This window comes from Triticum aestivum, chromosome 7A, assembly GCF_018294505.1.
Source record: "Triticum aestivum cultivar Chinese Spring chromosome 7A, IWGSC CS RefSeq v2.1, whole genome shotgun sequence".
Taxonomy (NCBI): Eukaryota; Viridiplantae; Streptophyta; class Magnoliopsida; order Poales; family Poaceae; genus Triticum; species Triticum aestivum.
Genome location: NC_057812.1, coordinates 717,982,140 through 718,054,228, shown reverse-complemented (window position 1 = coordinate 718,054,228; position 72,089 = coordinate 717,982,140). Strand labels below are relative to the sequence as shown.

Genomic DNA, 72,089 nt, shown 5'->3' with positions numbered 1-72,089 from the left:
GCTTCGTTTACTATTCTGGATCTAAGGCAATTTTTACAGTGGCAAAAACTTGTTTGAGTTGGATAAACGGAAAGAGGGTTTCGAGATGAAACTCCAGGCGCTTGAATCGCCTGATTCCGATAAACGAGCGAAAAGATAAATTAGAACGAACATCGGATCAGAGATCGCGATCAGAAAAACCACAGATTTAATCCGAGAAAAAGGAAAACGACGAACAGTTAACGAACGAATGTTCGTTAACAGAAACTAGACGAAAAACACGTTCATTAAAACGAAAAACGCGTTCATTAAAACTAACAGAAACATGCACTCGCTAAATAAATAAACCGGAAAAAACCGATCTATTTATTTAAAAAAATGGAAACTAGGGTTTTAAAAAAAACCGAATCGGTTTTTCCTCAAAAACCGGTCGGCGGCTACCTCGGCGGCGGCGGCGGCGGTGGCGCGAGGCTGCTGGGCGGCGGCTCCGGGCGGCGCGGGGCGCGGCGGCGGCTCCGGGCGGTAGGGGCATGGCAAGCGGCGCGGCGGCGGTAGGCGGTGGCAGCGGCGCAAGCGGCGGGGCGGTGGTGTGGGGTTGCAGGGGGGTGGCGGCGGTTATAAAGGGGGTGGGGGAGGTCGACTTGGGGGAGGGGTAGGCCTCGGGAGGCGTGTCCTCCCCGGACACTGCGGCGGCGGCGATCGGGACTCCGTTCCCGATCCGGCTGGAGGCGGAGACGGCTGGCTGGGCCCTTGGCCCAGTCGGGCGTAGGTTTTTTTAACAATTTCGCTGCACCTAAAAAAAATCTAGAAAAAAATAAAAATCTAAAAATGCCAAAACAAATTTTCTCCGTCTAAAAAAAATATTTAGAACAGTATGAACATTTTTTGGCTCTAAATGCAATTTTTGAAAACGTGCAATTTTTCCTAAATTAAAATAAAATAGCAAATAAAACCAAAATAAAATCTTATTTGATTTTTTTATTAAATCCTCAATATTTCTTTATTTTGGGAAAATAATTTTATTCCCTCTCTCATAGTTTGACAATAGAAATAATTGAAGATAAAATAAACAAAATCAAATGATCCTATTTTCAAAATTTGAGAAAACTCAAATATGAAAATAACGAAATCCCCAACTCTCTCCCAGGGTCCTTGAGTTGCGTAGAATTTCAAGGATCAACCAGAAAAGCAATAAAATATGATATGCAATGATGATCTAATGTATAACATTCCAAATTGAAAATTTGGGATGTTACATGATGATATTAGAGTCATGCTAGTTGAGTAGTTGTGAATTTCAAAAATACTTGTGCCGAAGTTTGTGATTCCCGTAGCATGCACGTATAGTGAACCGTTATGTGATGAAGTTGGAGCATGATTTATTTATTGATTGTCTTCCTTATGAGTGACGGTCGGGGACGAGCGATGGTCTTTTCCTACCAATATATCGCCCTAGAAGTATGCGTGTAATACTTTACTTTGATAACTTGTAGATTTTTGCAATAAATATGTGAGTTCTTTATGACTAATGTTGAGTCCATGGATTATATGCACTCTCACCCTTCCACCATTTCTAGCCTTTCTAATATCTCGCAACTTTCGCCGGTACCATAAACCCACCATATACCTTCCTCAAAACAGCCACCATACCTACCTATTATGGCATTTTCATAGCCATTCCGAGATATATTGCCATGCAACTTTCCAACGTTCCGTTATTATGACATGCTTCATCATTGTCATATTGCTTGCATGATCATGTAGTTGACATCGTATTTGTGGCAAAGCCGCCGTTCATAATTTTCATACATGTCACTCATGCATCATTGCACATCCCCGTACACCGCAGGAGGCATTCACATAGAGTCATATTTTGTTCTAAGTATCGAGTTGTAATTTTTGAGTTGTAAGTAAATAAAGTGTGATGATCACTATTAGAGCATTGTCCCAGTGAGGTAAGGATGATGGATACTATGATTCCCCCACAAGTCGGGATGAGATTCTAGACGAAAAAAAGAAGCCAAAAAAAGGCCCAAAGAAAAAAATGAGAGAAAAAGAGAGAAGGGCAGTGTTACTATCCTTTTTCCACACTTGTGCTTCAAAGTAGAACCATGATCTTCATGATAGAGAGTCTCCTATGATATAACTTTCATATACTAGTGGGAATTTTTCATTATAGAACTTGGCTTGTATATTTCAATGATGGGCTTCCTCAAATTGCCCTAGGTCTTCATGAGCAAGCAAGTTGGATGCACACCCACTTAGTTTCTTTTGTTGAGCTTCCATACACTTATAGCTCTAGTGCATCCATTGCATGGCAATCCCTACTCACTCACATCGATATCTATTGATGGGCATCTCCATAGCCCGTTAATACGCCTATTTGATGTGAGACTATCTTCTCCTTTTTTGTGTTCTCCACAATCACTATTCTATTCCACCATATAGTGCTATATCCATGGCTCACGCTCATATATTGTGTTAATATTGAAATTTTTTGAGAACATCAAAAGTATGAAACAATTGCTTGGCTTGTCATCGGGGTTGTGCATGATTTAAATATTTTGTGTGGTGAAGATAGAGCATAGCCAGAATATATATGATTTTGTAGGGATAACTTTCTTTGGCCATGTTATTTTGAGAAGACGTGATTGCTTAGTTCGTATGCTTGAACTATTATTATTTTTATGTCAATATTAAAATTTTATCTTGAATCTTATGGATCTGAACATTCATGCCACATTAAAGAAAAATTACATTGAGAAATATGTTAGGAAGCATTCCACATCAAAAATTCTTCTTTTATCATTTACCTACTCGAGGACGAGCAGGAATTAAGCTTGGGGATGCTGATACGTCTCCAACATATCTATAATTTTTTATTGCTCCATACTATTATATTATCTTATTTGTATATTAATGGGCTTTATTTTACACTTTTATAATCATTTTTGGGACTAACCTACCAATCGGAGGCCCAACCCAAATTGCTGTTTTTTTTGCCTATTTTAGTGTTTCAAAAAAAAGAAATATCAAATGGAGTCCAAACGGAATGAAACCTTCGGGAACGTGATTTTCTCAACAAACATGATCCAGGAGACTTGAAGTGTGCGTTAAGGAACAACGGAGGAAGGCACGAGGCAGGGAGGCGCGCCCTCCACCCTCGTGGGCCCTCCGTTGCTCCATGACGTACTTCTTCTCCTATATATATCCACGTACCCCCCAAACATCCAGGAGCACCACGAAAACCTAATTCCACCACCGCAACCTTCTGTACCAGAGAGATCCCATCTTGGGGCCTTTTTCGGAGCTCCACCAGAGGAGACATCGATCACGGAGGGCCTCTACATCAACTCCATGGCCTCTCTGGTGATGTGTGAGTAGTTTACTTCAGACCTACTGGTCCATAGTTATTAGCTAGATGACTTCTTCTCCCTCTTTGGATCTCAATACAAAGTTCTCCTCGATCTTCTTGGAGATCTATTTGATGTAATCTTCTTTTGCGGTGTGTTTGTCGAGATCCGATGAATTGTGGGTTTGTGATCCAGATTATCTATGAACAATATTTTATTCTCCTCTGAATTCTTTTATGTACGATTTGTTTATCTTTGCAAGTCTCTTCGAATTATCAGTTTGGTTTGGCCTACTAGATTGATCTTTCTTGCAATGGGAGAAGTGCTTAGCTTTGGGTTCAATCTTGCGGTGCTCGATCCCAGTGACAGAAAGGGAACCGACACGTATTGTATTGTTGCCATCGAGGAAAAAAAGATGGGGTTTATATCATATTGCATGAGTTTATCCCTCTACATCATGTCATCTTCCTTAAAGTATTACTCTATTCTTATGAACTTAATACTCTAGATGCATGCTGGATAGCGGTCGATGTGTAGAGTAATAGTAATAGATGCAGAATCGTTTCGGTTTACCTGTCGTGATGCCTATATAAATGATCATACCTAGATATTCTCATAACTATGCTCAATTCTATCAATTGCTCGACAGTAATTCATTTACCCACCGTAATACTTATGCTCTTGAGAGAAGGCACTAGTGAAACCTATGGCCCCGGGTCTATCTTCTATCATATTAATCTTCCAATACTTAGTTATTTCCATTGCCATTTATTTTACTTTGCATTTTTATTTATCTTTATCATAAAAATACCAAAAATATTATCTTATCATATCTATCAGATCTCACTCTCGTAAGTGACCTGAAGGGATTGACAACCCCTTTATCGCGTTGGTTGCAAGGTTCTTATTTGTTTGTGTAGGTGCGTGGGACTTGAGCGTGATCTCCTACTGGATTGATACCTTGGTTCTTAAAAACTAAGGGAAATACTTACGCTACTTTACTGCATCACCCTTTCCTCTTCAAGGGAAAACCAACGCGGTGCTCAAGAGGTAGCAACTGCTGAGGACACGTGTACATGCATAAAATGCTTGATGGCTTGAAATATATATTTGCAAACCGAAACAATTCAGAGGTCTAGGCATCAAAAATCTAGAAATCCAAAACAATTGCTCCTAATGAAATTTGCTTTCAAATGCCTCATCTCACCCTTCCTTGGCTAATGTGGTACGTCAAACATCACCAAATCTCCATGCTACATCACCACTCCACCCACACGACTTTCCTAGATAAGATTATTCAAACCCACATGCCCACGCTACTTACGATTTCATTTGTCCTCACCAATAATGGAAACCACACCTTTTTTTTGGAAAGATACTTGGTTAGCTTCACGTCCTCTTGCTGCCATGTACACAGGCCTATAGTCCCACTCTACATGTTCTATACTCCCACTCTACACACCAAGATAATCTTGTCTCCAAAGCATTGCATAACGGACTACAATCAAACCTGCGAAATCGGCTATCCTTTTAGAACTTATTTTTAACACATTATGACCTTAACAAGTAAATTATATAATAACAAGTTGGCTTGGTTAACCACATAAAATGCGTCTAAATAGTAACTATATAATCCTATGTCATATAATTTTACTGTAGAAAAGATTAGGATATGCTAAAGTTCAATTAGATGTTCTATGTTGTAACAAAATTTATGTTTAAAATATTTTTTGAATATCATGGTCGAGATCTCTAAGTTGTCTAACAAATATATTATACTCATTTATTTGTGTGTATATGTTGATATCTTTACATATTGTTGTAGAGATCTCTAAGATCTCTAAAAATAATTATCTGAATAATGGCTAGTAGTGCATTATTAGGTAAGCATATTTGTGGAAGCTTCTAGTGTATAAATTGAACAACTGACAAATTTCAGTAATAAGCTGACAACTTGTATGCCTGATTTGTTGGACAGCCATGGATATATCTATAATTCAGAATTTGGGGGTCATCCCCCACTCAGGGTCTGGGTGAATCTCTGTATGCCCGACCTATGTGCCAACCATGTTGAAGAGACATGGGTGTCTCCTAGAGGGGGTGAGTAGGCGTTTTAAAACAATTACAACTTTCACTCGAATAAATGCGGAATAAAACTAGGGTTCAATATACAAGCTCAAAACTTAAATATACCATACTCAAGTATTTGCATAAACAACTTATGTCGCAAGATAAACGACTATGTGATAGCAAGATATATAACTTGAAACATGAAGTCTATCAAAAAATTACGTGCATAAGCAAAGGGCTTGGGTAAGAGATAACCGAGGCACGCGGAGACAACGATGTACCCCAAGTTCACACCATTGCAGATGCTAATCTCTATTAGAGCCGCATAGATGCACAATGCTACCCAAGTGCCACGATGGCTCACCGTAAACTCCTCACACCCTTGCATAATGCAAGGTGCCGTGACTCCACTAAAGGGCGCTTGAGGGAGGTCACCGAACCTATACAATTGGAGACCCTTGAGGGCAGTCACCGGACCCGTATGAATTGCTTCGGGCAACCTCCACAACTTAATTGGAGTCTCCTAAAGTTTTATCCTGCAATGATTGAGCTTCGCGATAACACCAACTGTCTAGGACACCCAAGCACCCAAGAGGAACATGCACTAGGGTACCAAGCACCTGAGAGTAATAAGTTTTCCAACTTTCACTTCCAGGTATCACCATGGAGAACTCTAACTGATGCAACTAATGCAATGGAAAAAGCACACACAGTGCTCAAGTCCTTCTCTGCTGAATCCCACCACAACAATTAATGCTATGGAGGAATATGAGAGGAAGGACAAAGGAGGAGAAGACCAACTCCAAGATCTAGATCCAAATGGTTCCCCTCACTTAGAGGAGAGATGGACTAGTGGATATATAGATCTAGATCTCCTCTCTCTTTTACCACAAATAGAAGCAAGAATCATGGGGGAGAATAGAGAGAAAGCAAGCTCCAAGGGTCAACAATGATGGGGAAAACTTGTTGAATTGTTATATCCATTGGGGAAGAAGACCCCCATAAATCAGACCCCATGAATCAAACCGTTATGATGCAAAAAAAAAACGCCGGTGCAGTACAACCACTTAGGTTGGAAACCCTAGCTGCAATGCAAGAAGTAGTACAACTGCCCGACATAGCGGTAGTACCGCTATTATATAAAACCTGGAACTACCGTGCAACAACCGCACGGTACCGCACCGCCAATCCGAGAGGAATCACTCTCGATGCGGTTGTTGGGGCAAACATAATGAACAACTTTGTATTCGGCAAATTATTTTGCCGACATGAACTAATTGCTTCATCTATCTCGGCCACGTGTTCCTATTTTAGTGGTAGAGTTGTTGGAAAATCAGGATTCATCTTATTTCATGGCAGTAGCTATCAAACGATAAGTGTGGAGAGTGTGGCACATCCTAAGAAGGAAGCATCTAGATTAGTATGGTTTGTTGTCTTGCTCCAGTTTGTCCTTCGTTTCCCCATCCAGATTTTGTTCAAATATCACATGGCACTGCTAGCTACAACCAATTAGTTTCTTCTACAATTTGCAAATACGTTAACAATTTTTTGTGTTTTGTTTACAAGTTGGTCCTTGGGAAGCATAAATGAAACATCATTGGCAAGTGCAATTTTGCTTCTGGTAGGTGTCTAAAAATTAGTAGATGAATATCTGTTACCAGGAGAAACTACAACATCTTTCAACCTGATGATGTTTCTTTTTTTGCGGGTGCTCAACCTGATGATGTTCTCATGTTCCATCTTTTTAATAGTTCAATTCAATCTACTCATTTGTAAAATGCTAGTGTGTATTGTTGTATATTCTCGCCCAAGATTTGTCGTGGAAACTACAGAGGTACTGAACAGTTCAGAGGTGTATAAATGTGCATTAGTTCTTCTCGGTTCAAATGCTACTGTGTGTTGTTGTATATTCTCTGAAGATGAACTAAGTGTATCATATATATACCCTTTATTTACATGGACACATTCCCATTCTGATAATCTCAAACTATTGTTGTTTTCCCCCCTCCATGCCTATATCTGACCGGATGCACAACAGTGATACTAATGCTCAATCTTTCTACCAATGCAGTCCGCACAGCCAGTATCAAAATCGGTGTTGCCATATCTTTACTACTATTGGTGTTGCCATATCCATTGGTAAGTTTATTTATAGACACAATCTATGATTTTTGTACATATCAGTGGATGAGCGTTGACAATATTGATACATCAAAACGCAGGTGTTAGTTGGATAAAGCAAAATTCTCCAATTTAGCTACTATATTTTACTCGTCAATATTTATATCTTTCTGATGCTGTATAGAAGAATTGTTTCTGTGTAGCCACTTCTTGATAAGAATCATGTTTACAAGTTTAAAAAATCTGAAACAAAAATCCAGACTTATGCACGAAACAATGGTTTATTACTGCAGAAGCGTATAAAAAATTCTATCTAGTGCTGCTAGGAAAACGAATTGTCTATTTTTTGTAGTAGGGACCACATGAAAAGCAACAGGCACAACAGTAAAGATCAAATCTAGAAGCCGGGTAGGTGCGACGGAAGAGGTGTTCCTCCGGATGGTTCCGAGGGACCACGCGATCGCCGCCGCAGTGCCGCCTCTCCTCCTCGAAGCGATCCAGCTCCCGATCATAGGAGCGCCTCCCGTAGACTAGGGTTCCGTTGACCCCCTCGCCGGGAGCGGGAGGGCAGCCCCATGCCAGCCATAGCCTGGCGCAGCCGTACGCGTAGCCGCCCGCCTCCGCGCGTCTGGCGGCGACGGTGGCCGCCTCGCCGACGACGGGCTCGTTGGCCCAGTACTCGTCGGACCACGGAGGATCATACGAAACCTCCGCCGTTAGGGGTGGATAGTTGAGGAAAGGACCATGGACATATTGCGCCGTTTCCGGCGGAAAGCAGAGGAGGATGGCGAGGATGACGCCGAGGGCGAGCAGGTAGGGGCGGCGCACGGAGACGGAGGTGGACATGCTAGCTAGTAGATTCAATCTGGGCATCCACTCGAAAAGAAATAAGTTTCTATCTGGGCACGTACGGGGACCTTCTCTTTTTCTACGACGACTATTTCTCTGCGAGAGATGGAAACGGCAAAATCCCCACAAACTTGCCGGTTGATTCTCTATCTTACCCGGTCGGGTCGCCACACTCCCCGCCAAAGGAGTTGGGCCGGGCCCGCAACACAAGATTTTTTAACCCTCGCCGTCCTCCTCTTCTCTCCTCTTGCGTTGCGTCCCGTGAGCATCTACATCCGGACATCCAAACCTGCTCAAACATTTAGATGATAGGCCGGATCAGTAATTTTTAAAAAAAACACGACGTAGACGGACGCCTTAAACGTCCAGGCTGATCGGCATCCATCATATCCAACCCAAATATGTGACGGATATGGAAAGGCTCGGAAGCGACCGGTCGCATCCGCCACGCCGGACTGACAGCGGGTCCCAAACAAAAACACTTTGAAACCCGGTTTTCTGAAGCTCGTCTCCTCCATCACCGCGTATCGCCGCTCCGGTGGGTCACGTAGTGCCCTAGCCGACTGCCTGCACAGAAACCGTACCCATCCACATCCCACCCCTCCCATCCGCTGTCGTACACCGCCGTCACTTTCCACTCGCAGTCCGCCACCGGTAGTAGCCATGTCCCCACGCGGCCGGGTAATGAGCTACCCATATCTACCTTCGGAGCATCGGCTGCAGCGCCTTGAGCTGATACAGGTTAGGTGCAAAGCCGGATAACCGCCGGGCTATCTCCGGACGCGGTGGATCCTGAGGAGGACTCGGAGGAGGAAGAGGTGGAGGAAGACGAGGAGGACGCGGAGCAGGAGCCGGACAAGGAGGACAGGGGGACGCGGATGTGCAGGCGATTCTCGATTCCCTCTAGCGAAATTAGCGGTGGAGACCAAGCGCCGTCGTCTGCAGGAGGCGGCATATGCCCCGGACGTCGACGAGATGCTCTCGTATGTGGATGAGGAGGAGGAGCCGGAGCCCTCCTATGCGCCCATCTACCCGGCGCCCGGCACCGGCGGCGTTGACCTCTCCGACGATGAAGCTTAGTTAGGCTAGTGTGATGTGCATATATTACGTAGGATTTCTTTTGCATGGTTTTATATGGATGTAGGACAGGTTTGGTTGTGCGCATATAGGCCAACCAGGCCCACCCAGGAAGAATCCGGCCTGTTTGGTTGCCTGCGTTTCCTGTTGGGCTTGCACCGGATGATGTTTAAAGCACTTCTGAGTCTGGCTCGCCGGGAACACTCAAATCTGCAATTTCTCGCGAGCCAGACCGAACGGAGCCACAACGAGCGTAAGTGGGTGGGCCCCTTGCACGAGAGGAGGTTGGAGGGATGCGACCTCTGTACGTGCTTCTTCTCCTCCTCTCTAATCTCTTTTTTTCGAGACTGGCGGGGAGATAAACCCCACCACTTGTTATATTCCAACTTGAAAGGTGACTCTGCAGTCGGTACAAATACATGAGTGTGCACACAAGGTGCAAAAGAAAAGTACAGAGGAGAGAACCCAAGACGAAAGCCAAACACAAGACGAAAGACAAGGACGAAAGGGGAGGACGGCTGGAGAAGCCACACCGAACCCTCGGCAACTGACACCTGAAGCCGAAGGCCAAACAAAATCTCCTTTCTTCCTTTTCCCATGTAATCTACATAGATTCGAGATAAGCTTTACAGAAACAATATACATATCGATGTTATGGTTCCATTCAGACGATCGGTTCGTAGTTTCGTCGATCGTAAATGCTCAATTTTTTGTTCGTATTAGGAGCTATTCTGGACGAATCTTGTCAGATTCATCATGCACAATGGACCGTTTGAGATTTTCTTTGACCAGTAACCTAATCGCGCAGTTCCTCACGACACTCGTGTTGCAAATTTTCTGTTTTGTCAATCCTACTGCACCGACGCCACATTTACATGCACACTATATTTCTTTTCCTTTGTCCTTTGCCTCAGAGCTCTCATGTTCATCCCTTTCGATGCCGGCGTCATTCCCTCTTGACCTCCTTGCCTAGATCCTACTACACTAGAGTCGTTTCCAGCATTGTTAATCTCGGCCTCCTCTCTCTCGTCCTACTACACTGATGCTGCATTGGCGGGGATATATAGGCGGGGATGATGGTGGTTGGCCTAGTGGTGGCGGTGTAGTGATTGATTCGGCTAAGGCCGACCGGGGATGATGGTGGTTGGTCCTTTGTCATAGCGACTCTCTCTTAGGTCTGAATCTCACAGCCACTACTCCTTACGCCTCTCTGTAACTTCAGAGTTTGTGGGGACTGTCGCTCATACAGAGCAACTCGATGGCAGCGGGAGGCTTGCTCGTCGTCCCGAAGAGGCCGGCGTTCCGCACGGGCGAGCCCGCGGCGGTGGAAGGTGACCTGGCGCCGACTCTAACGACAGTGCGACGAACTATATGTGTCCTCGCCATCGTTCATCCCAGCCGTCATGGAACTTTGTGTTATAGGTAGCTAGTAATCTTAACCACATCCCATGCAGGCAACCAAACAAAGTGCTACTTGCATGTGTGGAGTCGATGTAGACAACCAAACAACATGTCTAAGACGATTCCCTAATGCTAGCAACCTCGATGCGGGCAACCAAACGAGATGCATATGTTGGTTTTCCCCTTGTTTTCCCTCAACCATGCTCTAGTCAACAACACATGCAATGTAGGCACTATTCACTGGAGGCAACCAAACACGTCCCTTGGCGATGAAACATGCATGAGGTGCTTGGATGCATAGTACCAAGTATGAGACGTGTCAGCCAGAGCCCGCGGACGTGCCCGGTCACATCCACAGACGTTTAAGGGGCCGAATTTGCCAAGTCCAACCATAGATGCTCTCAACCTGTTTAGCAGCTTAGTCACTTCATTCTCCAAAAAAAAAACTCTTCTGACACGGTCAATCCTCGAAGCCCACTAGACAGAAATCTAGACAAGGAAGGGGTAGCTGCTGCAGCTTAGGGAGCCGAGAGAGCTCCAGAGGTTGCAACTTCGAACCCAGCTAGCGGCGTCTAGCTCACACCTACTCCCTCCGTTTCTAAATATAAACATTTTTAGAGATTTTAATACGGACTATATTTGCATGAATATAGATGTATTTTTTAGTGTAAATTTATTCATTTTGCTCCATATATAGTCTGTATCGATGCTCTAAAAAATTACTTACGAAAGCATTTTAGAGCTCTGATTTTGTTTTTTTGGCACTACTTTCATCAATGTGATTTCGTGATGAAATTTTACATGCACAACAAACATTTGCGAAAGTATGCTACAAAACAAATTCAGATTTTTTTTTCATTTTTTACCATGCTCCTGGATATAGAGTGGTACTTTCACCGTTATTGGCTATATACTAGTGCCACATCACCTATAGAGTCTTCTTAAAAAACATAGTAGGCTGACAATACATTCAAGTGCATGAGTCCTGCTTCATTATACCCCTTACAAAACGTATAAAGGGTAGTATGTATATTTTGCAAATTATACCCACTTTCGTATCACTAGTGCAGAACCGGGCAATAGCACCGGTTCGTAAGGCTCTTTAGTGCCGGTTTCATAACCGGCACTAAAGTGTGGTCACTAAAGCCCCCCCCCCCCCCCTTAGTACCGGTTCACACGTACCGGTGCTAAAGGGAAACCACATGGCACGAGCCAGCTCCGGGGGCCGGGAGCCCTTTAGTACCTGTTGGTAACACCAACCGGTACTAAATGTTTGTGGGGTTTTGTTTTATTTTGTATTTTTCAATTAAATTTGTGTTATCAATTTAATTTAGGATTGTTTTATGTTATAATGAGTTGTAGTCGTCATCATCATCATCATCATCATCGCATGTTAATAAATAAATAAACTTTAGCTAGCTAAAAATCATCGTAGTCGTTTAATTACCACTATTTAATCATCATAGTCATTACCGCTAGCTATCTAATCATCGCCAACACTGGCTAGCTTAAAGAGGAAACATTCACTTTGTAACAGAAGCAAAGATATCACCGAGTTCAACATAATCATCACCAATATCGAAGTTCAGGACACGGACATGAGACACTATAATTAAGAGCATGAACTAGTGCTGCTCCCTCTCAGGTAGAATAGCATAGAACATGTATAGCTCTCCTGATTCATCATACTGGAGCATGCAGATGAATCTGTCTCTTAATCTTGGGTTGCGCTTCTCCTTGCTGCCCCCTAGTACTTCTCTGCGATCGTTAACAATTTTGCTCCAATCTTTCACTATTAAGCATTCTTCGTTTTCAGAAATCCTGAATGCACTCATGTGCAATGTAGGATATCTTGGCCATAAGCTAACCATTGACATGTCACCTTTAGTCTCGATCCACTGAGGCACAACTGTCATCGGAAGTCCCTGTTGAAAAACATCGTATAGTAATTAATATACTAAGCAATGAAAGTTTAGCTTCAAAAATAATGTATGCAAAAGATGCACTAATTAAGGACAAATAGTTAAAATCTTACCATCTTTCGATTATAGATGTGACCATAGTTCAATACGATCACCATTGGTCGCACGTTTTGAGTACTAACATTTCTAAGTTTAGGAAAAAATTTGTCTTGACAGTATTAAGATCCTCAAGCCATGAAACATAATGACTTATCTCCTCGCAGTGTAGTTGAGCCCCGGGGCAGTAGTAGGTCCTGTCTACCAAGCGCCGGACATGTTTGCTTGAACCGAAATAAGCTGACAATACAAATTAGTTGTCAACTATTTTTGAATAAAATGTATCAAAGACATAAACATATGCATGCATGGTTGAGAAAAACTCACATAATGGTAGAACTGGCGGCGTTTGTACATCGACCCAGATGTCTATATTACCTTCAATATCATCTTCCGGACGAATATCAAAGGTGACAACCATACCAGGCTCAAATGCATAAGCCTTGCATAGTGCTTGCCAAGTTTTGCATTCAAAATGGGTGTATGTATCTCCATTATATAATTTGACGTTGAAAGTATACCCATGCTCCGTCTTCAAGTAAACTGTCTTTACCTCCATATCATCTATTGCACTAAAACCTATCTTATCCAAGACAAAAATTCTTGCATGGCAGGGGATGCGCTAGTAGAATAGTGAAAATTTAAAATTATAAGTTGAAGCAAATGAAGCATAAGTTTTGCAATCAAATAATAATTGACAAAGTGACTTACTGTATCAACTTCGAATGTCTCATCCAGCTTGATGCTGAAGCGCCTACCATCAACAAGGAAATTTCCGTCGCACAGGCCACGCTGGTCTTCACAGTGTTCGCACATAATGAAATATTTTTCGTCGTCAGATGACATTTCCTATGTTCATATAGGTGAAACATTAAACACCTATTACTATCTAACATTAATTAATATCTAGCCAAATATATATTCATCTAACATTTGACATTAATATATCTAACTATATTCATCTCTAACAATTGACATTACTATATATTTAACTTTTCTATCTAATTTATCTAACATTCGACATTAATCTAACATTTATATAAACTCAAAATATAAAAAAAATTAAATAAACAGAAAAACTCATTAACAAATAATATTTTAATTAGATCATCAAATCTCAGATACCTAAATTTTCTTACTAAAAATAAACTAGTTATATTAATTATTGAACTAGTTCAAATCTCATATACCTAAATAAACTAGTTATATTAATTATTGAACTAGTTCAAATCTCATATACCTAAATAAACTAGTTCGACAATTTTCTTACTAAAAATAAACTAGTTATATTAATTATTGAACTAGTTCAAATCTCATATACCTAAATAAACTAGTTTGATAATTTTCTTACTAAAAATAAACTTGTTATATTAATTATTCAACTAGTTCAAATCTCTAGTTCGACAATTTTTTCTATCTAGCTAATTCATCTAACATTCGATCATCTAATTAACTTTTCTAAAAAACAAAAAATAAGCTTAAAAAATGTGTGTGTGTGTGTGTGTGTATGTGTGTGTGTATGTGTGTGTATGTGTGTGTGTGTAGTGGGTACGTATATATGCATGTGTGTGTATGTGTGTATGTGTGCGTCCCCGTACGCCGCCGCCCTGTACGTATGAGCGGGGGCGCCGGCGTATGGGGCGGGGGCGGCGGCGTACGTACGGGCGGGGGCGCCGCCATACGGGCCGGGTGCGACGACGACAGACGGCGGCGCGGCGGGTATACGCGAGAGCGAGAGACGTACGGGACCGCGGCGGGACGACGACGGACGGCGGCGCGCGGCGTTCGGGGCGGCGGCGCGAGACGACGGGCGGCGGCGGGGACAGCGACGACGACGACGGACGACGGGCGACGGGCGGCCAGGACGGGTTCGAGCGGCCCACGAGAGGTTGGAGACGAAAGAAGTGGGAGATCTAACTGAATTTTCGTAAGTGTTGTATATATAGGAGAGGCCTTTAGTACCGGTTGGAGCCACCAATCGGTACTAAAGGCCAACTTTGCCCAGGCCAAGAGGCGGGAAGAGCAGGCCTTTAGTACCGGTTGGTGGTTCCAACCGGTACTAAAGGGTGGTCTTTAGTACCGTTGGAGCCACCAACCGGTACTAAAGGCCTCGCGCTGCCACCCCAAAGTTTAGTCCCACCTCGCCGGGCGAAAGGCAGCCGCACTGGTTTATAAACCCAGCCGCGGCTACCTCTTCGAACTCCTCTATATAGCAGGCTTCTGGGTCTAATTAATTAGGGCGCGCTGCCCTGTGAGCCTGCTGGCCCTTCTGGGCCTGCATTTGCACACCCTAGGTCTGGCAGGCCCACTAGGCAGCGCACTAACAATTTTTTTATATAGTTTTTTCTTTTCTGCATTATTTATTTTCTTCTATTTATTTTTGAGTAGTTTTTTATATAGTTTTTTCTTTTCTGCATTATTTATTTTCTTCTATTTATTTTTGAGTAATTTTCTTGAATAGTTTTTTTATTTTCTGCATTATTTCTTTTCTTTTATTTATTTTCTTCTGGAAATTGAATGCTGCATACTGAACAATTAGGTAAATGACCGAAAAACAACAAATGATGTCAGAACATGTTGGAAATTGATGACGTCGCTTTGAATGCTGCATACTGAACACAAAAGAAGTCTGGAGTTGAAATAAGTTTAAAAAACATTGAAGTGGCCGTGTAACAGATGAGTTCTCGTCCGAAACCCCGATACTCTGAAAGAGTATGTCCAGTTTGTACACGAAATGCGTCCAGTTTTTGCCGTGACCCTCTCTACTCTTTCGCACATGCTATGCGGGTGAAATGATGATACCATGCCAAGTTTCAACATTTTCAGAGTTCATTTTGTAGTGATTTTCAATTTCATGGTCATTTAGCTCTCTAAACAATTAGGTAAATGACCGAAAAACAACAAATGATGTCAGAACATGTTGGAAGTTGATGACGTCGCTTTGAATGCTGCATATTGAACACAAAAGAAGTCCGGAGTTCAAATAAGTTATTAAAAATAAAAAAGAGGTGCAATGCTGGTTAATTTGCTTCAAGCCATTCGGAATAGTGTAGACTGCACTGCACATAGCTCAGTGCAATCTATGCTATTCCGCAAGGCTTGAAGCTAATCAACATGTAGGTGAGCATTGCAACTCTTCGCCATTGTCTGTGCACTCACGGCTTATAAACCGCTCATACTGCCTCTCTCTTGGCGAGGTAGGACTAAAAATCAGCTTACAAAGAAACTCTAGTACCGGTTCATGGCATGAACCGGTACTAAAGGTCTTCGTGGGGGCCCCAGACTGACCATAGCCTGACACAGCCTCATTAGTACCGGTTCGTGGCATGAACCGGTACTAAAGGTTACCCACGAACCGGTACTAATGATGCCCGCCCGCCTAGCCGTTGGAACCGGCACTAATGGTCACATTAGTGTCGGCTCAAATTCAAACCGGCACTAATGTGCTTCACATTTGACCCTTTTTCTACTAGTGTATATAGAAAGTATAAGCCATAGGTGCGTACAATTCCCGGTGCGCACACCCCTCCCCATGGGCTCAACGCGTCTGACCATTTATCGGCCAGTTTTCACCGAGAAAACTCCAAAAAAATGCAAGAATTATCGAAAAATCACACAACTTGGAATTGTGTCTTGATTTGATCTTAGAAACCGATGAAAAAATTGAGGTTATTTTAAGGGTGTCGAGAAACAACGTACCCTCGGGCGCCTTTTGGCCAACCCTAACACCCTCCATTAAACATAGTCTACTTTTGGACATTTTTGAAATGACCCCAACTTTTTCAAGCAAGTGGCACGATCATGGTAGTTATCCATACCAAGTTTGAATGATTTTTGACACTGTATGCAAGTTGCGACACACATGCCCATTTATTAGACTTTTTGATAAAGAAAACTTTAAATAATGCAAAATTCGTTGAAAACCGAAACAACTTGGCATGTTGCCGTGAATTAGTCATACCAGGGCATGAGAAAAATTAGGGTCATTTAAGGATGTCGGAAAACAACATACTCTCACACGGAGCCTTCTCACTTACCTGAACACCCTCCGTTCATTATGGTCTATGTTTGGACATCTTTCAAATAACCCCAACTTTTGCAGGTAGGTATGTGGGAATATCCATGTCAGGCATTCATGTCCGGATTGAATGATTTTTGACACATGCAAAAAGATCCGAAAACCAAAATAGGTTGGCATTTTGCCTTGAATTGGTCGTACAAGGCCATGGAAAAAATTAGTGCCATTTCAAGGATGTCAAAAAACAACGTGCTCTTAAATCAGACTTCTGGGTTTCTGGCCCATCTGAAAACTCTTTGCTGAACATGATCTATTTTTGGAAATCCTTCAAATGACTCCAGTTTTTGAAAAATAGGTGGGCATGCCCATGGTAGGCATCCATGATAGGTTTGAACGATTTTTGACATCATATGCAGGTTGCGACATGTTTGGCCATTTGTCGGTCTTTTTTTACTGAGAAATCTTCAGAAAATGCAAAATTTGTCGAAACCCAAAACAACTTGCCAGTGTTCCTTTAAATTGGTCATACAAGGTCATGGAAAAAAATGACGCCATTTCAAGGATGTCAGAAAACAACATGGTCTCACACGGAGCCTTCTGGCCGAACACCCTCCGTTGAACATGGTGTCTTTTTGGACATTCATGAAATGGCCCCAACTTATGCCAGGTGGGCATACCCATGGTAGGCATCCATGTGTTTGAAGGGAAAAAAAATTAAAACCATAACTTAAAAGCTGTTTTTTTACCTGTTTCCGCGCGCGACAGTGAACCGGCCCAGTTGGGCGGCCTCCTGCGAATAAAGTATTTAATATGTGATTTTTCAAATTCGTTAACTTGTTTTCAAATTGATGAACAGTTTCCAGTTTTGCGAATGTTTCTCCTCCTTGGAGCCGGGGGTGTTCGCGTGTTCCAGGGCCGGTCCATTAAAATCAAGGTCCCTGTGTCAAAATCTAAGATAGCCCTAGCTTGTTAGAGAAAAGCGTCCGACTGGATCAAGTTGTAGTCTATGGCAGGCGGCGTGCATAAAAAATATTTTGAGGCATTCTTTTTGATTGCCTTAATATAGATGCTTTTTGGCATTTTGATGATACGCCTAGAAAAAGCAAAGGTGTTTCCTCACACGCCTCAAGTGAATGGAGACGTTCTGGCATTTTAGAAAATATCTCCACAAATGGGCAGGAAGCCTACAATTGATAATTTACATATTTATAGAAAGTTGAAGTCATAAAGGCTATTTCCCTTCCTCTTACCATAAAACTTCTGGTGTCTAGCTGGTCGCCCCAAGTTTCTTACAAGCTTAACTATTTTTAGGCACCGGTCTAGTTTGTTCTTATACATTTTGTGCTATTTTATTACTAAATTGGCAGCGTAGTGCAGTGGCAAGCCATGTGGTCTGGAGGGCCAGGTTCTGTGTATTGGATTCCTTGTTCCAACTCTCTCCTTTTTTTCAGGATTTTTGCGCCTCGCTTTGAATAGCACTAGTAAACTTGCACGTGCAAAGCACGTCTTGCTTTATACTCTAGTATTAATTTTGTTTCAGATATTTAAAAACATTAAAGAAGAAAACTTGTGTCTTTTTATCCAAATAATTACAAATGATGGTGACCGTTTTGCTTGGATTTATTCTATGCCAACAGTTCAGAACAATTTACAACTTACCATGGATTTTTTTTAGAAAAGGAGGATTATCCCCGGCCTCTGCATCTGAGCGATGCATACAGCCATTTTATTAATTATTCATAAAGACCTTACAAAGTAGTACATCAGATAGTCTGAAGCCACCATCCTAACAACATCTGTCGCTATTTCTATCCACTTAATGAAGGTGTGCCGATAGTTCAAGCCTAATACCAAACAGACATCGCACAAATGACTAACATCTAAAGCCGGAGGCCCCAACCAAGGCACAACTTACCATGGATGCCCAGGAACGGTCTTAAATATACAAACTTACTCACAAATAATTATACTATAAAGTCCAATCATACAGGGTAATAATAGGGATGCGATGAAGAGATTATCCATCAGTAAGGATACTGGTATCAGTAGTATACATGTTCTTTGATGTGTTCATCTTTTGAGCGAGTAAGTCTAGCAATGCAAGTGAAGACACAAAGAAAACTTGGAAACTGTCAGGAACTGGTGCCCATGGCAACAAGGCAGGACATGTGTGTACAATTGGATCATATTCTGGTAGTACATCAAATGTGCCGGTTAACTGTACAATTATTTCTTCCACATTGAAAAACAACCTGACATTTTTTTCCTGAAACATACTTATAATACAACTATTAATGGTACCAAAGGTTAGTGAAATCATGCCTTGCCGGAATTTTCCTTGTTTCCTATGATAGTGTGACAAGTAAGCCTCCATGACTCCGGTTTCTGACCAAGCAAATGAGCTGCAAAGAGTAGAGTTAATTGACAATTTTACAATAAAATCATCAAGCACAATCTTCATGGGTGAATACTGTTACAGTGCATAATAGTGTTATAACACGAGGTTGCAAACTTGCGATACAAAATAGTGGTAAATCAATAATAATTATGTATAAGCATGCATGAGGCAAATATTCGGCCTCCAGTACATATTAGTGGCAAATAAATAAAAAAAATCCGTATAAGAATGAGAGAAAATTAGAAGAGCATCTCAACATACGTGTGTAGGTCACACACCAAGAATAGGCATAATTAGCATGCACAAGCGTCGGGAGAATCCACCAGTTCTTCAATCAACAAAAAGAAAGCCACCTCCATCCAATATTAATGGAATCAATTGAGAAATCAGCATATAGAGGTTGGAGGTGCTGCCGGCATCGGGGTTCCCGGTGGGAGAGGAGCGGCGCGTCACTGTTTCAAATGAGTCAATGAGACAATAAAGCTCCAGATTTTTAAGAAATTAAACAATCAAACTGGTCTAAGATGCAAGGTTCATGACTTCCACAAAAAGAGCTCTTTTGGGATTGTAAGATGCATCAGCTCAAATTAGGAACTATCATCCTCACCGTTTCCAATAAAAAGGAAATGATAGGAGAACCAGTAATTCACATTTGCTTCACCATGAAACCTTGAGCATGCTGCAATTATTTCAACGACTGCAGTAATTTTGGCAATTGAATAGGAAAATGGTTTCAAAGATGACACAAGCTATGTTGGTAAAGGGCAGAAAAGTCACACTGGCATCTTCAATTGCAAATGGAAATAATTTCACTGAAATAAAGAAGCAAGATCAACCAATATTGACTTGACTGAAACCTAAAATAAAGAAGCAAAAGTCTCCTATCTAATGAAACATGTACATCAAACCTCAGTATTCTTGAAATCTGTCACATGCATAGAATAGTGGAGCATTGACCTGCAAGTGACCTGGGCTCAGGTGTTCAGCCATCTCAGTCTTCCCCATCCTCATGGCTAGCATAATTGGACTTTAACACAGTGCCAAATGGAAGTCATTTAATTTTTGGAAAATGGAGTCATTCTCTCCGTCCAGTTAGTTTCACAGTTGAATCCATCTACAGGAATCAACCATTTGCATGTGGCAGTCTATTAAAGGCAGAAACACATCGTCAAGCAAGATCTTTCACGTATCTACATACATTTATATGTTCGCTTTATCAAATCAAAGAAAGATTAAATTGGTCCATCCAGAGCTTATACACGACCATCAAAGAACGTGTCTACCTTTTACATGGAGGATTCAGATGAAGGAATTCTCTCCAAAGCCCTCCTCACGTACGCATGGTGCTAGAGATCTCGCTGTTGAGGGAGCACAGCAGGGAGAAGAGGCGCCGGGGCACGGCGCGGCAGGCCCGAGAAGCGTGACATGGCGGGAGGGGGCCTCAGCGGGAGCGCGGGGCGAGTCAGGGGCGGCGGCGGCGCAGTGCGCGGCATGCTGCGGGCGGCACAACACGAGGTCGGGGGTGCGGCGGCGGGCGGGGAGCGAGGGTGGGGATGGTGCTTATCTGAGGGTGCGTGATTACAGGGATGCATTGCGTGACTATATGAGGGTGGGTAATTTTCACGATTCCTATTTTCGTGCTATTACGGGTGATGCGTTTGCGGAAGCCAGGTGTGAAGTTCCCTCTACGGAGCGGTGGAGTATGGTCAGTCAATCTAAATTATTATATACACACGGAAGGATAGATTAAATTAACGCTACCTGTTAAATTAAATTTAGTGGACCTAATCACACGATGGTAATGTATCCGTGTATGTTTTATATAAGATGCACTTAAGAAAGTTCTTGTTCGTTTGTTTAATAGTAGTGGAGGAGGATGGAGAAGTGGCCTAGCGCCTGGTGGGCCGTCTCGCTTTAACTTGTCTGTCATTATCAGTTTGGTACCTAAATTTGTAAAATACACAAACATGATGCAGTAACTTGTTTTCCAGTGCATATATGGTGCCTCCGCCTGTATGCGACCGCATGGACTGCGGCGTGGCATGCCATCTGGCGGCCGGCCCACATGTCAGGGGATGCGTGCTTTTTTGGCAGAGAACACCTCGTGTTTTATTGAATAAGGTAGAAAGAAATCACTAACAAATTGCAAGGAGGAACGTGAGACCTACTACTTGGTGCAGGCACGAGAAAGCTACCGGGCCGAACTAAATTATGTGCTCTGGTATTTATTAGCTAGTACTCCCTCCGTAAACTAATATAAAAACGTTTAGAACAATCTAAACGCTCCCATATTAGTTTACAAAGAGAGTAATATATATATATATATATATATATTCTTCACGTGATGTAACCTTATGATTATTTTATAATTAAATTATGTTTGGAATTTAAATAGTTGATTCACTACGTAAAATTTGACATAAGAAAAAAATAAAAATATAGGTCATAAGAATTTTTTTTACAGTTTATGTGTATTTTACACTATGTTTTTTCGTTTTTAATTTTACATAACATAAAATATTTTTTACGGCGATTATATATTTTCTGACGGTCTCTTTTTTACATCGGAAATAAGACAAAACTTACGAAACGTAAAATTACGATGCATTAGTTGTAAAATAAAGGGGGTGAAGAATAACTATTCCTCATATATATATATATATATATATATATATATATATATATATATATATATATATATATATATATATATATATATATATATATATATATATATATATATACACACATATATATATGGTGGGACTATTCTGCAACCCCCGTAGAGTTCCTAAATAAGCTTATTCAGAAACCACCTCCCCCGACTACCTTGTTCTTTTCTCGAAGGGGGCGAGCGAGCACCGGTCTGCCGCCGGCTGCAGCGCCACCACCTCTTACATGTTCCTTCCTCAGGCGCACATCGAGCGACAACGAGCAGAGCAAGTGGAAAAAGGCACCACCAGCGACCACCTCTTCACTTTCCTCTGTCGACCCGATCTGGATCGGGATCGTGCCCCGCCGCCTGAGCCCGTTCCCCTCCTACTCCGGCTGCCTGCCTCGCCCGCCTCGAGCTTATCGCATCCCTGCACCTCACCGTGCCCCACCTCTCTCCCTCCCAGCGTCGGTTCGTGCCCCACCTCTCTGCCTCTGTGCGCCACGCCTCATCCCGACCGGCCACCTTCCCCGGTTCATAGCCCCCGGTGCGCTCGCCCCCTCGCCGCCGGGCCATGCAAGCCGGGCTTGCCCTCGCTGTCTGCATCGGCTCCGCCTTGACTTCGTGGAGCCATGCGGTAGCACGGGCGCCATGATGACTGTATGGCAGCTACCCCTGCTGCTCGGCGGTGACCATCACGAACCTGACCATGCTCCCTAGTAAGTGCACCTGCCTGCCACAGCCGTGCACCTACAGCCACCGGTCGGCGCCCCTCTTCACCAGCATCCTCTCTCCGGCCTGGCTCCCATCCACGAGATCCGACCGATGGACTCGTCGTCGCCAAGCGGTGGCCTCCGCCATGCTCCTCCCACGGAGGCCTCATTCTCCCCATCACCACCCAGCCAACCCCCTCCACCCTTGCCTCCAGTGCCACCACTCCCTCGACCTCATATTCGGTTGGCCATGGCCATGGCGACCAAGGACGCCGACCCTCTTCCCTTGCTCCCCAAATTGTCGGCTGCTGCTTCCCTCTACCTCCTGGCCCGGCACACGACTCCGACGTGGCTCCTCCCCTGCCTCTAGATCCATGGCTTCCATATCTCTGCTTCGACGGCCTTGTGTAGTTAGCTTAACTGAAAAATAGAAGTTAACCCAGTCGGCCTATGTAGGTAGCTTTACCTGAAAAATGGTGAATTTAATTTCCCTAAACCAGCCGGCTTCACTTCAGGCGTCGAGCAGCATCAACTTCCCCCCAATGCAGTTAGCATTTTTTAACTGTACATGGTTGTTCTCTTTGAAAAATACTAGTAGGCATTGGCAGCGGTTGTGTATAGTTCAGCAGTTACACAGTTTATAGTTTCTGAAGTTCTCAAATCGGTTCTTTCTGTTTGTGTTTTGACCGTTACGTATAGTTTCAACAATTAGCCATTGCGATTAAGGAATATACTTTGAGAAGAACAAACACCAGTTATAAAAAATTGTTTCATTGCGCCGTCAATGACGTGTGAGATGGCAGCACCCATGGAGTTCATTCGGTTCAGTTTCTATAGTGCAGTTAAGAGTATTAGTGCTTACAGTTATTGAGTTAAAAAAAGGAAAAGACAAGCAATGTGAAAGAATAAGATTACGTGTGGTAGAGAGAAGTTCCTTCATTTTTTTTCTAAGTGCACTGCAATACTTGTTCCTTTTTGCACCATAAGTAAAACTAGATAATTTTATGAAAATGTATCATGTCACTATCTGTAACTCCCTCTTTTTTAAGTCCACATTTTGTTGCTGGCTCGATTAACTCCTGGGGTTTCAGCAGTTATGTATAAAAAACATAGAAAAACCCGAGGAAATTAACTTTGGAATTTCTGCAGTTAACTATAAAAACCATAAAGAGTATAGTTCATTATTGAACAAAATAAAATGGCGGTTTACTTAGAAATTTGGAGCAGTTTTTCTATGGTTTGTTTAGCACAAAAAGTCTGATTATATAAGCAAAAACAACTGTTAGCTTTTAGATGTTGTGGTGGTTCACTTGGGGGATGTGTAGCAGTTAGCAAAAACAACAGTTAGTTTTTTAAAACACTTTTTTACTCAGAGAAACCATCAGTTAGCTAGAGTCCAGCAGTTAGCTTGTGCCTTCAGGTTCAATTCAGCTCTCGTAAAAAAATCATGTCTAGAAACATCTTACAGAACTTTGGTTTGAAAGTGCACATGTATCAAAAAGAGCATTGTATGTATAAAAAAAGGTACAATTACTTGCGCCAGCCAAGTAGTTCGATGGCCGGAAACACTTGCAATCCACTTGCTAAACAAAAATTGGTACTTGGCTTGCAAGGTTTCGGTTCAGTTAACTACTAGTACTTCGTGAAGATATGCTATAAAAAAGGAGCGGTTAACTTCCATTCAATTAACATTGGTCTACTTTCAGTCCATTAACTTCACATAGCAGTAGTACATATGACAAGATGCACGAAATTAACTAAGCAAATATGACAGTTAACTTTGGGACTTGCAGAAGTTCCTAAAGAAATTAAAACAGTTCAAAGAAGAAGTTTCACTACTAAAAAAGCTGGTTCTATTCGACCGGGCGGAAAATTCATCTTTAAAAAAGGAAAATTTAACTCCAACGATGCAAAGGATGCTCATGCCTCATGGTCGTCACTGACGGAGACCTCGTGCTCCCAATCGCCAGCCACCTCCACCCTTGCCTCCAGTGCCATCCTCCACCGACCTGCTTCTCCACTAGCACCACCACTCCAGGGCCACCCCTCTCCAAGCTAACTCCTTTGCAAAAAGCTACAGGGGAGTGCACTAGTGGTGTTCGTCAAAGAACAGTTTGGTACCGGATGCGGCTACAGTTAGCTCGTGATAGGAAAAAGAAGCAACTCCCGTTTTTGGATTGCTGTGGCGTTTACTGTTATGTGTAGTTATCTGTACTAAGACAAAGGAGTTAACTTTTTGAGATGAAGCAGTTCTTTCTGCGAGTTAGCCACAATTAGCTATGAAACAATTTCCCCAAGAAGATAACAAATATGGGGAAAACGTCCATAGTGGCAGTTAATATTGGCCGACATGGTAGTTAACCTCGACATTCATGGCAGTTAGCGTGACCCCGACAAAAAGAACAAAAGAAAATAAATTAGTATCTGCAGTCCTGATAGTTAACACCAAGTTAACTGCCACAATCCGACAGTTAGCTATTTCAGTCCCGGCAGTTAACTTGACCCCGAAAAAAAAGAACAAAGGAAAAAATTAGTTTCTTCAGTCCGGCAGTTACCTTGCTCTGGATAGGGCAGTTGGCTATTACGGTCGAGCAGTTAGGGTGTTCGTCAGTTAGCTCGACCCGGGACAAAATGTAAAAAAAAACAATTAGTATCTTCAGTCCGGCAGTTAACCACAATCCCCGACAGTTAGCTATTTCAATACCGGCAGTTAGCTTGATCCGGGAAAAACCAGGAAAAAAAGTTTCTTCGGTACCGGCAGTTAGCATGATCATCATATGTCAGTTAGCTATTCCAGTCGGACAGTTAGCGTGTACTGTAGTAGTTCGGGCAAAAATGACAAAAATGATGTTTGTTTTTTGAAAATTGCTCTTAAATCGTAGCGAATCTGAAATGAGTTCTATATACCGAAGTCCGGGCTAATCCATAGCTTTCCAACGGTATATCATATGCAACATTCCCACAAATGGTTTGGAAATTTGTTTCACAAAAGCATTGAGAACTTGTTTGATGGATTTCTAGTTTTTTGAATTTTGTTTAAAAACCGAATTGATTTAGGGAAAAATGATCAACATGAGTTTTTTGCTCCTTTTCAATAGCTATCCAACAGTATATCGTTTGCATCATTCCGATGAACGGTTCAATAATTACGACCAAAAAACAATGCGGAAAAATAGTGTCAGAAAAAGTCCGCCCGACAGTTAACTAGTATAGGTCGCACAGTTAGTTGTCTGTTCTCGCGCAGTTAGGAAGGGTTCCTGAATAGCTTATTCAGGAATGTGGGTTGCAGAATAGCTGGGATGTATATCAATCCGACGTATCGCTCTGCAATTCCTTCACAAATTTTCTGCATGTTTGTTTTGATTTCCTGTTTTGTTTTCATGATATGTAAATTTTACCATATAAAAATTACAATAATTATCACTAAGTAATTATTGTGTACTTTAATTCTTTGTTCTATTTCCATTATTGTATACTTTACGTTTTTCCTACAAATTATGTGGATTTAGATAGTGCAACATATGTTAAAAAATCTAGTTTCAATTTATGTATCTTCTTGCAGGACCACCATCACGGACAACTATTGCCTATCTTCATTGAAATTTCACAATACACAATTACGAAAAAAATGGCAATGTAACTGTTCAACATGTATTAAAAATTATTGCATAAGAATAGTAATTTTATAAATGTATTAAAACATCTTAAAGGTGTTTGTAGGAATGTAAGAATATTTTTTGCGGGCAATTTTCTTAGACATTTTTTTGCAGGTGAATGTATGAATAATTTTACAAAATAATTTTTTCAATGCATGTTGAATATCTTTTAAAATCCATGGTGTCAATTTTGTGAATGTATGACAAATCTAAGGTAACCACCAAGCTGGACACCACGTGTGATGCCTAAAAGAGAGAAATAATATTGTTTACATCTTTTAGTAGCCGAGACAAATAAATCGACAAGGAAATTCCAAGTTTCCAATTTGACTCTCTCCTTTATTTGCGAAAGGGATAAATATAGTTTATACTTTAATGAGATTTTTAAGTGCGGTAACAAGTGAAAAATTAAGAGGATGCTTGGATACGTTTTAGTCTCATGACTAAAAGTAGTGGGACTAAAACTTGCTAGCCTCGCTCATGCTTGGATCCAAATACTAAAGAGACTAAAATCAAATTAATGAGCATTTATTATCCTCCAAACCCTCCAATACAGAACTCGCATGTGTTAAAGGAGAGGAGTTAAATGAGGAGAGAGAGGACTAATCCACATTTTAGTAGGGGTACCCCTGACTAAAAATTTTAGTCTCAAGACTAGTTTTAGCCCCTCTTTAGTCAGGGGTGCTTGGAACTTTAGCCTCTTAAAGAGGCTATTTTTAGTTAGACTAAAATAAGTCCCTTGGATCCAAACACCCTCTTAGATGCACCAAAAAAAATTGGCATTGACCTGTGCATGGATCCATACAGCACACACGAGATCTAGTATTAAGAAAAAGAATAGAATACTACAAATGATTGATACAACAGGTTTAAAAAATGATTGATACAAGACCAAAAATAAATATGGTAATTTATATTTTATACAAGACAGGGTTTCTCTAAATTGAACATAAAACATGATTGATCTACCATCTAGCTTACAAGCCTGGCTTGTCTGAGCTCCTGGGTTTGAAATTGGATCTCTTTTTTTCCTTTCTTATTTTCTTTATTGTTTCACACGGTCATTATTATAAATAATATGGTATCTGCTATTTACACATACCTCTGTTCTTTGTGTAGTGGTTATCAAGTGCATATATGTAGTTCTTGTGCAGGCGAGGTTCTGGGTTTGAATCCCCCTCATGCCTCGCTCTTTTTTCCTTCTTATTACTATTTTATCTGCTGACACGCGGGACCCACACCTGACAATTTGGACCCATCAGTCTGCATTCGTATACGATACAATTATGTGTAATTTAAAAAATCCATGGGGCTTTATTGCAAAAAAGTGATTCCAGGCACTTACATGCGGGCCGCCACTACAATGGGGTGCCACACGGGCATGGCGTACCTATTGCACGGCCGGACAAGTTCGAGCACCACTTCCGTGTATTTTATGAGTTTAGACACCAAACTGACCACACAGGACAAGCTTAGGCACCCACAGTGTATTTAACTCTTTCTCCAGAATAAGAAACGAAGAGATGGATAACACTTTCAAGGGTACAATAAAGTATAGTGTTTTTTCAATCGAAGAACTACAAAATTTTATATTGGAAAAGTTGATTGAAACCTTGTAAGAATTTTATATTGGAAGGAAAAAAGTCTATTTTACTACCATGAATAAAGTTGGTGGTTCACATTACCCCTCATCTATTTTTCTATTCCTTTCACCCCCTAAACAAACCCATACCGGATGAAAGAACCCTTGGGTGGTTTGTCTCCACTTGCTGCTGATGTGGCATGGGTCAACGGTGGTTCGGCTCCAGCGGCGGGGCGCGAGCCGAGGCACGTGCTGGCTACGCAGTCAGCATCCCATGGGAAAAGGAGGAAGGAGCAGGGGAACCGGGACGCAGGGGCGATGCCCCTTCGATGGCGGTGGCCGAGGCTGGCGTGATTGGGTGTTGCCGTGGGATCTGGCGGATGGGCGCAGTCCTGTTCCTCCTGGCGGCACCGACATAGGAAACAAGTTGAGGAAGAGGATGGGCCTGGTGGTGTGTGGGCCTTGGGCCCCACTGATCAAATACCGCCATTGAACATGTCCATGCCAGCAACCAGCCGGGCCAAACCAGCCAGGGATGATTTTTGACCGGTTTGGGATTGTTGAGGAGGGTGAGGGTACAGAAATAAACATCTAGGGATAATTTGAACCATCAAGTTTCTTTAGGGCAGTAAAATGGACTTTTTTCTATTGAAAGATGGATTAAAACTGACATAATGAAACTTTACTAATACTATGATGCGATAAGAAAATGTCTAAAAATTCACATTAACAAATGAAGGTACAAATAATAGCTATTAAGGGGTGACAGTCAAAATACAAATAAAATAGGAATATTAATGGCAATTCAAGTAACATTATACCCTCCACTTTTTAAATAAAAACTGTACAAAAAACAAGGGCTCCACTCCAAATGCACCATCTTAGTAAATAATCACACGATGGATATAAGTCATATAGTGGAGAAATAAGTGAGAAAAAAAAGATGGTTGGACACATTCATGGGCAAATGAAATATCGTAAAGCACACAAAGGAATTATCTTTTTTGGCGGTGGATGTGTCTTACATACAAAACAATGTAAAATGTTCTATACCCCTAAAAAAATGTAAAGTGTTCTATGAACCTAATAGAGGTTCCAAAAAAAACTAAGGATGTTAAATCAAAACTACATAAACTACTATAGAAAAACTTATAAGGATTTTGGTTTAGATTGTTACAACTGTGGATTTGATTGGTACAACATTGGGTATTGCTGTGATATACTATGACCATGTACTGAATGCCAGTACATATAATTACTTACTGGAAAGCTAGCCACTCAAATGTGAGGATGCACCAGGAGCTCCTTTTTGGTAACATGTATGGGGCACTACTGTGCTAGAGCCATGCGACGATTTGTTTCTCACGTAATAAGATAATATTGATAAACTTTGAAAAATGTCCACGCTCTTTTTAGTAAGTGTTCATGTAATTTCAAAATGTTTTTGCATGTTTAAAAAATGGTCATAATCTAAAAACCATTCCATATTTTTAAAGAAGTCCGTGCCGTTAAAAAGTACTCATGTGTTTTAAAAATAATGCTCACACATATTGAACATAAGTTATGCAATTTAAAAGTGAGTGTGAGTATACGAGAGGGTGCATAGGCGGAGGGCGGCCCTCACGTATGGGTTAATTTTATAAGTTTTAAAAATTCCTTGTGCTTGCGCGGATCAATGAGATGTGTGTCATGCGGTGATGAAGATAGGGATGTCCAATATTGTGACACATTGCGATTAGGTTGACATAGCAAGCATTGTTGGAAAGAGCGAGAAGGCAGATAGCCGATAATATAGGTGAGGCGGCGTGTTGAAATAGAGGGCCTAAAGATGTAGAGAGCCTTGAGTCATGATTATTGGGTTAGGAGCATGTAAAAAAATCTCCGGTGCCACACTTGAACATTTTTGCTATATTTTAATTATGTAGATATTTTGTGTAAACTTGGTCAAAGTTTGGAATAGTTTGAGTTTTCAATAAAGTTGAATATACATACTTGAACACTCTGACAGTTTCTGTAGATGAATACATCATCTGTGTATTCTGAACGTACAAAAAATAAAATCAATCAATCGGAGACGGAATAACTTGAGGGGCACAAAATGAAAGAATGCGAATGAAGAAATGCATGAGCGAACTGCCGCCGGGTTGTTTGGAGGTTGACTGATCACACACACCTGCATTCACTTGTAGTGAGAAGGCCAAAAAGCATCGCACTCACACACACCTCCTTCCACCTCTAGCTCAACTCTTCTGCAAATGGCTTCCCGTTACCTCATCCTGGTAGTCAGCATCGCCATTCTCTTCCCCGGCGACGCTGCGGGCATCCACGAGCCAGACGCGGCCGCTGTGGCTCCTTCCTGTGACGGGGAGGAGGCTGGATTCTCTTTCCCCGTCATTCACTGGAAGAGCATGGCAGAGGTCGTGGAGGAGGAGATGGAGTTGGCGGCCACTGCCACCGCGGCCGCGGCCGCCATGGAGGAGGAGAAGTTTGTGGTGCCGTTTCGGCACCGCCGGAAGTTTTCCATGTATCTGGTGCAGCTCCGCATTGGCGGCGGACCACCAGATGAAGCGCGTTCCAGATATGTATTGTTCGACACCGGCGACGACCTGTCATGGACGCAGTGCGTTCCGTGCAAAAACTGCACCAGGAGCTACTACCTTCCGTTCAACCCAGTCAAGTCAAGCACCTACCATCACCTTCCCTGCGAAGACCCGATGTGCGAGCACGGGAGGATCACAAGGTGCCAGTCCAGCCACACCTACCCCACTCCGGACAACAGTTTGTGCAAGTTCGACAATCGGTACGGCGATGGTAGCAAGGTGTCAGGCTACCTGGGATCTGACGTCTTCCGCTTTGGGAACGGCATGGCGGGGGACGACGGCGGCTACAACTTCGAGCAAGACATCGTCTTTGGCTGCGCGCAGGAGGAACGTACCACCGCCGTCCGGGAATACAGCTCCGGCATTCTCGGCCTCGGCATGGGTACGTTCTCCTTCATCGCTCAGGCCGGCGTCGACAAATTTTCCTACTGCGCTCTATCGCCGGAGAGAAGAGACCTCCGGGATCAGTGGAGGAAAACAACAAGCTACCTCCGATTCGGCAGCCATGCTGTCACGTCGGGCAAGATTGTCCCGTTCAAGCAGGACGGCGCCCACTTCATCATCTCCCTCAAGAGCGTGACGTACCAGCGAGGAAGCCGTCTAGATCAAAATCAGCCAGTGCCCATATTTACTCGGCAAGAGGTGGCGGAGTTCCTGCCCATTCTGGTGGATTCAGGGTCCGCCCTGGTCTACCTTCCTGGACTCATCTTCGACCCTCTGCTGAAGAGGATCGACGATGAACTCACACTCACAAGGGTGTACGATCCCACTAATAACCGCGCCATCAACTGTTACGATGGTGAGATGTCGGATGTGGAGGGTGTGTCGGTGACCCTGGGCTTCCAAGGAGGGGCGGAGCTGGAGTTGTTTGGCGACACACTCTTCTACGAAGGGTACGCAGGTGATTACATTTGTCTGGGAATTTCTATCGATGACAGGAAATCAGTGTTAGGCATGATTGCTCAACGTAATACCAATGTTGGGTATGATTTAGCAAACATGGAGATCTCATTTAATCGTGAGGTATGTGCCTGAGAATGGCCATTGCATGATGTAGTGAGTGAGTGGTAGTTGCCCAGATGTACCGAGTGGCAGTAGCTAGCTCTGTCTGTTAGACTGAAATAAAGGCCATCGCTGCTGTACTGGTACTGCGATACCAGATAGACTGAAATAAATGTTGTCTCATATTATCAATCTAGCTGTGCTTGTGAAGATCATATTTGTTTTGCCCTTCTTGTTAATTTGTTTCTGACCAATATAGACTACCCCTTTCTTTCTTTCTTTCTTTCTTTCTTTCTTTCTGTTACTCATGGAATGGTTGAAGGTTGCGTGGCTCTCCAACATTATTAGCTTCAAAATTTGTTTTGCTGGTGAAGATTTCTGATAGCTAAACACTGATCCTACCTAGCTAGGACTACCAAAATGTTTTGTCTTATCCTATGATTATTCAACCTTAGAAAACTGAATACATTTGCAGGCAGGTCTATTTTGCACAGGAGTTAACCTTAGACAACTGAATACATTTGCAAACAGGTCAATTTGGCACACATGCAAGTACCAAAATGACATTTCTTCTTGTCTCCCAACCGCGGCTTCCTCCGCGTCGCCGTTGATCGTTTTCGCTTCCACCACCACTGCTCTGCTCCTCCTCAAGACCTCAACTAGCCCCGCCGCTAGAGAGTAGAGACGTGAGTGAGCCAACATTAGGGTACTCTTTACCCTCTTTAGTTTTTTTTTTTGGGAAAATTTCGATCTATTCATATTCAATCATGGCAATTCAATTAACACCAGAAATAATAAAAACTACATCCAGATCCGTAGACCACCTAGCGACGACTACAAGCACTTAGGCAAGCCAAGGCGCGCCCACCCCTCCCTCGTCGGACCCAGGCAAAACTTGTTGTAGTAGACAGACTGGAAGTCGGCGTACTGCCATCGAGCGCAATAAAGCTCCACGCCGCCACTCTATAGGCACACATCAACTCTACAGTAGATCGACATGGTGGTGGTTGTCGTCACATAGCAGTACCATTTCGCTACACCCTCCAATACCACACACACCTACATACATCACACTCCTTATGTAAAAACACACTACAACACTAATGCAAAGGTTTTATTTGTCATGCATCTCCCATCCCTCTCATCTACCCTACACTTGGCGTTGTGAATGTGAAGCACCTCGTGACGTGGGCAAACAAGGAATTACCATGATAATCTCATGACTTACAATAAGCAAACCTATGCATTAGGCATCAATAATACGTTTCTAGAGAATGATAAGCTATAAACGTCCCAACACAACGGTAAGTGTATAACATGTATCATCTCATACACAACATCCACCATAGGAATTACATCAATAGCATCGTAATCTTGCAGGGCAGCTCATACGGATTACTACAATCATAATCGATGGGGAGATTCGATCAAGTTAACACCACAAACCCACAGTCTAGGAGTTGGACTACTACCCTCTCATGGCGGAGAGCGACCTGGAGGCATTGGTGAAGGAGGAGAGGCGGGCGAAGGCGATTCCGGTAGTGGTCCACCCCTCCAATATTCCTCCAGTGGCGGATTGCACATCCTCTCTTTGGTTTGTGATCTCCACCTCTGTACGTCGCAAAATGAAATAAAAGAGAGTATATATAGGTAGTTTTAGGTCAAAACAAGTCTGTAAGCAAAAGATTAAGGTCGATTGGACGGTCGGTGGGAGGGCGGGGGGTGGATCCAATTGAGCTTGTTGGATTCGTCTCGAAAGTTCCGAAGCGTGCTCTTTAACCTTGCCCTTTTGGAATCTCAAAGCTCCATGAAAAGAAAAAAGACTACAGAAGGTATTTCGGCAAAATAGAGTTACGTACCAAAATTCTTGCGTGGAAAATATCATAAATCATTGAGCCCCGCTTCGATACACACCCTACTAATTAACGTATAACGGGCAATATGGACCTTTCTCAAATTGTATCCACTTCCGTATGCCCATCGGAACGTATACGTTGTACACACCCCATCTGACCTGGGCTCGGCCCAATTTTCTAATCCTATTTCCTTTTTAGCAACATTCAAAAAATAAGCACGCGGCCCATTTTTTTGTTCTTTTATCTTTTTACCAACTTCAAATAAATAAGCACATTATGTCAGACTCTAACTGAAAACCTCATGGTTTAGAACCACACGCATTAACCACCTGGGAAACCTCACCTGCTCTCAGGCGGGACTGGCCGATTTACTTTTCCTATCTAGCTGATTTGGCCGGTTTTTTCTCTCGTTTTTACTTGGGTTTTTATTTTTATTTTCTTTTTTCCTTTTCCTATTTCTTTTACCTTTCCTTTTATATGATTTTTTAAATTCAAAAATCTTTTAAAATCCAAAAAAAATCAAATTTATGAATCTTTTTCTACTTCATGAACCTTTCATCTGAATTTCACAAACTTTTTTCAAATCCATAAAATTTCTTTCAGTTTTTCGCTAACATTCTTTACCGTTTATTTGCAACTTTTTTTCAAAACCCGTATACATATACATTTTTTCAAATTCCATTTTTTTTTTCAAATTCGTGAATATTTCTTGAGAGTATCAACTTTTTTTAAAGAAAACCTGCATCTTTTTCTTTTGTTTGTTGAATTTTTATTTTTTTTTATTTTTTTTGTTTCATTTTGCAAAAATAATTTCTGCCACTTTTAAAATTTTGTTCAAATTTCAAAAAAAATTGCTTTATCAAAATCTGTTCCAAATTTTTTGTATTTGAATAAATTGTACATAAAATCCAAAGAAAATATTTGTGTCTTTAAAGATTGCACAAAATGACAAAAAGCAAACATTTGTTTAAACGAGTGAACAAAATTTTAATCACCAACATTTTTTGAAAAACACTAACAAATATGAAACTTAAAAAATCAGAAATTGAACTTCACCGAACTTTTTTTGTATTTGCGTGGAAAAGATTTGAAAACATGAACATTGCTTAAATTACAAAGCAATTTTGAAAGTGAACATTATTTGAAACTTCTTGATTTTTTGAATTTTTGAATATAATATGAAAAAGGGAACATCTTATGAGTTTGTGAACAAACTTTTAAAAATGGGAAATTTTCAAATCAATGAACTTTCTTGAAAGCCGCAAACGCTTGGCCGGCCAAGCAGGTGCCCGACGGGAGCAATGCCATCGCCTAGTTGGTCCAAGGCCTAAGCGCTTGGCCCGCCGAGCAAATGCCCGGCAGGTGCTCATGTAGTTGTTCCATAATCTTCCATTCACTAACATAAAAAACTTTCACATTATGGCTGATCAACATTTGACTTTTAAGAATGTCCAAATGATATTGTAGTCCTTATAACTGAAACGTAATTAGTCATAAAATATAATATATATATAAGTGAAAGATCAATTTATGAAATTTTACATATAAATGATGTAGTAACTAACCATTGCAGTGAGATCATCTCGGTTGAATTGGTAGCACAATGAATCAAGTACTTGAATCACACGTTTTTTGCATTCACGACACTTAAATGCCAGTGTGTGTTGTTCATATTTATTGGAAGTTCTAAGCAAGATAATTAGTAAAAATACCAATCAAAATGTATGAAATGTAAAGAAGAAAATTATGGATATGAATGTAACCATGATCACATAGTTTTTGACAATCTCTGTCATAAAGGTACCACTTTATCTATTCCAAGCTTTCCATCCCGTTTTAAAAGTGCAATAACAAAAGGATTTTCAAAGTATACTTTACTATCATTATGGTCATGTACTTGGTACTTTAGACAACATATATTTGCATTGATTACCTATAGTGATTTTTTTAGAAGGCATTACTAATGGATATCAATAATCAGGGACTCTTTCATTGCAAGGGTACTCTTTTTCATAGATATTTCATCTATCTTCACTAGTAATTTTTATTTTCACAAGATCTTCCTATTGTTGTATGAGCACATAGATCACCATCGGGCAATGCATAATCTGCAAGAAGTTAAACAATTTAAGAAATATTGAATAAATATATGTGTTAATGTGGATTAGCCGTGCCCATACACAAATAATATTATTCCATAAAAGGACTGAAGATGATAGATACAAAAGTAAAAATTATATATATCCAGCAATTACCTTGTGGGAGATAGTCATAATATGTTTCATCTACTTTCATCTGCTTACGTTCCTCTATTTGGTTGTCATAATGATATATTTCCTTCATTTAGCGGCAATTCAGAATTCTATGTTTGATTATCATCATCTAGTTTAATATTTACTTCATTCATGGGTAACTTGGAACTCGCAGATAATGTTGAGCTGATTGCTGACGGAGGTGATGGCAATGGATCCGTATTTATTTGACTATTTGATTCTGAAACCACCGATTCAAAATGTTAAAAAATGGTAGATAATGTTGATATGATTGGTGAAGTAGGTGATGGCTCTGAAAAACTGTATTTAATACATTTTGCTTTTTAAGCTCGGTAATCAAAATCCTCAACTGTGGTCAAGTTAGTGTATAAATCTATTTTCTACAAATGACAAGAAAACTTGAAGTTAAACATCACACAATATGATTCTACGTAGGTGCAATCAGCATGGAGTTCAATCAAACATGGAGCAATTATAAAGTATGTAATGTGTAGCAATCGACACCTCTCTATCTGTGCCCTCTCACTTCCCCAACTATCTCTCTTTTTTTCTCCACATGATCAGAATACACTAGTGCAGAACCGGGCTTTAGCGCTGGTTCGTAAGGGGTTTTAGTGCCGGTTCCACGACCGGCACTAAAGAGTGGGGACTAAAGGTCCCCCCCTTTAGTACCGGTTCATCACGAACCGGTGCTAAAGTGCCACCACGTGGCACGAGCCAGGCCCGGGTGCGCGTAGGATATTAGTACCGGTTGATAACACCAACCGGTACTAAATGTTTGGGTGTGTTTTGGTTTTATTTTTCATTTTTACTTTTATTTTGTGTTTTCAATTTAATTTAGTGATTGTTTTACATTATAATGAGTTATTAAATCATTAGGTGAAAGTACCGCAGATTAGTTTGACTGGATGCATGTAGATCCTAGCTAAGTCATCAAGTATATGCCATATCCATATTATACTTGATCACCTAATTAAGTGATCGAGGTAATATGAATATGGCATATACTTGATCACTTAGCTAGAATCCATCTAGTTGAAACTAATCTGCGGTTTCTTTCATAAATGATATAATAACTCATCATCATCATATTAATATAAAAACTCTTGCATCATATATATCATCACTAACAACAGTATATACTAGCTAGCTAAAAATCATCATATATAGTCGTCTCATTACCACTACTTAATCATCATATAGTCATTACCGCTATCTAATCACCACCAACACTAGCTTAAAGAAGAAACATTCACTTGTACCAGAAGCAAAGATATCATCGATTTCAACATGGTAATGATATTATAAGCGTTCATAACACCACAAAAGCAAATCACTCTTTAAGATTAAGTTCAGGACGAAGAACACGGACATGAGAGGACAAGTACTAAGAGCATGAACTAGCTAATCACTCCTGCTGCTCTCTCTCTCTCAGGTAAAATAGCATAGAACATGTATAGCTTTCCTGATTCATCATATTGGAGCATGCAGATAAACTTGTCTCCTAATCGTGGGTTGCGCTTCTCATTGCTGCCCCCTAGTACTTCTCTACGATCGTTCACAATTTTGCTCCAGTCTTTTACTATTAAGCATTCCTCGCTATTAGAAAACCTGAATGCACTAAAGTGCATTGTAGGATATCTTGGCCGTAAGCTAACAATATTCATGGTACCTTTAGTCTCGATTCAATCAGGCACAACATTCATCGGGAGTCCCTGTTGAACAACATTGTATAGTAACATACTTAGCAATGAAGTTTAGCTTAAAAAAATAATGTATGCAAAAGATGCACTGAAGAGAAATAGTAGAAATCTTACCATCTTTCCTAAATATATGTGACCATAGTTCAGTACGAACACTATTGGTCGCACGTTTTGAGTACTAACATTTCTAAGTGCAGGAAAAAAGTTTGTCTTGACATCATCAAGATCCTCAAGCCATGAAACATAATGACTTGTCTCCTTGAAGTTTAGTTCAGCCCTGGGATAGTGGACGGTCCTATCTACCAAGCGCCGGACATGTTTGCTTGATTGGAAATAAGTTGTCAATAAAAACTACTTGTCAACTATTTCTGAATAAACAATATCGAAGACATAAATATGGTTGAGAAACTCACATAATGGTAGAACTGGAGGCGTCTGCACATCGAACCAGATGTCTCTATTACCTTCAATATCATCTTCCGAACGAATGTCAAAGGTGATAACCATATCAGGCTCAAATGCATAAGCCTTGCATAGTGCTTGCCAAGTTTTGCATTCAAAATAGGTGTATGTGTCTGCATTGTATAATTTGACATTGAAGGTATAACCATGCTCGGTCTTCAAGTAAACTTTTTTTACCTCCATAGTTTTGTTAGGACTGAAACCTATCTTATCCAAGACAAAAATTCTTGCATGGCAGGGGATACGCTAGTAGAATAGTGAAAAATTAAAATTAAAAGTTGAAGCAAATGAAGCATAAGTCATGCTTAATTACGAAAAAAGACTTGTCGTTGTGACTTACTGTATCCACTTCGAAGTTCTCATCCAGCTTGATGCTGAAGCGCCTATCATCAACTAGAAAATTTCTGCCGCACAGGCCGCGCTGGTCTTCACAGTATTCGCACATAATGAAATCATGTTCATCGTCAGACGACATTCCTATGTAGGTGAATGTTACGTCTTGAGCTTGCGTTGGTTTTCCCCGAAGAGGAAGGGATGATGCAGCAGAGTAGCGTAAGTATTTCCCTCAGTTTTTGAGAACCAAGGTATCAATCCAGTAGGAGGCCACGCTCAAGTCCCTCGTACCTGCACAAAACGATAGCTACTCGCAACCAACGCGATTAGGGGTTGTCAATCCCTTCATGGTCACTTACGAGAGTGAGATCTGATAGATATAATATTTTTGGTATTTTTGGTATACAGATGCAAAGTAAAAAGTAAAAGCAAAGTAAAAAAGCAGAGCAAGATTAAAGTGATGGAGATTGATATGATGAGAATAGACCCGGGGGCCATAGGTTTCACTAGTGGCTTCTCTCAAGAGAATAAGTATTCTACGGTGGGTGAACAAATTACTGTTGAGCAATTGACAGAATTGAGCATAGTTATGAGAATACCTAGGCATGATCATGTATATAGGCATCACGTCCGTGACAAGTAGACCGAAATGATTCTGCATCTACTACTATTACTCCACTCATCGACCGCTATCCAGCATGCATCTAGAGTATTAAGTTAAAAACAGAGTAACACTTTAAGCAAGATGACATGATGTAGAGAGATAAATTCATGCAATATGAAATAAACCCCATCTTGTTATCCTCGATGACAACGATGCAATACGTGCCTTGCTGCCCCTTCTGTCACTGGGAAAGGACACCGCAAGATCGAACCCAAAGCTAAGCACTTCTCCCATGGCAAGAACTACCAATCTAGTTGGCCAAACCAAACAGATAATTCGAAGAGACTTGCAAAGATAACCAATCATACATAAAAGAATTCAGAGAAGATTCAAATAGTATTCATAGATAGACTTGATCATAAACCCACAATTCATCGGTCTCAACAGACACACCGCAAAAAGAAGATTACATCGAATAGATCTCCACAAGAGAGGGGGGAGAACTTTGTATTGAGATTCAAAGAGAGAGAAGAAGCCATCTAGCTAATAACTATGGACCCGAAGGTCTGAGGTAAACTACTCACACTTCATCGGAGGGGCTAGGATGATGTAGAAGCCCTTCGTGATGACGGCCCTCTCCGGCTGAGCTCTGGAACAGGCCCCAAGATGGGATCTCATGGATACAGAAAGTTGCGGCGGTGGAATTAGGTTTTTGGCTCTTGTTCTGTTCGTCTGGGGGTACGTAGGTATATATAGGAGGAAGGAGTACGTCGGTGGAGCTCCGAGGGGCCCACGAGGCAGGGGGCGCGCCCTAGGGGGGGCGCCCCCCACTCTCGTGACCGCCTCTCTAATGCCTTGGCGTAGGGTCCAAGTCTCCTGGATCACGTTCGGTGAGAAAATCACGTTCCCGAAGGTTTCCTAAATAAGCTTATTCAGAAACCACCTCCCCCGACTACCTTGTTCTTTTCTCGAAGGGGGCGAGCGAGCACCGGTCTGCCGCCGGCTGCAGCGCCACCACCTCTTACCTGTTCCTTCCTCAGGCGCACATCGAGCGACAACGAGCAGAGCAAGTGGAAAAAGGCACCACCAGCGACCACCTCTTCACTTTCCTCTGTCGACCCGATCTGGATCGGGATCGTGCCCCGCCGCCTGAGCCCGTTCCCCTCCTACTCTGGCTGCCTGCCTCGCCCGCCTCGAGCTTATCGCATCCCTGCACCTCACCGTGCCCCACCTCTCTCCCTCCCAGCGTCGGTTCGTGCCCCACCTCTCTGCCTCTGTGCGCCACGCCTCATCCCGACCGGCCACCTTCCCCGGTTCATAGCCCCCGATGCGCTCGCCCCCTCGCCGCCGGGCCATGCAAGCCGGGCTTGCCCTCGCTGTCTGCATCGGCTCCGCCTTGACTTCGTGGAGCCATGCGGTAGCACGGGCGCCATGATGACTGTATGGCAGCTACCCCTGCTGCTCGGCGGTGACCATCACGAACCTGACCATGCTCCCTAGTAAGTGCACCTGCCTGCCACAGCCGTGCACCTACAGCCACCGGTCGGCGCCCCTCTTCACCAGCATCCTCTCTCCGGCCTGGCTCCCATCCACGAGATCCGACCGATGGACTCGTCGTCGCCAAGCGGTGGCCTCCGCCATGCTCCTCCCACGGAGGCCTCATTCTCCCCATCACCACCCAGCCAACCCCCTCCACCCTTGCCTCCAGTGCCACCACTCCCTCGACCTCATATTCGGTTGGCCATGGCCATGGCGACCAAGGACGCCGACCCTCTTCCCTTGCTCCCCAAATTGTCGGCTGCTGCTTCCCTCTACCTCCTGGCCCGGCACACGACTCCGACGTGGCTCCTCCCCTGCCTCTAGATCCATGGCTTCCATATCTCTGCTTCGACGGCCTTGTGTAGTTAGCTTAACTGAAAAATAGAAGTTAACCCAGTCGGCCTATGTAGGTAGCTTTACCTGAAAAATGGTGAATTTAATTTCCCTAAACCAGCCGGCTTCACTTCAGGCGTCGAGCAGCATCAACTTCCCCCCAATGCAGTTAGCATTTTTTAACTGTACATGGTTGTTCTCTTTGAAAAATACTAGTAGGCATTGGCAGCGGTTGTGTATAGTTCAGCAGTTACACAGTTTATAGTTTCTGAAGTTCTCAAATCGGTTCTTTCTGTTTGTGTTTTGACCGTTACGTATAGTTTCAACAATTAGCCATTGCGATTAAGGAATATACTTTGAGAAGAACAAACACCAGTTATAAAAAATTGTTTCATTGCGCCGTCAATGACGTGTGAGATGGCAGCACCCATGGAGTTCATTCGGTTCAGTTTCTATAGTGCAGTTAAGAGTATTAGTGCTTACAGTTATTGAGTTAAAAAAAAGGAAAAGACAAGCAATGTGAAAGAATAAGATTACGTGTGGTAGAGAGAAGTTCCTTCATTTTTTTTTCTAAGTGCACTGCAATACTTGTTCCTTTTTGCACCATAAGTAAAACTAGATAATTTTATGAAAATGTATCATGTCACTATCTGTAACTCCCTCTTTTTTAAGTCCACATTTTGTTGCTGGCTCGATTAACTCCTGGGGTTTCAGCAGTTATGTATAAAAAACATAGAAAAACCCGAGGAAATTAACTTTGGAATTTCTGCAGTTAACTATAAAAACCATAAAGAGTATAGTTCATTATTGAACAAAATAAAATGGCGGTTTACTTAGAAATTTGGAGCAGTTTTTCTATGGTTTGTTTAGCACAAAAAGTCTGATTATATAAGCAAAAACAACTGTTAGCTTTTAGATGTTGTGGTGGTTCACTTGGGGGGATGTGTAGCAGTTAGCAAAAACAACAGTTAGTTTTTTAAAACACTTTTTTTACTCAGAGAAACCATCAGTTAGCTAGAGTCCAGCAGTTAGCTTGTGCCTTCAGGTTCAATTCAGCTCTCGTAAAAAAATCATGTCTAGAAACATCTTACAGAACTTTGGTTTGAAAGTGCACATGTATCAAAAAGAGCATTGTATGTATAAAAAAAGGTACAATTACTTGCGCCAGCCAAGTAGTTCGATGGCCGGAAACACTTGCAATCCACTTGCTAAACAAAAATTGGTACTTGGCTTGCAAGGTTTCGGTTCAGTTAACTACTAGTACTTCGTGAAGATATGCTATAAAAAAGGAGCGGTTAACTTCCATTCAATTAACATTGGTCTACTTTCAGTCCATTAACTTCACATAGCAGTAGTACATATGACAAGATGCACGAAATTAACTAAGCAAATATGACAGTTAACTTTGGGACTTGCAGAAGTTCCTAAAGAAATTAAAACAGTTCAAAGAAGAAGTTTCACTACTAAAAAAGCTGGTTCTATTCGACCGGGCGGAAAATTCATCTTTAAAAAAGGAAAAGTTAACTCCAACGATGCAAAGGATGCTCATGCCTCATGGTCGTCACTGACGGAGACCTCGTGCTCCCAATCGCCAGCCACCTCCACCCTTGCCTCCAGTGCCATCCTCCACCGACCTGCTTCTCCACTAGCACCACCACTCCAGGGCCACCCCTCTCCAAGCTAACTCCTTTGCAAAAAGCTACAGGGGAGTGCACTAGTGGTGTTCGTCAAAGAACAGTTTGGTACCGGATGCGGCTACAGTTAGCTCGTGATAGGAAAAAGAAGCAACTCCCGTTTTTGGATTGCTGTGGCGTTTACTGTTATGTGTAGTTATCTGTACTAAGACAAAGGAGTTAACTTTTTGAGATGAAGCAGTTCTTTCTGCGAGTTAGCCACAATTAGCTATGAAACAATTTCCCCAAGAAGATAACAAATATGGGGAAAACGTCCATAGTGGCAGTTAATATTGGCCGACATGGTAGTTAACCTCGACATTCATGGCAGTTAGCGTGACCCCGACAAAAGAACAAAAGAAAATAAATTAGTATCTGCAGTCCTGATAGTTAACACCAAGTTAACTGCCACAATCCGACAGTTAGCTATTTCAGTCCCGGCAGTTAACTTGACCCCGAAAAAAAAGAACAAAGGAAAAAATTAGTTTCTTCAGTCCGGCAGTTACCTTGCTCTGGATAGGGCAGTTGGCTATTACGGTCGAGCAGTTAGGGTGTTCGTCAGTTAGCTCGACCCGGGACAAAATGTAAAAAAAAACAATTAGTATCTTCAGTCCGGCAGTTAACCACAATCCCCGACAGTTAGCTATTTCAATACCGGCAGTTAGCTTGATCCGGGAAAAACCAGGAAAAAAAGTTTCTTCGGTACCGGCAGTTAGCATGATCATCATATGTCAGTTAGCTATTCCAGTCGGACAGTTAGCGTGTACTGTAGTAGTTCGGGCAAAAATGACAAAATGATGTTTGTTTTTTGAAAATTGCTCTTAAATCGTAGCGAATCTGAAATGAGTTCTATATACCGAAGTCCGGGCTAATCCATAGCTTTCCAACGGTATATCATATGCAACATTCCCACAAATGGTTTGGAAATTTGTTTCACAAAAGCATTGAGAACTTGTTTGATGGATTTCTAGTTTTTTGAATTTTGTTTAAAAACCGAATTGATTTAGGGAAAAATGATCAACATGAGTTTTTTGCTCCTTTTCAATAGCTATCCAAACAGTATATCGTTTGCATCATTCCGATGAACGGTTTCAATAATTACGACCAAAAAACAATGCGGAAAAATAGTGTCAGAAAAAGTCCGCCCGACAGTTAACTAGTATAGGTCGCACAGTTAGTTGTCTGTTCTCGCGCAGTTAGGAAGGGTTCCTGAATAGCTTATTCAGGAATGTGGGTTGCAGAATAGCTGGGATGTATATCAATCCGACGTATCGCTCTGCAATTCCTTCACAAATTTTCTGCATGTTTGTTTTGATTTCCTGTTTTGTTTTCATGATATGTAAATTTTACCATATAAAAATTACAATAATTATCACTAAGTAATTATTGTGTACTTTAATTCTTTGTTCTATTTCCATTATTGTATACTTTACGTTTTTCCTACAAATTATGTGGATTTAGATAGTGCAACATATGTTAAAAAATCTAGTTTCAATTTATGTATCTTCTTGCAGGACCACCATCACGGACAACTATTGCCTATCTTCATTGAAATTTCACAATACACAATTACGAAAAAAAATGGCAATGTAACTGTTCAACATGTATTAAAAATTATTGCATAAGAATAGTAATTTTATAAATGTATTAAAACATCTTAAAGGTGTTTGTAGGAATGTAAGAATATTTTTTGCGGGCAATTTTCTTAGACATTTTTTTGCAGGTGAATGTATGAATAATTTTACAAAATAATTTTTTCAATGCATGTTGAATATCTTTTAAAATCCATGGTGTCAATTTTGTGAATGTATGACAAATCTAAGGTAACCACCAAGCTGGACACCACGTGTGATGCCTAAAAGAGAGAAATAATATTGTTTACATCTTTTAGTAGCCGAGACAAATAAATCGACAAGGAAATTCCAAGTTTCCAATTTGACTCTCTCCTTTATTTGCGAAAGGGATAAATATAGTTTATACTTTAATGAGATTTTTAAGTGCGGTAACAGTGAAAAATTAAGAGGATGCTTGGATACGTTTTAGTCTCATGACTAAAAGTAGTGGGACTAAAACTTGCTAGCCTCGCTCATGCTTGGATCCAAATACTAAAGAGACTAAAATCAAATTAATGAGCATTTATTATCCTCCAAACCCTCCAATACAGAACTCGCATGTGTTAAAGGAGAGGAGTTAAATGAGGAGAGAGAGGACTAATCCACATTTTAGTAGGGGTACCCCTGACTAAAAATTTTAGTCTCAAGACTAGTTTTAGCCCCTCTTTAGTCAGGGGTGCTTGGAACTTTAGCCTCTTAAAGAGGCTATTTTTAGTTAGACTAAAATAAGTCCCTTGGATCCAAACACCCTCTTAGATGCACCAAAAAAAATTGGCATTGACCTGTGCATGGATCCATACAGCACACACGAGATCTAGTATTAAGAAAAAGAATAGAATACTACAAATGATTGATACAACAGGTTTAAAAAATGATTGATACAAGACCAAAAATAAATATGGTAATTTATATTTTATACAAGACAGGGTTTCTCTAAATTGAACATAAAACATGATTGATCTACCATCTAGCTTACAAGCCTGGCTTGTCTGAGCTCCTGGGTTTGAAATTGGATCTCTTTTTTTCCTTTCTTATTTTCTTTATTGTTTCACACGGTCATTATTATAAATAATATGGTATCTGCTATTTACACATACCTCTGTTCTTTGTGTAGTGGTTATCAAGTGCATATATGTAGTTCTTGTGCAGGCGAGGTTCTGGGTTTGAATCCCCCTCATGCCTCGCTCTTTTTTCCTTCTTATTACTATTTTATCTGCTGACACGCGGGACCCACACCTGACAATTTGGACCCATCAGTCTGCATTCGTATACGATACAATTATGTGTAATTTAAAAAAATCCATGGGGCTTTATTGCAAAAAAGTGATTCCAGGCACTTACATGCGGGCCGCCACTACAATGGGGTGCCACACGGGCATGGCGTACCTATTGCACGGCCGGACAAGTTCGAGCACCACTTCCGTGTATTTTATGAGTTTAGACACCAAACTGACCACACAGGACAAGCTTAGGCACCCACAGTGTATTTAACTCTTTCTCCAGAATAAGAAACGAAGAGATGGATAACACTTTCAAGGGTACAATAAAGTATAGTGTTTTTTCAATCGAAGAACTACAAAATTTTATATTGGAAAAGTTGATTGAAACCTTGTAAGAATTTTATATTGGAAGGAAAAAAGTCTATTTTACTACCATGAATAAAGTTGGTGGTTCACATTACCCCTCATCTATTTTTCTATTCCTTTCACCCCCTAAACAAACCCATACCGGATGAAAGAACCCTTGGGTGGTTTGTCTCCACTTGCTGCTGATGTGGCATGGGTCAACGGTGGTTCGGCTCCAGCGGCGGGGCGCGAGCCGAGGCACGTGCTGGCTACGCAGTCAGCATCCCATGGGAAAAGGAGGAAGGAGCAGGGGAACCGGGACGCAGGGGCGATGCCCCTTCGATGGCGGTGGCCGAGGCTGGCGTGATTGGGTGTTGCCGTGGGATCTGGCGGATGGGCGCAGTCCTGTTCCTCCTGGCGGCACCGACATAGGAAACAAGTTGAGGAAGAGGATGGGCCTGGTGGTGTGTGGGCCTTGGGCCCCACTGATCAAATACCGCCATTGAACATGTCCATGCCAGCAAACCAGCCGGGCCAAACCAGCCAGGGATGATTTTTGACCGGTTTGGGATTGTTGAGGAGGGTGAGGGTACAGAAATAAACATCTAGGGATAATTTGAACCATCAAGTTTCTTTAGGGCAGTAAAATGGACTTTTTTCTATTGAAAGATGGATTAAAACTGACATAATGAAACTTTACTAATACTATGATGCGATAAGAAAATGTCTAAAAATTCACATTAACAAATGAAGGTACAAATAATAGCTATTAAGGGGTGACAGTCAAAATACAAATAAAATAGGAATATTAATGGCAATTCAAGTAACATTATACCCTCCACTTTTTAAATAAAAACTGTACAAAAAACAAGCGCTCCACTCCAAATGCACCATCTTAGTAAATAATCACACGATGGATATAAGTCATATAGTGGAGAAATAAGTGAGAAAAAAAAAGATGGTTGGACACATTCATGGGCAAATGAAATATCGTAAAGCACACAAAGGAATTATCTTTTTTGGCGGTGGATGTGTCTTACATACAAAACAATGTAAAATGTTCTATACCCCTAAAAAAATGTAAAGTGTTCTATGAACCTAATAGAGGTTCCAAAAAAAACTAAGGATGTTAAATCAAAACTACATAAACTACTATAGAAAAACTTATAAGGATTTTGGTTTAGATTGTTACAACTGTGGATTTGATTGGTACAACATTGGGTATTGCTGTGATATACTATGACCATGTACTGAATGCCAGTACATATAATTACTTACTGGAAAGCTAGCCACTCAAATGTGAGGATGCACCAGGAGCTCCTTTTTGGTAACATGTATGGGGCACTACTATGCTAGAGCCATGCGACGATTTGTTTCTCACGTAATAAGATAATATTGATAAACTTTGAAAAATGTCCACGCTCTTTTTAGTAAGTGTTCATGTAATTTCAAAATGTTTTTGCATGTTTAAAAAATGGTCATAATCTAAAAACCATTCCATATTTTTAAAGAAGTCCGTGCCGTTAAAAAGTACTCATGTGTTTTAAAAATAATGCTCACACATATTGAACATAAGTTATGCAATTTAAAAGTGAGTGTGAGTATACGAGAGGGTGCATAGGCGGAGGGCGGCCCTCACGTATGGGTTAATTTTATAAGTTTTAAAAATTCCTTGTGCTTGCGCGGATCAATGAGATGTGTGTCATGCGGTGATGAAGATAGGGATGTCCAATATTGTGACACATTGCGATTAGGTTGACATAGCAAGCATTGTTGGAAAGAGCGAGAAGGCAGATAGCCGATAATATAGGTGAGGCGGCGTGTTGAAATAGAGGGCCTAAAGATGTAGAGAGCCTTGAGTCATGATTATTGGGTTAGGAGCATGTAAAAAAATCTCCGGTGCCACACTTGAACATTTTTTGCTATATTTTAATTATGTAGATATTTTGTGTAAACTTGGTCAAAGTTTGGAATAGTTTGAGTTTTCAATAAAGTTGAATATACATACTTGAACACTCTGACAGTTTCTGTAGATGAATACATCATCTGTGTATTCTGAACGTACAAAAAATAAAATCAATCAATCGGAGACGGAATAACTTGAGGGGCACAAAATGAAAGAATGCGAATGAAGAAATGCATGAGCGAACTGCCGCCGGGTTGTTTGGAGGTTGACTGATCACACACACCTGCATTCACTTGTAGTGAGAAGGCCAAAAAGCATCGCACTCACACACACCTCCTTCCACCTCTAGCTCAACTCTTCTGCAAATGGCTTCCCGTTACCTCATCCTGGTAGTCAGCATCGCCATTCTCTTCCCCGGCGACGCTGCGGGCATCCACGAGCCAGACGCGGCCGCTGTGGCTCCTTCCTGTGACGGGGAGGAGGCTGGATTCTCTTTCCCCGTCATTCACTGGAAGAGCATGGCAGAGGTCGTGGAGGAGGAGATGGAGTTGGCGGCCACTGCCACCGCGGCCGCGGCCGCCATGGAGGAGGAGAAGTTTGTGGTGCCGTTTCGGCACCGCCGGAAGTTTTCCATGTATCTGGTGCAGCTCCGCATTGGCGGCGGACCACCAGATGAAGCGCGTTCCAGATATGTATTGTTCGACACCGGCGACGACCTGTCATGGACGCAGTGCGTTCCGTGCAAAAACTGCACCAGGAGCTACTACCTTCCGTTCAACCCAGTCAAGTCAAGCACCTACCATCACCTTCCCTGCGAAGACCCGATGTGCGAGCACGGGAGGATCACAAGGTGCCAGTCCAGCCACACCTACCCCACTCCGGACAACAGTTTGTGCAAGTTCGACAATCGGTACGGCGATGGTAGCAAGGTGTCAGGCTACCTGGGATCTGACGTCTTCCGCTTTGGGAACGGCATGGCGGGGGACGACGGCGGCTACAACTTCGAGCAAGACATCGTCTTTGGCTGCGCGCAGGAGGAACGTACCACCGCCGTCCGGGAATACAGCTCCGGCATTCTCGGCCTCGGCATGGGTACGTTCTCCTTCATCGCTCAGGCCGGCGTCGACAAATTTTCCTACTGCGCTCTATCGCCGGAGAGAAGAGACCTCCGGGATCAGTGGAGGAAAACAACAAGCTACCTCCGATTCGGCAGCCATGCTGTCACGTCGGGCAAGATTGTCCCGTTCAAGCAGGACGGCGCCCACTTCATCATCTCCCTCAAGAGCGTGACGTACCAGCGAGGAAGCCGTCTAGATCAAAATCAGCCAGTGCCCATATTTACTCGGCAAGAGGTGGCGGAGTTCCTGCCCATTCTGGGTGGATTCAGGGTCCGCCCTGGTCTACCTTCCTGGACTCATCTTCGACCCTCTGCTGAAGAGGATCGACGATGAACTCACACTCACAAGGGTGTACGATCCCACTAATAACCGCGCCATCAACTGTTACGATGGTGAGATGTCGGATGTGGAGGGTGTGTCGGTGACCCTGGGCTTCCAAGGAGGGGCGGAGCTGGAGTTGTTTGGCGACACACTCTTCTACGAAGGGTACGCAGGTGATTACATTTGTCTGGGAATTTCTATCGATGACAGGAAATCAGTGTTAGGCATGATTGCTCAACGTAATACCAATGTTGGGTATGATTTAGCAAACATGGAGATCTCATTTAATCGTGAGGTATGTGCCTGAGAATGGCCATTGCATGATGTAGTGAGTGAGTGGTAGTTGCCCAGATGTACCGAGTGGCAGTAGCTAGCTCTGTCTGTTAGACTGAAATAAAGGCCATCGCTGCTGTACTGGTACTGCGATACCAGATAGACTGAAATAAATGTTGTCTCATATTATCAATCTAGCTGTGCTTGTGAAGATCATATTTGTTTTGCCCTTCTTGTTAATTTGTTTCTGACCAATATAGACTACCCCTTTCTTTCTTTCTTTCTTTCTTTCTTTCTTTCTGTTACTCATGGAATGGTTGAAGGTTGCGTGGCTCTCCAACATTATTAGCTTCAAAATTTGTTTTGCTGGTGAAGATTTCTGATAGCTAAACACTGATCCTACCTAGCTAGGACTACCAAAATGTTTTGTCTTATCCTATGATTATTCAACCTTAGAAAACTGAATACATTTGCAGGCAGGTCTATTTTGCACAGGAGTTAACCTTAGACAACTGAATACATTTGCAAACAGGTCAATTTGGCACACATGCAAGTACCAAAATGACATTTCTTCTTGTCTCCCAACCGCGGCTTCCTCCGCGTCGCCGTTGATCGTTTTCGCTTCCACCACCACTGCTCTGCTCCTCCTCAAGACCTCAACTAGCCCCGCCGCTAGAGAGTAGAGACGTGAGTGAGCCAACATTAGGGTACTCTTTACCCTCTTTAGTTTTTTTTTTTGGGAAAATTTCGATCTATTCATATTCAATCATGGCAATTCAATTAACACCAGAAATAATAAAAACTACATCCAGATCCGTAGACCACCTAGCGACGACTACAAGCACTTAGGCAAGCCAAGGCGCGCCCACCCCTCCCTCGTCGGACCCAGGCAAAACTTGTTGTAGTAGACAGACTGGAAGTCGGCGTACTGCCATCGAGCGCAATAAAGCTCCACGCCGCCACTCTATAGGCACACATCAACTCTACAGTAGATCGACATGGTGGTGGTTGTTGTCACATAGCAGTACCATTTCGCTACACCCTCCAATACCACACACACCTACATACATCACACTCCTTATGTAAAAACACACTACAACACTAATGCAAAGGTTTTATTTGTCATGCATCTCCCATCCCTCTCATCTACCCTACACTTGGCGTTGTGAATGTGAAGCACCTCGTGACGTGGGCAAACAAGGAATTACCATGATAATCTCATGACTTACAATAAGCAAACCTATGCATTAGGCATCAATAATACGTTTCTAGAGAATGATAAGCTATAAACGTCCCAACACAACGGTAAGTGTATAACATGTATCATCTCATACACAACATCCACCATAGGAATTACATCAATAGCATCGTAATCTTGCAGGGCAGCTCATACGGATTACTACAATCATAATCGATGGGGAGATTCGATCAAGTTAACACCACAAACCCACAGTCTAGGAGTTGGACTACTACCCTCTCATGGCGGAGAGCGACCTGGAGGCATTGGTGAAGGAGGAGAGGCGGGCGAAGGCGATTCCGGTAGTGGTCCACCCCTCCAATATTCCTCCAGTGGCGGATTGCACATCCTCTCTTTGGTTTGTGATCTCCACCTCTGTACGTCGCAAAATGAAATAAAAGAGAGTATATATAGGTAGTTTTAGGTCAAAACAAGTCTGTAAGCAAAAGATTAAGGTCGATTGGACGGTCGGTGGGAGGGCGGGGGGTGGATCCAATTGAGCTTGTTGGATTCGTCTCGAAAGTTCCGAAGCGTGCTCTTTAACCTTGCCCTTTTGGAATCTCAAAGCTCCATGAAAAGAAAAAAGACTACAGAAGGTATTTCGGCAAAATAGAGTTACGTACCAAAATTCTTGCGTGGAAAATATCATAAATCATTGAGCCCCGCTTCGATACACACCCTACTAATTAACGTATAACGGGCAATATGGACCTTTCTCAAATTGTATCCACTTCCGTATGCCCATCGGAACGTATACGTTGTACACACCCCATCTGACCTGGGCTCGGCCCAATTTTCTAATCCTATTTCCTTTTTAGCAACATTCAAAAAATAAGCACGCGGCCCATTTTTTTGTTCTTTTATCTTTTTACCAACTTCAAATAAATAAGCACATTATGTCAGACTCTAACTGAAAACCTCATGGTTTAGAACCACACGCATTAACCACCTGGGAAACCTCACCTGCTCTCAGGCGGGACTGGCCGATTTACTTTTCCTATCTAGCTGATTTGGCCGGTTTTTTCTCTCGTTTTTACTTGGGTTTTTATTTTTATTTTCTTTTTTCCTTTTCCTATTTCTTTTACCTTTCCTTTTATATGATTTTTTAAATTCAAAAATCTTTTAAAATCCAAAAAAAATCAAATTTATGAATCTTTTTCTACTTCATGAACCTTTCATCTGAATTTCACAAACTTTTTTCAAATCCATAAAATTTCTTTCAGTTTTTCGCTAACATTCTTTACCGTTTATTTGCAACTTTTTTTCAAAACCCGTATACATATACATTTTTCAAATTCCATTTTTTTTTTCAAATTCGTGAATATTTCTTGAGAGTATCAACTTTTTTTAAAGAAAACCTGCATCTTTTTCTTTTGTTTGTTGAATTTTTATTTTTTTTTATTTTTTTTGTTTCATTTTGCAAAAATAATTTCTGCCACTTTTAAAATTTTGTTCAAATTTCAAAAAAAATTGCTTTATCAAAATCTGTTCCAAATTTTTTGTATTTGAATAAATTGTACATAAAATCCAAAGAAAATATTTGTGTCTTTAAAGATTGCACAAAATGACAAAAAGCAAACATTTGTTTAAACGAGTGAACAAAATTTTAATCACCAACATTTTTTGAAAAACACTAACAAATATGAAACTTAAAAAATCAGAAATTGAACTTCACCGAACTTTTTTTGTATTTGCGTGGAAAAGATTTGAAAACATGAACATTGCTTAAATTACAAAGCAATTTTGAAAGTGAACATTATTTGAAACTTCTTGATTTTTTTGAATTTTTGAATATAATATGAAAAAGGGAACATCTTATGAGTTTGTGAACAAACTTTTAAAAATGGGAAATTTTCAAATCAATGAACTTTCTTGAAAGCCGCAAACGCTTGGCCGGCCAAGCAGGTGCCCGACGGGAGCAATGCCATCGCCTAGTTGGTCCAAGGCCTAAGCGCTTGGCCCGCCGAGCAAATGCCCGGCAGGTGCTCATGTAGTTGTTCCATAATCTTCCATTCACTAACATAAAAAACTTTCACATTATGGCTGATCAACATTTGACTTTTAAGAATGTCCAAATGATATTGTAGTCCTTATAACTGAAACGTAATTAGTCATAAAATATAATATATATATAAGTGAAAGATCAATTTATGAAATTTTACATATAAATGATGTAGTAACTAACCATTGCAGTGAGATCATCTCGGTTGAATTGGTAGCACAATGAATCAAGTACTTGAATCACACGTTTTTTGCATTCACGACACTTAAATGCCAGTGTGTGTTGTTCATATTTATTGGAAGTTCTAAGCAAGATAATTAGTAAAAATACCAATCAAAATGTATGAAATGTAAAGAAGAAAATTATGGATATGAATGTAACCATGATCACATAGTTTTTGACAATCTCTGTCATAAAGGTACCACTTTATCTATTCCAAGCTTTCCATCCCGTTTTAAAAGTGCAATAACAAAAGGATTTTCAAAGTATACTTTACTATCATTATGGTCATGTACTTGGTACTTTAGACAACATATATTTGCATTGATTACCTATAGTGATTTTTTTAGAAGGCATTACTAATGGATATCAATAATCAGGGACTCTTTCATTGCAAGGGTACTCTTTTTCATAGATATTTCATCTATCTTCACTAGTAATTTTTATTTTCACAAGATCTTCCTATTGTTGTATGAGCACATAGATCACCATCGGGCAATGCATAATCTGCAAGAAGTTAAACAATTTAAGAAATATTGAATAAATATATGTGTTAATGTGGATTAGCCGTGCCCATACACAAATAATATTATTCCATAAAAAGGACTGAAGATGATAGATACAAAAGTAAAAATTATATATATCCAGCAATTACCTTGTGGGAGATAGTCATAATATGTTTCATCTACTTTCATCTGCTTACGTTCCTCTATTTGGTTGTCATAATGATATATTTCCTTCATTTAGCGGCAATTCAGAATTCTATGTTTGATTATCATCATCTAGTTTAATATTTACTTCATTCATGGGTAACTTGGAACTCGCAGATAATGTTGAGCTGATTGCTGACGGAGGTGATGGCAATGGATCCGTATTTATTTGACTATTTGATTCTGAAACCACCGATTCAAAATGTTAAAAAATGGTAGATAATGTTGATATGATTGGTGAAGTAGGTGATGGCTCTGAAAAACTGTATTTAATACATTTTGCTTTTTAAGCTCGGTAATCAAAATCCTCAACTGTGGTCAAGTTAGTGTATAAATCTATTTTCTACAAATGACAAGAAAACTTGAAGTTAAACATCACACAATATGATTCTACGTAGGTGCAATCAGCATGGAGTTCAATCAAACATGGAGCAATTATAAAGTATGTAATGTGTAGCAATCGACACCTCTCTATCTGTGCCCTCTCACTTCCCCAACTATCTCTCTTTTTTTCTCCACATGATCAGAATACACTAGTGCAGAACCGGGCTTTAGCGCTGGTTCGTAAGGGGTTTTAGTGCCGGTTCCACGACCGGCACTAAAGAGTGGGGACTAAAGGTCCCCCCCTTTAGTACCGGTTCATCACGAACCGGTGCTAAAGTGCCACCACGTGGCACGAGCCAGGCCCGGGTGCGCGTAGGATATTAGTACCGGTTGATAACACCAACCGGTACTAAATGTTTGGGTGTGTTTTGGTTTTATTTTTCATTTTTACTTTTATTTTGTGTTTTCAATTTAATTTAGTGATTGTTTTACATTATAATGAGTTATTAAATCATTAGGTGAAAGTACCGCAGATTAGTTTGACTGGATGCATGTAGATCCTAGCTAAGTCATCAAGTATATGCCATATCCATATTATACTTGATCACCTAATTAAGTGATCGAGGTAATATGAATATGGCATATACTTGATCACTTAGCTAGAATCCATCTAGTTGAAACTAATCTGCGGTTTCTTTCATAAATGATATAATAACTCATCATCATCATATTAATATAAAAACTCTTGCATCATATATATCATCACTAACAACAGTATATACTAGCTAGCTAAAAATCATCATATATAGTCGTCTCATTACCACTACTTAATCATCATATAGTCATTACCGCTATCTAATCACCACCAACACTAGCTTAAAGAAGAAACATTCACTTGTACCAGAAGCAAAGATATCATCGATTTCAACATGGTAATGATATTATAAGCGTTCATAACACCACAAAAGCAAATCACTCTTTAAGATTAAGTTCAGGACGAAGAACACGGACATGAGAGGACAAGTACTAAGAGCATGAACTAGCTAATCACTCCTGCTGCTCTCTCTCTCTCAGGTAAAATAGCATAGAACATGTATAGCTTTCCTGATTCATCATATTGGAGCATGCAGATAAACTTGTCTCCTAATCGTGGGTTGCGCTTCTCATTGCTGCCCCCTAGTACTTCTCTACGATCGTTCACAATTTTGCTCCAGTCTTTTACTATTAAGCATTCCTCGCTATTAGAAAACCTGAATGCACTAAAGTGCATTGTAGGATATCTTGGCCGTAAGCTAACAATATTCATGGTACCTTTAGTCTCGATTCAATCAGGCACAACATTCATCGGGAGTCCCTGTTGAACAACATTGTATAGTAACATACTTAGCAATGAAGTTTAGCTTAAAAAAATAATGTATGCAAAAGATGCACTGAAGAGAAATAGTAGAAATCTTACCATCTTTCCTAAATATATGTGACCATAGTTCAGTACGAACACTATTGGTCGCACGTTTTGAGTACTAACATTTCTAAGTGCAGGAAAAAAGTTTGTCTTGACATCATCAAGATCCTCAAGCCATGAAACATAATGACTTGTCTCCTTGAAGTTTAGTTCAGCCCTGGGATAGTGGACGGTCCTATCTACCAAGCGCCGGACATGTTTGCTTGATTGGAAATAAGTTGTCAATAAAAACTACTTGTCAACTATTTCTGAATAAACAATATCGAAGACATAAATATGGTTGAGAAACTCACATAATGGTAGAACTGGAGGCGTCTGCACATCGAACCAGATGTCTCTATTACCTTCAATATCATCTTCCGAACGAATGTCAAAGGTGATAACCATATCAGGCTCAAATGCATAAGCCTTGCATAGTGCTTGCCAAGTTTTGCATTCAAAATAGGTGTATGTGTCTGCATTGTATAATTTGACATTGAAGGTATAACCATGCTCGGTCTTCAAGTAAACTTTTTTTACCTCCATAGTTTTGTTAGGACTGAAACCTATCTTATCCAAGACAAAAATTCTTGCATGGCAGGGGATACGCTAGTAGAATAGTGAAAAATTAAAATTAAAAGTTGAAGCAAATGAAGCATAAGTCATGCTTAATTACGAAAAAAGACTTGTCGTTGTGACTTACTGTATCCACTTCGAAGTTCTCATCCAGCTTGATGCTGAAGCGCCTATCATCAACTAGAAAATTTCTGCCGCACAGGCCGCGCTGGTCTTCACAGTATTCGCACATAATGAAATCATGTTCATCGTCAGACGACATTCCTATGTAGGTGAATGTTACGTCTTGAGCTTGCGTTGGTTTTCCCCGAAGAGGAAGGGATGATGCAGCAGAGTAGCGTAAGTATTTCCCTCAGTTTTTGAGAACCAAGGTATCAATCCAGTAGGAGGCCACGCTCAAGTCCCTCGTACCTGCACAAAACGATAGCTACTCGCAACCAACGCGATTAGGGGTTGTCAATCCCTTCATGGTCACTTACGAGAGTGAGATCTGATAGATATAATATTTTTGGTATTTTTGGTATACAGATGCAAAGTAAAAAGTAAAAGCAAAGTAAAAAAGCAGAGCAAGATTAAAGTGATGGAGATTGATATGATGAGAATAGACCCGGGGGCCATAGGTTTCACTAGTGGCTTCTCTCAAGAGAATAAGTATTCTACGGTGGGTGAACAAATTACTGTTGAGCAATTGACAGAATTGAGCATAGTTATGAGAATACCTAGGCATGATCATGTATATAGGCATCACGTCCGTGACAAGTAGACCGAAATGATTCTGCATCTACTACTATTACTCCACTCATCGACCGCTATCCAGCATGCATCTAGAGTATTAAGTTAAAAACAGAGTAACACTTTAAGCAAGATGACATGATGTAGAGAGATAAATTCATGCAATATGAAATAAACCCCATCTTGTTATCCTCGATGACAACGATGCAATACGTGCCTTGCTGCCCCTTCTGTCACTGGGAAAGGACACCGCAAGATCGAACCCAAAGCTAAGCACTTCTCCCATGGCAAGAACTACCAATCTAGTTGGCCAAACCAAACAGATAATTCGAAGAGACTTGCAAAGATAACCAATCATACATAAAAGAATTCAGAGAAGATTCAAATAGTATTCATAGATAGACTTGATCATAAACCCACAATTCATCGGTCTCAACAGACACACCGCAAAAAGAAGATTACATCGAATAGATCTCCACAAGAGAGGGGGGAGAACTTTGTATTGAGATTCAAAGAGAGAGAAGAAGCCATCTAGCTAATAACTATGGACCCGAAGGTCTGAGGTAAACTACTCACACTTCATCGGAGGGGCTAGGATGATGTAGAAGCCCTTCGTGATGACGGCCCTCTCCGGCTGAGCTCTGGAACAGGCCCCAAGATGGGATCTCATGGATACAGAAAGTTGCGGCGGTGGAATTAGGTTTTTGGCTCTTGTTCTGTTCGTCTGGGGGTACGTAGGTATATATAGGAGGAAGGAGTACGTCGGTGGAGCTCCGAGGGGCCCACGAGGCAGGGGGCGCGCCCTAGGGGGGGCGCCCCCCACTCTCGTGACCGCCTCTCTAATGCCTTGGCGTAGGGTCCAAGTCTCCTGGATCACGTTCGGTGAGAAAATCACGTTCCCGAAGGTTTCCTAAATAAGCTTATTCAGAAACCACCTCCCCCGACTACCTTGTTCTTTTCTCGAAGGGGGCGAGCGAGCACCGGTCTGCCGCCGGCTGCAGCGCCACCACCTCTTACCTGTTCCTTCCTCAGGCGCACATCGAGCGACAACGAGCAGAGCAAGTGGAAAAAGGCACCACCAGCGACCACCTCTTCACTTTCCTCTGTCGACCCGATCTGGATCGGGATCGTGCCCCGCCGCCTGAGCCCGTTCCCCTCCTACTCTGGCTGCCTGCCTCGCCCGCCTCGAGCTTATCGCATCCCTGCACCTCACCGTGCCCCACCTCTCTCCCTCCCAGCGTCGGTTCGTGCCCCACCTCTCTGCCTCTGTGCGCCACGCCTCATCCCGACCGGCCACCTTCCCCGGTTCATAGCCCCCGATGCGCTCGCCCCCTCGCCGCCGGGCCATGCAAGCCGGGCTTGCCCTCGCTGTCTGCATCGGCTCCGCCTTGACTTCGTGGAGCCATGCGGTAGCACGGGCGCCATGATGACTGTATGGCAGCTACCCCTGCTGCTCGGCGGTGACCATCACGAACCTGACCATGCTCCCTAGTAAGTGCACCTGCCTGCCACAGCCGTGCACCTACAGCCACCGGTCGGCGCCCCTCTTCACCAGCATCCTCTCTCCGGCCTGGCTCCCATCCACGAGATCCGACCGATGGACTCGTCGTCGCCAAGCGGTGGCCTCCGCCATGCTCCTCCCACGGAGGCCTCATTCTCCCCATCACCACCCAGCCAACCCCCTCCACCCTTGCCTCCAGTGCCACCACTCCCTCGACCTCATATTCGGTTGGCCATGGCCATGGCGACCAAGGACGCCGACCCTCTTCCCTTGCTCCCCAAATTGTCGGCTGCTGCTTCCCTCTACCTCCTGGCCCGGCACACGACTCCGACGTGGCTCCTCCCCTGCCTCTAGATCCATGGCTTCCATATCTCTGCTTCGACGGCCTTGTGTAGTTAGCTTAACTGAAAAATAGAAGTTAACCCAGTCGGCCTATGTAGGTAGCTTTACCTGAAAAATGGTGAATTTAATTTCCCTAAACCAGCCGGCTTCACTTCAGGCGTCGAGCAGCATCAACTTCCCCCCAATGCAGTTAGCATTTTTTAACTGTACATGGTTGTTCTCTTTGAAAAATACTAGTAGGCATTGGCAGCGGTTGTGTATAGTTCAGCAGTTACACAGTTTATAGTTTCTGAAGTTCTCAAATCGGTTCTTTCTGTTTGTGTTTTGACCGTTACGTATAGTTTCAACAATTAGCCATTGCGATTAAGGAATATACTTTGAGAAGAACAAACACCAGTTATAAAAAATTGTTTCATTGCGCCGTCAATGACGTGTGAGATGGCAGCACCCATGGAGTTCATTCGGTTCAGTTTCTATAGTGCAGTTAAGAGTATTAGTGCTTACAGTTATTGAGTTAAAAAAAAGGAAAAGACAAGCAATGTGAAAGAATAAGATTACGTGTGGTAGAGAGAAGTTCCTTCATTTTTTTTTCTAAGTGCACTGCAATACTTGTTCCTTTTTGCACCATAAGTAAAACTAGATAATTTTATGAAAATGTATCATGTCACTATCTGTAACTCCCTCTTTTTTAAGTCCACATTTTGTTGCTGGCTCGATTAACTCCTGGGGTTTCAGCAGTTATGTATAAAAAACATAGAAAAACCCGAGGAAATTAACTTTGGAATTTCTGCAGTTAACTATAAAAACCATAAAGAGTATAGTTCATTATTGAACAAAATAAAATGGCGGTTTACTTAGAAATTTGGAGCAGTTTTTCTATGGTTTGTTTAGCACAAAAAGTCTGATTATATAAGCAAAAACAACTGTTAGCTTTTAGATGTTGTGGTGGTTCACTTGGGGGGATGTGTAGCAGTTAGCAAAAACAACAGTTAGTTTTTTAAAACACTTTTTTTACTCAGAGAAACCATCAGTTAGCTAGAGTCCAGCAGTTAGCTTGTGCCTTCAGGTTCAATTCAGCTCTCGTAAAAAAATCATGTCTAGAAACATCTTACAGAACTTTGGTTTGAAAGTGCACATGTATCAAAAAGAGCATTGTATGTATAAAAAAAGGTACAATTACTTGCGCCAGCCAAGTAGTTCGATGGCCGGAAACACTTGCAATCCACTTGCTAAACAAAAATTGGTACTTGGCTTGCAAGGTTTCGGTTCAGTTAACTACTAGTACTTCGTGAAGATATGCTATAAAAAAGGAGCGGTTAACTTCCATTCAATTAACATTGGTCTACTTTCAGTCCATTAACTTCACATAGCAGTAGTACATATGACAAGATGCACGAAATTAACTAAGCAAATATGACAGTTAACTTTGGGACTTGCAGAAGTTCCTAAAGAAATTAAAACAGTTCAAAGAAGAAGTTTCACTACTAAAAAAGCTGGTTCTATTCGACCGGGCGGAAAATTCATCTTTAAAAAAGGAAAAGTTAACTCCAACGATGCAAAGGATGCTCATGCCTCATGGTCGTCACTGACGGAGACCTCGTGCTCCCAATCGCCAGCCACCTCCACCCTTGCCTCCAGTGCCATCCTCCACCGACCTGCTTCTCCACTAGCACCACCACTCCAGGGCCACCCCTCTCCAAGCTAACTCCTTTGCAAAAAGCTACAGGGGAGTGCACTAGTGGTGTTCGTCAAAGAACAGTTTGGTACCGGATGCGGCTACAGTTAGCTCGTGATAGGAAAAAGAAGCAACTCCCGTTTTTGGATTGCTGTGGCGTTTACTGTTATGTGTAGTTATCTGTACTAAGACAAAGGAGTTAACTTTTTGAGATGAAGCAGTTCTTTCTGCGAGTTAGCCACAATTAGCTATGAAACAATTTCCCCAAGAAGATAACAAATATGGGGAAAACGTCCATAGTGGCAGTTAATATTGGCCGACATGGTAGTTAACCTCGACATTCATGGCAGTTAGCGTGACCCCGACAAAAAGAACAAAAGAAAATAAATTAGTATCTGCAGTCCTGATAGTTAACACCAAGTTAACTGCCACAATCCGACAGTTAGCTATTTCAGTCCCGGCAGTTAACTTGACCCCGAAAAAAAAGAACAAAGGAAAAAATTAGTTTCTTCAGTCCGGCAGTTACCTTGCTCTGGATAGGGCAGTTGGCTATTACGGTCGAGCAGTTAGGGTGTTCGTCAGTTAGCTCGACCCGGGACAAAATGTAAAAAAAAAACAATTAGTATCTTCAGTCCGGCAGTTAACCACAATCCCCGACAGTTAGCTATTTCAATACCGGCAGTTAGCTTGATCCGGGAAAAACCAGGAAAAAAAGTTTCTTCGGTACCGGCAGTTAGCATGATCATCATATGTCAGTTAGCTATTCCAGTCGGACAGTTAGCGTGTACTGTAGTAGTTCGGGCAAAAATGACAAAAATGATGTTTGTTTTTTGAAAATTGCTCTTAAATCGTAGCGAATCTGAAATGAGTTCTATATACCGAAGTCCGGGCTAATCCATAGCTTTCCAACGGTATATCATATGCAACATTCCCACAAATGGTTTGGAAATTTGTTTCACAAAAGCATTGAGAACTTGTTTGATGGATTTCTAGTTTTTTGAATTTTGTTTAAAAACCGAATTGATTTAGGGAAAAATGATCAACATGAGTTTTTTGCTCCTTTTCAATAGCTATCCAACAGTATATCGTTTGCATCATTCCGATGAACGGTTCAATAATTACGACCAAAAAACAATGCGGAAAAATAGTGTCAGAAAAAGTCCGCCCGACAGTTAACTAGTATAGGTCGCACAGTTAGTTGTCTGTTCTCGCGCAGTTAGGAAGGGTTCCTGAATAGCTTATTCAGGAATGTGGGTTGCAGAATAGCTGGGATGTATATCAATCCGACGTATCGCTCTGCAATTCCTTCACAAATTTTCTGCATGTTTGTTTTGATTTCCTGTTTTGTTTTCATGATATGTAAATTTTACCATATAAAAATTACAATAATTATCACTAAGTAATTATTGTGTACTTTAATTCTTTGTTCTATTTCCATTATTGTATACTTTACGTTTTTCCTACAAATTATGTGGATTTAGATAGTGCAACATATGTTAAAAAATCTAGTTTCAATTTATGTATCTTCTTGCAGGACCACCATCACGGACAACTATTGCCTATCTTCATTGAAATTTCACAATACACAATTACGAAAAAAATGGCAATGTAACTGTTCAACATGTATTAAAAATTATTGCATAAGAATAGTAATTTTATAAATGTATTAAAACATCTTAAAGGTGTTTGTAGGAATGTAAGAATATTTTTTGCGGGCAATTTTCTTAGACATTTTTTTGCAGGTGAATGTATGAATAATTTTACAAAATAATTTTTTCAATGCATGTTGAATATCTTTTAAAATCCATGGTGTCAATTTTGTGAATGTATGACAAATCTAAGGTAACCACCAAGCTGGACACCACGTGTGATGCCTAAAAGAGAGAAATAATATTGTTTACATCTTTTAGTAGCCGAGACAAATAAATCGACAAGGAAATTCCAAGTTTCCAATTTGACTCTCTCCTTTATTTGCGAAAGGGATAAATATAGTTTATACTTTAATGAGATTTTTAAGTGCGGTAACAAGTGAAAAATTAAGAGGATGCTTGGATACGTTTTAGTCTCATGACTAAAAGTAGTGGGACTAAAACTTGCTAGCCTCGCTCATGCTTGGATCCAAATACTAAAGAGACTAAAATCAAATTAATGAGCATTTATTATCCTCCAAACCCTCCAATACAGAACTCGCATGTGTTAAAGGAGAGGAGTTAAATGAGGAGAGAGAGGACTAATCCACATTTTAGTAGGGGTACCCCTGACTAAAAATTTTAGTCTCAAGACTAGTTTTAGCCCCTCTTTAGTCAGGGGTGCTTGGAACTTTAGCCTCTTAAAGAGGCTATTTTTAGTTAGACTAAAATAAGTCCCTTGGATCCAAACACCCTCTTAGATGCACCAAAAAAAATTGGCATTGACCTGTGCATGGATCCATACAGCACACACGAGATCTAGTATTAAGAAAAAGAATAGAATACTACAAATGATTGATACAACAGGTTTAAAAAATGATTGATACAAGACCAAAAATAAATATGGTAATTTATATTTTATACAAGACAGGGTTTCTCTAAATTGAACATAAAACATGATTGATCTACCATCTAGCTTACAAGCCTGGCTTGTCTGAGCTCCTGGGTTTGAAATTGGATCTCTTTTTTTCCTTTCTTATTTTCTTTATTGTTTCACACGGTCATTATTATAAATAATATGGTATCTGCTATTTACACATACCTCTGTTCTTTGTGTAGTGGTTATCAAGTGCATATATGTAGTTCTTGTGCAGGCGAGGTTCTGGGTTTGAATCCCCCTCATGCCTCGCTCTTTTTTCCTTCTTATTACTATTTTATCTGCTGACACGCGGGACCCACACCTGACAATTTGGACCCATCAGTCTGCATTCGTATACGATACAATTATGTGTAATTTAAAAAATCCATGGGGCTTTATTGCAAAAAAGTGATTCCAGGCACTTACATGCGGGCCGCCACTACAATGGGGTGCCACACGGGCATGGCGTACCTATTGCACGGCCGGACAAGTTCGAGCACCACTTCCGTGTATTTTATGAGTTTAGACACCAAACTGACCACACAGGACAAGCTTAGGCACCCACAGTGTATTTAACTCTTTCTCCAGAATAAGAAACGAAGAGATGGATAACACTTTCAAGGGTACAATAAAGTATAGTGTTTTTTCAATCGAAGAACTACAAAATTTTATATTGGAAAAGTTGATTGAAACCTTGTAAGAATTTTATATTGGAAGGAAAAAAGTCTATTTTACTACCATGAATAAAGTTGGTGGTTCACATTACCCCTCATCTATTTTTCTATTCCTTTCACCCCCTAAACAAACCCATACCGGATGAAAGAACCCTTGGGTGGTTTGTCTCCACTTGCTGCTGATGTGGCATGGGTCAACGGTGGTTCGGCTCCAGCGGCGGGGCGCGAGCCGAGGCACGTGCTGGCTACGCAGTCAGCATCCCATGGGAAAAGGAGGAAGGAGCAGGGGAACCGGGACGCAGGGGCGATGCCCCTTCGATGGCGGTGGCCGAGGCTGGCGTGATTGGGTGTTGCCGTGGGATCTGGCGGATGGGCGCAGTCCTGTTCCTCCTGGCGGCACCGACATAGGAAACAAGTTGAGGAAGAGGATGGGCCTGGTGGTGTGTGGGCCTTGGGCCCCACTGATCAAATACCGCCATTGAACATGTCCATGCCAGCAACCAGCCGGGCCAAACCAGCCAGGGATGATTTTTGACCGGTTTGGGATTGTTGAGGAGGGTGAGGGTACAGAAATAAACATCTAGGGATAATTTGAACCATCAAGTTTCTTTAGGGCAGTAAAATGGACTTTTTTCTATTGAAAGATGGATTAAAACTGACATAATGAAACTTTACTAATACTATGATGCGATAAGAAAATGTCTAAAAATTCACATTAACAAATGAAGGTACAAATAATAGCTATTAAGGGGTGACAGTCAAAATACAAATAAAATAGGAATATTAATGGCAATTCAAGTAACATTATACCCTCCACTTTTTAAATAAAAACTGTACAAAAAACAAGCGCTCCACTCCAAATGCACCATCTTAGTAAATAATCACACGATGGATATAAGTCATATAGTGGAGAAATAAGTGAGAAAAAAAAGATGGTTGGACACATTCATGGGCAAATGAAATATCGTAAAGCACACAAAGGAATTATCTTTTTTGGCGGTGGATGTGTCTTACATACAAAACAATGTAAAATGTTCTATACCCCTAAAAAAATGTAAAGTGTTCTATGAACCTAATAGAGGTTCCAAAAAAAACTAAGGATGTTAAATCAAAACTACATAAACTACTATAGAAAAACTTATAAGGATTTTGGTTTAGATTGTTACAACTGTGGATTTGATTGGTACAACATTGGGTATTGCTGTGATATACTATGACCATGTACTGAATGCCAGTACATATAATTACTTACTGGAAAGCTAGCCACTCAAATGTGAGGATGCACCAGGAGCTCCTTTTTGGTAACATGTATGGGGCACTACTATGCTAGAGCCATGCGACGATTTGTTTCTCACGTAATAAGATAATATTGATAAACTTTGAAAAATGTCCACGCTCTTTTTAGTAAGTGTTCATGTAATTTCAAAATGTTTTTGCATGTTTAAAAAATGGTCATAATCTAAAAACCATTCCATATTTTTAAAGAAGTCCGTGCCGTTAAAAAGTACTCATGTGTTTTAAAAATAATGCTCACACATATTGAACATAAGTTATGCAATTTAAAAGTGAGTGTGAGTATACGAGAGGGTGCATAGGCGGAGGGCGGCCCTCACGTATGGGTTAATTTTATAAGTTTTAAAAATTCCTTGTGCTTGCGCGGATCAATGAGATGTGTGTCATGCGGTGATGAAGATAGGGATGTCCAATATTGTGACACATTGCGATTAGGTTGACATAGCAAGCATTGTTGGAAAGAGCGAGAAGGCAGATAGCCGATAATATAGGTGAGGCGGCGTGTTGAAATAGAGGGCCTAAAGATGTAGAGAGCCTTGAGTCATGATTATTGGGTTAGGAGCATGTAAAAAAATCTCCGGTGCCACACTTGAACATTTTTGCTATATTTTAATTATGTAGATATTTTGTGTAAACTTGGTCAAAGTTTGGAATAGTTTGAGTTTTCAATAAAGTTGAATATACATACTTGAACACTCTGACAGTTTCTGTAGATGAATACATCATCTGTGTATTCTGAACGTACAAAAAATAAAATCAATCAATCGGAGACGGAATAACTTGAGGGGCACAAAATGAAAGAATGCGAATGAAGAAATGCATGAGCGAACTGCCGCCGGGTTGTTTGGAGGTTGACTGATCACACACACCTGCATTCACTTGTAGTGAGAAGGCCAAAAAGCATCGCACTCACACACACCTCCTTCCACCTCTAGCTCAACTCTTCTGCAAATGGCTTCCCGTTACCTCATCCTGGTAGTCAGCATCGCCATTCTCTTCCCCGGCGACGCTGCGGGCATCCACGAGCCAGACGCGGCCGCTGTGGCTCCTTCCTGTGACGGGGAGGAGGCTGGATTCTCTTTCCCCGTCATTCACTGGAAGAGCATGGCAGAGGTCGTGGAGGAGGAGATGGAGTTGGCGGCCACTGCCACCGCGGCCGCGGCCGCCATGGAGGAGGAGAAGTTTGTGGTGCCGTTTCGGCACCGCCGGAAGTTTTCCATGTATCTGGTGCAGCTCCGCATTGGCGGCGGACCACCAGATGAAGCGCGTTCCAGATATGTATTGTTCGACACCGGCGACGACCTGTCATGGACGCAGTGCGTTCCGTGCAAAAACTGCACCAGGAGCTACTACCTTCCGTTCAACCCAGTCAAGTCAAGCACCTACCATCACCTTCCCTGCGAAGACCCGATGTGCGAGCACGGGAGGATCACAAGGTGCCAGTCCAGCCACACCTACCCCACTCCGGACAACAGTTTGTGCAAGTTCGACAATCGGTACGGCGATGGTAGCAAGGTGTCAGGCTACCTGGGATCTGACGTCTTCCGCTTTGGGAACGGCATGGCGGGGGACGACGGCGGCTACAACTTCGAGCAAGACATCGTCTTTGGCTGCGCGCAGGAGGAACGTACCACCGCCGTCCGGGAATACAGCTCCGGCATTCTCGGCCTCGGCATGGGTACGTTCTCCTTCATCGCTCAGGCCGGCGTCGACAAATTTTCCTACTGCGCTCTATCGCCGGAGAGAAGAGACCTCCGGGATCAGTGGAGGAAAACAACAAGCTACCTCCGATTCGGCAGCCATGCTGTCACGTCGGGCAAGATTGTCCCGTTCAAGCAGGACGGCGCCCACTTCATCATCTCCCTCAAGAGCGTGACGTACCAGCGAGGAAGCCGTCTAGATCAAAATCAGCCAGTGCCCATATTTACTCGGCAAGAGGTGGCGGAGTTCCTGCCCATTCTGGTGGATTCAGGGTCCGCCCTGGTCTACCTTCCTGGACTCATCTTCGACCCTCTGCTGAAGAGGATCGACGATGAACTCACACTCACAAGGGTGTACGATCCCACTAATAACCGCGCCATCAACTGTTACGATGGTGAGATGTCGGATGTGGAGGGTGTGTCGGTGACCCTGGGCTTCCAAGGAGGGGCGGAGCTGGAGTTGTTTGGCGACACACTCTTCTACGAAGGGTACGCAGGTGATTACATTTGTCTGGGAATTTCTATCGATGACAGGAAATCAGTGTTAGGCATGATTGCTCAACGTAATACCAATGTTGGGTATGATTTAGCAAACATGGAGATCTCATTTAATCGTGAGGTATGTGCCTGAGAATGGCCATTGCATGATGTAGTGAGTGAGTGGTAGTTGCCCAGATGTACCGAGTGGCAGTAGCTAGCTCTGTCTGTTAGACTGAAATAAAGGCCATCGCTGCTGTACTGGTACTGCGATACCAGATAGACTGAAATAAATGTTGTCTCATATTATCAATCTAGCTGTGCTTGTGAAGATCATATTTGTTTTGCCCTTCTTGTTAATTTGTTTCTGACCAATATAGACTACCCCTTTCTTTCTTTCTTTCTTTCTTTCTTTCTTTCTGTTACTCATGGAATGGTTGAAGGTTGCGTGGCTCTCCAACATTATTAGCTTCAAAATTTGTTTTGCTGGTGAAGATTTCTGATAGCTAAACACTGATCCTACCTAGCTAGGACTACCAAAATGTTTTGTCTTATCCTATGATTATTCAACCTTAGAAAACTGAATACATTTGCAGGCAGGTCTATTTTGCACAGGAGTTAACCTTAGACAACTGAATACATTTGCAAACAGGTCAATTTGGCACACATGCAAGTACCAAAATGACATTTCTTCTTGTCTCCCAACCGCGGCTTCCTCCGCGTCGCCGTTGATCGTTTTCGCTTCCACCACCACTGCTCTGCTCCTCCTCAAGACCTCAACTAGCCCCGCCGCTAGAGAGTAGAGACGTGAGTGAGCCAACATTAGGGTACTCTTTACCCTCTTTAGTTTTTTTTTTTGGGAAAATTTCGATCTATTCATATTCAATCATGGCAATTCAATTAACACCAGAAATAATAAAAACTACATCCAGATCCGTAGACCACCTAGCGACGACTACAAGCACTTAGGCAAGCCAAGGCGCGCCCACCCCTCCCTCGTCGGACCCAGGCAAAACTTGTTGTAGTAGACAGACTGGAAGTCGGCGTACTGCCATCGAGCGCAATAAAGCTCCACGCCGCCACTCTATAGGCACACATCAACTCTACAGTAGATCGACATGGTGGTGGTTGTCGTCACATAGCAGTACCATTTCGCTACACCCTCCAATACCACACACACCTACATACATCACACTCCTTATGTAAAAACACACTACAACACTAATGCAAAGGTTTTATTTGTCATGCATCTCCCATCCCTCTCATCTACCCTACACTTGGCGTTGTGAATGTGAAGCACCTCGTGACGTGGGCAAACAAGGAATTACCATGATAATCTCATGACTTACAATAAGCAAACCTATGCATTAGGCATCAATAATACGTTTCTAGAGAATGATAAGCTATAAACGTCCCAACACAACGGTAAGTGTATAACATGTATCATCTCATACACAACATCCACCATAGGAATTACATCAATAGCATCGTAATCTTGCAGGGCAGCTCATACGGATTACTACAATCATAATCGATGGGGAGATTCGATCAAGTTAACACCACAAACCCACAGTCTAGGAGTTGGACTACTACCCTCTCATGGCGGAGAGCGACCTGGAGGCATTGGTGAAGGAGGAGAGGCGGGCGAAGGCGATTCCGGTAGTGGTCCACCCCTCCAATATTCCTCCAGTGGCGGATTGCACATCCTCTCTTTGGTTTGTGATCTCCACCTCTGTACGTCGCAAAATGAAATAAAAGAGAGTATATATAGGTAGTTTTAGGTCAAAACAAGTCTGTAAGCAAAAGATTAAGGTCGATTGGACGGTCGGTGGGAGGGCGGGGGGTGGATCCAATTGAGCTTGTTGGATTCGTCTCGAAAGTTCCGAAGCGTGCTCTTTAACCTTGCCCTTTTGGAATCTCAAAGCTCCATGAAAAGAAAAAAGACTACAGAAGGTATTTCGGCAAAATAGAGTTACGTACCAAAATTCTTGCGTGGAAAATATCATAAATCATTGAGCCCCGCTTCGATACACACCCTACTAATTAACGTATAACGGGCAATATGGACCTTTCTCAAATTGTATCCACTTCCGTATGCCCATCGGAACGTATACGTTGTACACACCCCATCTGACCTGGGCTCGGCCCAATTTTCTAATCCTATTTCCTTTTTAGCAACATTCAAAAAATAAGCACGCGGCCCATTTTTTTGTTCTTTTATCTTTTTACCAACTTCAAATAAATAAGCACATTATGTCAGACTCTAACTGAAAACCTCATGGTTTAGAACCACACGCATTAACCACCTGGGAAACCTCACCTGCTCTCAGGCGGGACTGGCCGATTTACTTTTCCTATCTAGCTGATTTGGCCGGTTTTTTCTCTCGTTTTTACTTGGGTTTTTATTTTTATTTTCTTTTTTCCTTTTCCTATTTCTTTTACCTTTCCTTTTATATGATTTTTTAAATTCAAAAATCTTTTAAAATCCAAAAAAATCAAATTTATGAATCTTTTTCTACTTCATGAACCTTTCATCTGAATTTCACAAACTTTTTTCAAATCCATAAAATTTCTTTCAGTTTTTCGCTAACATTCTTTACCGTTTATTTGCAACTTTTTTTCAAAACCCGTATACATATACATTTTTCAAATTCCATTTTTTTTTTCAAATTCGTGAATATTTCTTGAGAGTATCAACTTTTTTTAAAGAAAACCTGCATCTTTTTCTTTTGTTTGTTGAATTTTTATTTTTTTTTATTTTTTTTGTTTCATTTTGCAAAAATAATTTCTGCCACTTTTAAAATTTTGTTCAAATTTCAAAAAAAATTGCTTTATCAAAATCTGTTCCAAATTTTTTGTATTTGAATAAATTGTACATAAAATCCAAAGAAAATATTTGTGTCTTTAAAGATTGCACAAAATGACAAAAAGCAAACATTTGTTTAAACGAGTGAACAAAATTTTAATCACCAACATTTTTTGAAAAACACTAACAAATATGAAACTTAAAAAATCAGAAATTGAACTTCACCGAACTTTTTTTGTATTTGCGTGGAAAAGATTTGAAAACATGAACATTGCTTAAATTACAAAGCAATTTTGAAAGTGAACATTATTTGAAACTTCTTGATTTTTTTGAATTTTTGAATATAATATGAAAAAGGGAACATCTTATGAGTTTGTGAACAAACTTTTAAAAATGGGAAATTTTCAAATCAATGAACTTTCTTGAAAGCCGCAAACGCTTGGCCGGCCAAGCAGGTGCCCGACGGGAGCAATGCCATCGCCTAGTTGGTCCAAGGCCTAAGCGCTTGGCCCGCCGAGCAAATGCCCGGCAGGTGCTCATGTAGTTGTTCCATAATCTTCCATTCACTAACATAAAAAACTTTCACATTATGGCTGATCAACATTTGACTTTTAAGAATGTCCAAATGATATTGTAGTCCTTATAACTGAAACGTAATTAGTCATAAAATATAATATATATATAAGTGAAAGATCAATTTATGAAATTTTACATATAAATGATGTAGTAACTAACCATTGCAGTGAGATCATCTCGGTTGAATTGGTAGCACAATGAATCAAGTACTTGAATCACACGTTTTTTGCATTCACGACACTTAAATGCCAGTGTGTGTTGTTCATATTTATTGGAAGTTCTAAGCAAGATAATTAGTAAAAATACCAATCAAAATGTATGAAATGTAAAGAAGAAAATTATGGATATGAATGTAACCATGATCACATAGTTTTTGACAATCTCTGTCATAAAGGTACCACTTTATCTATTCCAAGCTTTCCATCCCGTTTTAAAAGTGCAATAACAAAAGGATTTTCAAAGTATACTTTACTATCATTATGGTCATGTACTTGGTACTTTAGACAACATATATTTGCATTGATTACCTATAGTGATTTTTTTAGAAGGCATTACTAATGGATATCAATAATCAGGGACTCTTTCATTGCAAGGGTACTCTTTTTCATAGATATTTCATCTATCTTCACTAGTAATTTTTATTTTCACAAGATCTTCCTATTGTTGTATGAGCACATAGATCACCATCGGGCAATGCATAATCTGCAAGAAGTTAAACAATTTAAGAAATATTGAATAAATATATGTGTTAATGTGGATTAGCCGTGCCCATACACAAATAATATTATTCCATAAAAAGGACTGAAGATGATAGATACAAAAGTAAAAATTATATATATCCAGCAATTACCTTGTGGGAGATAGTCATAATATGTTTCATCTACTTTCATCTGCTTACGTTCCTCTATTTGGTTGTCATAATGATATATTTCCTTCATTTAGCGGCAATTCAGAATTCTATGTTTGATTATCATCATCTAGTTTAATATTTACTTCATTCATGGGTAACTTGGAACTCGCAGATAATGTTGAGCTGATTGCTGACGGAGGTGATGGCAATGGATCCGTATTTATTTGACTATTTGATTCTGAAACCACCGATTCAAAATGTTAAAAAATGGTAGATAATGTTGATATGATTGGTGAAGTAGGTGATGGCTCTGAAAAACTGTATTTAATACATTTTGCTTTTTAAGCTCGGTAATCAAAATCCTCAACTGTGGTCAAGTTAGTGTATAAATCTATTTTCTACAAATGACAAGAAAACTTGAAGTTAAACATCACACAATATGATTCTACGTAGGTGCAATCAGCATGGAGTTCAATCAAACATGGAGCAATTATAAAGTATGTAATGTGTAGCAATCGACACCTCTCTATCTGTGCCCTCTCACTTCCCCAACTATCTCTCTTTTTTTCTCCACATGATCAGAATACACTAGTGCAGAACCGGGCTTTAGCGCTGGTTCGTAAGGGGTTTTAGTGCCGGTTCCACGACCGGCACTAAAGAGTGGGGACTAAAGGTCCCCCCCTTTAGTACCGGTTCATCACGAACCGGTGCTAAAGTGCCACCACGTGGCACGAGCCAGGCCCGGGTGCGCGTAGGATATTAGTACCGGTTGATAACACCAACCGGTACTAAATGTTTGGGTGTGTTTTGGTTTTATTTTTCATTTTTACTTTTATTTTGTGTTTTCAATTTAATTTAGTGATTGTTTTACATTATAATGAGTTATTAAATCATTAGGTGAAAGTACCGCAGATTAGTTTGACTGGATGCATGTAGATCCTAGCTAAGTCATCAAGTATATGCCATATCCATATTATACTTGATCACCTAATTAAGTGATCGAGGTAATATGAATATGGCATATACTTGATCACTTAGCTAGAATCCATCTAGTTGAAACTAATCTGCGGTTTCTTTCATAAATGATATAATAACTCATCATCATCATATTAATATAAAAACTCTTGCATCATATATATCATCACTAACAACAGTATATACTAGCTAGCTAAAAATCATCATATATAGTCGTCTCATTACCACTACTTAATCATCATATAGTCATTACCGCTATCTAATCACCACCAACACTAGCTTAAAGAAGAAACATTCACTTGTACCAGAAGCAAAGATATCATCGATTTCAACATGGTAATGATATTATAAGCGTTCATAACACCACAAA

The 72,089-nt window shown here is 41.4% G+C and overlaps 1 protein-coding gene and 3 pseudogenes across 1 annotated transcript; 3 read left to right on the top strand and 1 right to left on the bottom strand.

Moving 5' to 3' along the window:
- Positions 1–7,697: 7,697 nt before the first annotated feature.
- LOC123147022 (uncharacterized) lies at positions 7,698–8,471 on the bottom strand. Its single transcript, XM_044566277.1, has one exon. The coding sequence runs from the start codon at positions 8,394–8,396 to the stop codon at positions 7,863–7,865; it is 534 nt and encodes a 177-aa protein (XP_044422212.1). The 5' UTR covers positions 8,397–8,471; the 3' UTR covers positions 7,698–7,862.
- A 21,825-nt stretch (positions 8,472–30,296) lies between these two features.
- Positions 30,297–32,394, top strand: LOC123153859 (aspartic proteinase nepenthesin-2-like; annotated as a pseudogene).
- Positions 32,395–47,868: 15,474 nt separating this feature from the next.
- On the top strand, positions 47,869–49,967 carry LOC123153858 (aspartic proteinase nepenthesin-2-like; annotated as a pseudogene).
- Positions 49,968–65,439: 15,472 nt separating this feature from the next.
- LOC123153857 (aspartic proteinase nepenthesin-2-like) lies at positions 65,440–67,537 on the top strand (annotated as a pseudogene).
- The last annotated feature ends 4,552 nt before the right edge of the window (positions 67,538–72,089 follow it).

What these genes read in the sequence shown, in the direction of transcription:
- LOC123147022 (XM_044566277.1), bottom strand. Translation starts at nt 8,396, where the DNA reads ATGCCCAGATTGAATCTACTAGCTAGCATGTCCACCTCCGTCTCCGTG.